The sequence below is a fragment of the Erinaceus europaeus genome, chromosome 7, assembly GCF_950295315.1.
Source record: "Erinaceus europaeus chromosome 7, mEriEur2.1, whole genome shotgun sequence".
Classification (NCBI taxonomy): Eukaryota; Metazoa; Chordata; class Mammalia; order Eulipotyphla; family Erinaceidae; genus Erinaceus; species Erinaceus europaeus.
Genome location: NC_080168.1, coordinates 14508480 through 14580387, shown reverse-complemented (window position 1 = coordinate 14580387; position 71908 = coordinate 14508480). Strand labels below are relative to the sequence as shown.

Here is a 71908-nt window from a genome sequence, read left to right as displayed (position 1 = left end):
CACACTCTAGCGGGTGTGCTACCACTCAGCCACACAGTGAAATGCATTTTAGAAGCTCTGGCACAGGAGCTCACTAAAAGACTCAACAGCAACTTACTTAGAAGATCTGAGTGGCTGGGGGGCAGTGGACGGCATCTTGGGACTTGTGTATTCTTGTTTGATTTATAGAGTCAGTAAAAGTGAATACAAATCTGGGAAAGCTAAGGAAACTGTCATAGCCCTTCCTTCACTGAGAACAAATTCTTTTCTATTATTTTATTTTATTTTGGATAGAGAGAGAGAGTGTCGTTCCTGAGACATTGCTATTTATCTGTTCCATTCGCAGAAACTAATAGGTGTGTGTCATGCAAAGAGCTTTGCAGCCTTCCCAATAATTTTTGTCTGGTTGATTTCTCTGTGGCATATGGATCCAGCCTTGATTAGCCATTCAAATGGAAATTTCCTCACTGGCTTAAGGACAATTTGCATTTCTTGTCAATTATCTGTGGACCTAACTAACTCATGGCCCTGAAAAATACCTCAGCTGTGGTCACATTCCAGAACGCCTGCCACCACCGTTCAGGGGATAAAAGTGACCGCTAGACCGCTGAGTGGCTCCCCTCAGAGGATCCACGAAAGCTTCTGGAGTGTCAAACAAAACAGATAAGACATGTTGTGGCACTTGGAGTTCATCCAACTTGAAACAGCCCTTCTTGGCAGTGGTCTCCAATCAAAGCTCTTCCTGGATTAAGCCGTGTCCCAGACGGCTGCCACACTGAGTTAGGTGAGTCACACTCACTGTCACCCTCTATTTTCTTATCTGTTCTGTGGAGTCACTCAGTGCCAGCCTTTCGCAAAATCTTTCTTAGAAATTTCAGCTCTCACCTCCCTGCAGCTGCTCAGTAAACACTGTGAATAGTTATTTCCCTTCCTGGACACTAGAGGGTGCCAAAGGGATGACCAGTGCCCAGACATTTGGTGGACCAGCTTCCAGAGTGCTTCCTTCAGGGGTTCAAAATACTGCAGGTGTGCAAAGCCCACATTTCCAATGGCAGAGGGAAGCCAGGTTCCCAGAATTCAAGGTCAGTACTCTACTGGGACACCTGAAATCTGGTTGAGGGGAGTTGGTGGAACTCAGATGAGACTTGTGCTTATTTCCAAGGGGGAAAGATTGCCCTAAATGTTCCTGCTGACCTCCTCCTCTTGGAATAATAAAGAATTAAGACCAAGACTCAAGACCCTCTTCTACAAAACAAAAACAAACAAATAAACAAATGAAAAGTCACACACTCCATATGGGTTCTCTGTCTACAATGCAAAGCGAGACATTGTTGTACTTAGTAACACTCATTCCAAACCCTAGGTTTTGGGGTTCATGTAGGCAATGAGAGTTTATTAGTATTTGATTTATTTATTTTTTTACCAGAGCTCTGTTCAGTGCTGACTTATGGTAGTGCCGGGGATTGAACCTGGGACCTCAGAACGTCAGGCATGAGAGTCTCTTTGCATAGTCTTTCTGCTGTCTCCCTGCCCACGCAAGGAAAGGAGGTGGCTTAGAGGGTACAAGGGAGCTGAGACAATCCCCTGCAGCTCCAGGTTCAGCCGAGCTTAGTGTTTGGTGGCACTGATGCTGTGCTAGAGTCTGCAGGGGCAGGGAGATGTCTGTCCCCTGAGAGTGGTGAGGGTCTGCAGGTGGGTGAATGCAGGGGTGGGCCGGCCAGAGTGGAGGGCTTCCCAGGGCAGCCATGGGGCTCAGGCAGAGCTGGCTCCTCTGTGACACCATCACTTAAGGTAACTGATGGGTTTCCTCACCTGGCTTGTGATCAGGGTCATGCATATGGTCGTGTATATGGATTGTCTCAGCTCCCTTGTACCCTCTAAACCACCTCCTTTCCTTGCGTGGGCAGGGAGACAGCAGAAAGACTATGCAAAGAGATTCTCATGCCTGACGTTCTGAGGTCCCAGGTTCAATCCCCGGCACTACCATGAGTCAGCACTGAACAGTGCTCTGGTAAAAAAAATAAATCAAATACTAATAAACTCTCATTGCTTACATGAACCCCAAAACCCAGGGTTTGGAATGAGTGTTATTAAGTACATCAATGTCTTGCTTTGCATTGTAGACAGAGAACCCATATGGACGTCGTGGCGTGCCCGCAGTGGAGGACGTGCTCGGTAAACACAAGGACTTGCTGCTACTGAGTGAGTCCCGCAACTTCCTGATTCTCCCCAGGCTGAAGCAGTCAGAAGCCAACCTGTGATATATAACACAATTGCCTGGATTCTGAGTGGACAGACAGACAGACAGGATAGATGGTGAAGAGATAGATAGGATGGACTAATGATAAAAGAATAGATAGATAGATAGATAGATAGATAGATAGATAGATACATAGATACATAGATACATAGATACATAGATACATAGATAGGTAGATAGATAGATTGGTGATAGGTAGGATAGATAGATGATTGATACAGACAGATAGGATAGATGATGGATAATAGAATAGATGATAGATATACATGTGTGAATATGTTTATACGCGAGTAAGCATACATAAATATGTATTGTATACACACACACACACACACATATATATATATTACAAATGACATAATGCAAATTGGGGTTGACTTTTTTTTTGTCTCCAGGGTTATTGCTGGAGCTCAGTGCCTGCACTACGAATCACTGCTCCTGGAAGCTATTTTTTCCCCTTTTATTGCCCTTGTTGTTTATCATTGTTGCTGTTATTATTGTTGTTGCATAGGACAGAGAGAAATGGAGAGAGGAGGGGGAGAGAAAGATAGACATCTGTAGACCTGCTTCACTGCTTGTGAAGCAGTGAGAAGCTAGGGGCTTGAACTGGGATCTTTACGCCAGTCCTTGTGCTATACACCGTGTGTGCTTAAACCTCTGTGCTACTGCCTAGCCCCTGGGGTTGACTTTTTATTGCCACCAGGGTTATCTGTCACTGGGGCTCAGTGCCTGTACTATGAATCTACCGCTTCCAGAGGCCAAAATCTTCCCTTTATATATATATAAAAATATTATGTGATAGGACAGAGAGAAATTGAGAGAGGGGTGTTAGAGATGTAGAGAGAAAGAGACACACCAGCAGCCCTGCTTCACAGCTCGTGAGGCTTACCCACTGCAGATGGGGACTAGGGCCTTGAATCCACATCCTTGTACACTGTAATGTGTGTGTGCAGTCAGGTGGGTGTGCCACAGCCTGACCCCAAGAATGACTTTTTGCTTGTTTGATATTTCATGCATCTATTCACGTATTGCCTAGATATATTCTAAAGTGTTACTGCCAGTGGCAGTACACCTGGCCTGTCTAAGGCCTGAGGCTCCGGGTTCAATCCCAGATTATTGTCAAGCCAGAGCAATCCCTTCTCTCTCTGTCTAAAATAAATACATGACATTAAAATTTTTTTTAAGTTCCTAGGTAAAATAATAATAATTTTAATAATAATAATTTGTGTATACTTGTTTGATTTATAGAATCAGTAAAAGCGAATACAAATTTGGAAAACTAAGAAAACTGTCATAGCCCTTCCTTCACTGAGAACTGTGAGGACATGGTGGGTTGAGCCTGGTTGGAACCCCAGATACCTCTCCATGAGGACGGAAGGCATTCACCTATAAGCCTCCCCCACCCCTCCCTGGCCTCCATCTTATTAGACCCAGAGGCTGTAACCATTCCCCCTCCACCTGGTCAGGTTAAACTTGATTTGCTTAATGGAATGTGGACAAACCCGAAGAGCCCCTTCCTCATTCTTAAGTCCATTGCCCTGGGTAAGGGGAAGTCAGGAGCTGGAGTCCTTAGAAGGAAGCTAGAGTCTAAAAATATCTGATTGGTTCTTGTTGTCAAACGTTTGTCCCTATTCGGCTTGTTGTCCCTGCACCTGGCTTCTTTTTTTTTTAATTTTTTTTATTTAAGAAAGGATTAATTAACAAAACCATAGGGTAGGAGGGGTACAATTCCACACAATTCCCACCACCCAATCTCCATATCCCACCCCCTCCCCCGATAGCTTTCCCATTCTCTATCCCTCTGGGAGCATGGACCCAGGGTCATTGAGGGTTGCAGAAGGTAGGTCTGGCTTCTGTAATTGCTTCCCCGCTGAACATGGGCATTAACTGGTCGGTCTATACTCCCAGTCTGCCTCTCTCTTTCCCTAGTAGGGTGTGTCTCTGGGGAAGCTGAGCTCCAGGACACATTGGTGGGGTCTTCAATCCAGGGAAGCCTGGCTAGCATCCTGATGGCATCTGGAACCTGGTGATTGAAAAGAGAGTTAACATACAAAACCAAACAAATTGTTGAGCAATCATGGACCCAAAGCTTGGAATAGTGGAGAGGAAGTGTTAGGGAGGTACTCACTGCAAACTCTAGTGTACTTCTGCTTTCAGGTATGTATTTTGCAGTAGTTTATGGATACGTGTGAACATAAGCTCTCTCTCACAGAAACTGGTGTATATCTAGGTTATGGGACTTTGTTAGAAAGTGAACCACCTGAAATGAAATTAGAGTATACTATGAAAGGAAAAGTCTCACCCGAGTAATGAAGCTGAAGGGTTGTCATTCCACACGTGAAGTCTCTGGACACAGTCTGAGGTGAAGCATGTTGAGGTGGCAATCGTTGCGTTGATTAGGTTGTGATCGGCAGATGCAATATTATGGTATGGATTGGGAGAGGCATACGGGAAAGTGGGCCCTATCCAAGGGTTCCAGGACTGGGGGAAGTAGGGGCTCTATAGTGGAGATGTGAGGTTCCTGCTGTCTTAGGGTTCAAAAAGACAATCGATAGTTAATGTTATCATCACATTATTTGGTAATTGGGTTAACATTGAAAAGTCCTTTTGTTATGGTTTGCTGTACAGTACCCAGTATCTTGTATATAGCTGTGCTACCTGGCTTCTTTTTACCCCATATAAACCCTGCCTTTTTCTTCAATAAACACACCATCCCCTGCCATAGTGTCCAGAGTGGTCACACTGGACGCTCACCCCCACCACGGTCTGTTCTCCTCTATGACACCTCTCTGGTGGCCAACAGAGTGGTGGTGATGGACATGGGGTGGACAGGGCAGGCCTTCCAGAGCTTGCCCCACAGAGAACAATTTCTTTTCTATTTTATTTTATTTTATTTTGGATAGAGAGAATGTGAAAGAAAGCACAGCACTGAATTCTTCTTCAATGAGGTATGGCCTGGGCTTGAACCTGGGTCATGTGCATGGCAAAGCAGTGCACTGTCCTAGTGAGCTATTCTGCCATCCTCACGGAGGCCAATTTCAGCCACACTGACTAAAGGATTGAGAAGAAGGGCTCATCCTTAGGTAGAAAACAGGCCTAATCTTGGGGGCCATGTGGTGGTGCACCTGGTTGAGTGCTCACATCACAAGGTGCAAGGACCCAGGTTCAAGTCCCCACCTGCAGGGAGAAAACTTTACGAGGAGTGAAGCAGAGCTGCAGGTGTCTCCCCTTCTCCACTTTCCTCTCAATTTCTTTTTTTTCTTCCTCTCAATTTCTATCTTTAGCCAATATAAAATAAATAAGTAAAATCTTTTTAAAAAGCAAAGAAGCTGAATATTCAATATGTCCAGCACGGTGTGGCAGTCAGGGCTCACATCATCGCCGTGCTAGACGTTTTGTTCCCTCCCACTCACCTACTGCACACACGTGCGCACACACTATGCCACGCAGAGACAAGGGCATGTTGGGAAAGCAGACGTGGTAAGAGGCTAAGTTCACCCTCCCTGTGGGAGGTGAAGGCTTTGTGCTCAGAGCAATGTCTCCAGGCAGTGATGGACCACAGAGACCAGTGAGCTTCTAGAAAAATCCAAGGGTGGGGTGGGGGACCAGCACCCATGTGGTGTCTAGCCCCATAGCCAGAAGGGACAAGGCAGCAGCCAGCACTGTGTCCTGGGACGGGTGACAGAAGCAGCCAAGGGAGCCTTTGCCCTTGCATTCCTTGCATTTCTGATGCTTTCTTCCCCACAACCAGTGAGCTTGGGTGCATTCCAGGCACCAGCCCCCATTTCTTTCTAGAAGCTTCTCTGACCCAAGTGTGCAGGGAAGCAGAGTGTGGCACTCTGGCACGCATGGAGCAGAGGGGCAGGTGTCCTTATAGAAAGAGTCTGGTGAGGATGCTTCCTTTCTAGAATCTTCCTTTGGAAAATGACGCTGGAAGGTACCCTCAGGCGCATGCAGCCTCCGGAAGCCTTGTTCTGCTTGCTTGGGGAAATGAGGTTCAGCCCATGCTCCCCGTCCCTGCGGACTTGCCTTCCTGCTGTGGAGTTCACCTAGCCCTCCAGGGAGCAAGGGCCATGGCTTCCTCTGCCCTCTGCTGGCCTGCTTGGCTCCCATGGTGATGCTGGGATGGGAGCAGTCTCCATGAAGACCGCCAGGCTGGGTGAGGGCCCTGTGTGCCGTCTGCTCTTCGGCCGATCTGCCCCCTGCCTTTGCCTTCTGTGTTAGGGGCTGTCTCCCTCTCTTCTTCCCTTCCCTTTATCTCTTCCTTCCCTTCCTCCCTCCTTGCTTCCCACCACCCATCTTCCTCCCTCCCTCCCTCTCTCCCTCCCTCCCTCCCTCCCTCCTTCCCAACCCCTCCTCCCTTCCTCTCTTCCTTCCTACCTTCCTCTCTCTTCCTTTTCCCCTCCCTGTCTGCCTCCTCCCTGCTTGTTTTTCTCTCTCTCTCCCTCCCTCTCTCTCTCTCCCTCCCTCTCTCTCTCTCCCTCCCTCTCTCTCTCCCTCCCTCTCTCTCTCTCTCTCTCTCTCTCTCCCTCCCTCTCACTCCCTCTCTCTCTCCCTCTCTCTCTCTCTCTCTCTCCCTCTCTCTCTCTCTCTCTCTCTTTCTCATCTTTCAGAAGAAAATCACAGGCTTACCATGAGCACACCTCCAGCCCCAGAGAAAATAACAGCATCAGTGTCTCAGCACGCATGCAGGGGTCCACAGGGGTCCACCCCATGCTAGCAGGTGTCTTTGGCCCTGAGCATGTTTTTGAATATTGTGAGGGCTTCTTCTGGAACAGTGAAAAAATGCTCATAGATGCTACCTTCCCCAGGGTAGATTGAAATGGTTCCACAGGACAGGTCTGTGATTTCTGTACTAAAGATGCTAAGAAATGACTCACGTGGCAGATGTGAGATTCAGTGAGACTGAGGCAGAAGGTGGGGGGACCAAGAGAAGGCTGAGTGTTCCCCAACTGCAGGGGGAAGGTGTCACCCCCTGGCCCCATCTCAGGACTCCACTGTAGAGGGAGGGTGTCACCCCAGGGCCCCACTGCAGGAGGAGTATGTCACCCCCTGGCTTCTCTGCAGGGGGAGTGTGTCACCCCTGGCCCCACTCCAGGGTGATGGAGTCACTCCAGGGCTCCAGAGCAGGCTGCACTGCTTCCCATTACAGCACTAGAATCCAGGGGAGTCGTTGAAGTCTGCAAAGTGGGCACAATGGTCTTGCTACCTGCACCCCCACAATGGCACCTGTTCTCAGCCCAGTGTGTAGGGAGGAAAGGAGGACAAAGAGATGGAAGGGAGGAAGGAGAGAAGGGAGGGGGACAGGAATGGTCACAGCACAGGAACAGTCACCCCAGGAAGCCAGCCCCTCAGGAACATCCCTTTTCTTGCTGCAGTCTCTGAGGAAGGTCACCTCTGTCTCCCACTGCAGAGATGCTCGCAGGGACAAACCTCACTCCCTCAGTGCCACGTGGGCCATGGACATGACAGCCCTCCCCCCCACCACCACCCTGTTCTGTCCTCCACCAGCTGCCAACTCTGTGTCCCAAGCTGCCTCCCTGGGTCAGCAGAGGTCACCCACGGGCAGAGAACATTGATAGCATATAGGAAAGCAAGTTGTTAACATAAAATAATTTGAAGAGTCCTGTCTGGGGAGTGGGGGCGGGGGTCAGTCAGTAGCACACCTGGCAGAGTGCACATGCTAGCATGTAGGAAGACCTGGGTTCAAGATCCCTAGTCTCCACCTTCACGGGGTGGGGTCGTCATGAGCAGTAGAGCAGAGTTGCGGGTGTCTCTCTGTTTCCCTGCCTACTTCCCCCACCCCTCTCAATTTCTTTCTATTTCTATCAGATAAGAAGAAAGGGAAGAAGGAAGGGAGGGAAGGAGGAAGAAAACAGCCACCAGGGAGGGTGGATGCACTGAGCAGGCTCCGAATCCAGCGATAACCCTGGTGGCAATAAATAATAATAACGATGGTGATGAAGGATCCTGTTGACATGTGAGGACCACTGTGGCCCCCTTCCCCCCTGGGTGCTATCAGAGTGGGTGGGCGTGGCATCCTCAATCTGCCCAGTGCTCATTCCTGGGGTACAAGAGCTCTGATGACAGGGTCCAAGTCCCTGCTGTAGCCGGAGGTTTGAAGCGGAGGCAGTGACACCCAACTGCTGTTCCTCAGAGCCATATCTTGGGTGCCCCACATGGCACAGAGAGAGGTGACCTACGTGTGTGTGTGTGTGTGTCAGCTTCCATCTTTGTCCACCGGTTATATAGCAGGTGGCACCCTTGACAGAAAGCCCAGTGACAGAAGAGCCACTGAGGAGGCAGAGATGTGACAGACAGCAGCCACTCCTTCCTTCACCCTCCTGCCCAGGCTGGAGATCAGTGTTCCCTTCTTATCTCCCCCTGGCATGGTGTGTCATTTCTGCATGCCCCTGCCCCAGACTCTGCCAGCAGGCAGCCGGGGTAGATCTGGAATGGAGAGTCCCCAAGGAGGCAGCACAGGCTTTAAACTGTCCTGTCTACCCTGAAGATAAAAGTCAACTTACGGGAGTCGGGCGGTAGCGCAGTGGGTTAAGCTCACGTGGCGCAAAGCACAAGGACCAGTGTAAGGATCCTGGTTCGAGCCCGCAGCTCCCCACCTGCAGGGGAGTCGCTTCACAGGTGGTGAAGCAGGTCTGCAGGTGTCTATCTTTCTCTCCCCCTCTCTGTCTTCCCCTCCTCTCTCCATTTCTCTCTGTCCTGTCTAACAATGATGACATCAATAACAACAACAATAATAACTACAACAACAAAAAAAACAAGGGCAACAAAAGGGAAAATAAATAAATATTAAAAAAATTTTAAAGAAGTCAACTTAGAACAAAAGGAAGAGTGGTCTCTTGCAGTTCTTTTTTTAAAAAATAATATACTTATATTATTTAATTACTATTGGATGGAGACAGGGAGAAATTGAGAGGGGAGGGGAGATAGAGAGGGAGAGAGACAGACACCTGCAGCCCTGCTTCACCCCTTGTGAAGCTTTCCCCCTGTAGGTAGGGACCAAGGCCTTGAACTTGGGTTCTTATGCACTGTAATACATGCACTTAATCAGGTACGCCACCACCTGGCCCCTTTCTTCCTATTCTTTCTTTGCAAATTCCTTTTTAACATAGTTGCTGTCTGTGTGAAGCACTTCTTGCAGAAAGAGTGTGAGAAAATCACTATCTTTTGTCCAACTCAGTTCATCTCTGACAGGTTTCCTTGTTGTTCTGGGTCACATCAGATGCCCCTGTCCCCTTTGGGGCCACGGCCTCAATATTACAAAGACATCTTCACTACTGGAGTGGAAATTTGATGTGATGGATGGCTTGTGGCCTGTCAGTCTGGGACTCACCAGAGCCAGGACTCTCAGTCAGGAATGGGAGGTAGCAAAGTAGAGAAGGTGTGTTATGCAGACAGCCCCTCAAAGGCAGCTGGACCCCTCTCTCACCACCGGAACTGACCTCATTCTCACAGGCTCCCCAAAACTGGAGCCTGACCTGGAGATCTACTCTTCCCACAGACTCAGGAAGCAACAATATTAAAACATAAAGATACAAGGGAGGGGGTCGGGTGGTAGCGCAGTGGGTTAAGCTCACATGGCTTGAAGCTCAAGGACCAGCACAAGGATCCCGGTTCGAGCCCCCGGCTCCTCACCTCCCCACAGGAGAGTGGCTTCACAAGCGTGAAACAGGTTTGCAGGTGTCTGTCTTTCTCTCCCCCTCTCTGTCTCCCCTTCCCTCTCCATTTCTCTCTGTCATATCCAACAACGATGACATCAATAACAACAACAATAACTACAACAACAATGAAAAACAACAAGGGCAACAAATAGGAAAACAAACAAATAAATAAATATAAGAAAAAAAGATTCAAGGGAAAGCAGAAAACAAGACAAACACAAAAAGTCAGTTATGTACTGACAGTGATTTGTGAGATTTGAGTTAAAACTGTTTTTGGTACATTGTTAGACCGATGAGTGGAGATTTTTTTTAAAATTTAAAGTGGGATGGGGGCAGTGGCACAGCTGGGAGAACACACATGTTGTCACGCACAAGGACCTGGGTTCAGGCCTCTGCTCCCCACCTGTAGGAAGGACACTTCACAGTTGGTGAAGCAGGTCTGCAGGTGTCTCTCTGTCTCTCTCTCTCCCTCTCTCTCTCCCCTCCTTCCTCTCAGTTTATCTCTGTCCTAGCTAATAAAATTGAAAAAGAAAGGTAATATTGGAGTGCCAGTACTAAGCCCCAGCGATAACCCTGGTGACAAAAAAAAAAAAGAAAAGATTTAAATTTTTTTGAAAAGAGAATTTGTAAATAGAGGAGGCCATTAGAAGTCCCCTACTATGACTGTGTTGCTGTTAATATATTGCTGTAGCTCTTTCAGTAGAAGTTTGATGTATTTAGATGGCTTCTCATTGGGTGCATAGATGTTAATAATTGTTAAGTCCTCTTGATTGACTGATCCTCTAAGCATTATGTAATGTCCATCCTTATCTTTTTAAATTTTATTTATTTTAAAGTCTATCATGTTAGATATAAGAATCGCTGTTCCTGCCCCTTTTTGTGGGCCATTGGCCCGTATGATAGTTTTCCATCCTTTCACTTTGAATCTGTGTTTGTCTTGTTGAGTTAGGTGGGTTTCCTGTAGACAGCATATTGTTGGGTTGTGTTTTCTGATCCATCTTCCTACTCTGTGCCTTTTAATAGGGGAATTCAGGCTATTGACATTTATTGACATCAAAGATTGAAGATATTTTAACCCCATTCTTACAGATTTTTAGAGTGTTCTAATGTATGGCTTATTTATTATGGTGGTCTGACTGTTTATTGGAGACCTTTCAGAACTTCTTTCAGGGCAGGCTTGGTGCTAGTTGATTCCTTCAACTGTTGCTTGTCTGAGAAGGTTTTTATGCCTCCATCTAGTCTGAATGACAGTCTAGCAGGATATAGTATTCTTGGTTGAAAACCTTTCTCACTGAGCACTTGACAGATATCTTGGCATTCTCTTCTGGCCTGTAGTGTTTGTGTGGGGAAGTCTGCTGCTAATCTTATGGTTTTTCCTCTGTAGATGACTCTTTGTTTTTCTCTTGCAGCCTTCAGGATCCTTTCTTTATCCTTATTCCTTTCCATTCTAAATATGATGTGTCTTGATGTCTTTAAGTCTTGGTTAATTTTGTTTGGGACCCTCTGGGCTTCTTGAACCTTTATGTCTTTGATGTTGACTAGACTAGAGAAGTTCTCAGCTATTATGTCTTGAAGAATGCTTTCTTCAGGGGCTGTGTGGTGGCACACCTGGTTGAGCCCAAGGACCCAGGTTCATTCCCCCAGTCCCCACCTCCAGGGGGTAAGCTTCACAAGTGGTGAAGTAATGCTGCAGGTGTATCTCTTTGTCTCTTACCCTCTCTATCCCTCCCTTCCCTCTCGATTTCTGACTGTCTCTATCCAATAAATAAATAAAAATTTTAAAAAAAAGAATGTGTTTTTCTCTTCCCTCTCTTTCTTCCTCTGGTAAGCCAATAATGCATATATTACTTCTTTTGAAGTCATCCCATAGGTCTCTGTTGTTGTTTTCAGTATCTCTTAATCTCTTTTTGAGATCTCTTATTTCTTTTTTAGTTGTCTCTAATTCGTCCCCAATCTTGCTAATTCTGTCTTCAGCCTCATTGATTTATTCTCTCTGCCCTCTACTGTTTTCTGGAGTTCATCTATTTGTTACCCTATTTGTTCTGATACTGCTGTATTTGTTCTATTTGTTCTGATACTGTTGTAGCTTGCTCAGCTAGTTGTGTTCTTAGCTCAGCTAAGCTTTTCAAATTACTGATCACTCTTGCCTGGATTGACTTGTGTCTAAGTGAGGTACTCAAAGAGTTCACAGTTGTGAAAGTTAATAGTTGTTAATAGTTGTTTCAATATTATTTCAGTCTCTGAGTTGGAGCACTGAGGCTGTTAAAAGGCTTGTTCTTTTTCTTCCCTTTAGGCTATGGGAGCCTGAGGGCTTTAAAATTATAAGTATGTTTCTTAGCTTAATCACTCACTCCTTACCAAGAGATAAAGCACAGTAGTTAAGCAAAGAGACTCTCACACCCCAAGGAACCAAAGCTCCAGGCTTAATTCAACTGCTCTGCCAAGATGGGCAGCACTGCTGGGCCCTGTGAGTTTCTAAACAAATCTCGTTTATAGTCTCTAGGTTCTGAGGCAATTATTCACCATGTTCTCATCAGGAGAACAATGTGGAAAGGCTCCCACCACACAGCCCCACCACTAGACCACTGGGGTATAGCTCTTCTCCTGAGTTTCCTGGTCAGCTCTCTGTCCCCAGATGTCAGTACAGGGCCTCCCCCATGCTGCTCCTGTCTCTGAGGGCAGTAGCAATAGAGACTCACAGTTGCATTTGGTGAGTCTTGGGGGGGGTCCTCTCCTCCCTTCAGCCATCTTTTTGTTGGTAAAACAGACTGGAGGTGGTGCCTCAACTGGTAAACTGCCGGATTATTACCAGCCACTTAATATCTCCTTAGGGTCCTCCCTGTCCATGAGCCACACGTGTTTGCACTCACCAGTTGTTTGGGTGGGTTCCTGAAGTCGTCCTAGACCTGCCTTGTTGTGGGTCCAGGTGGTCTCCTTTGGTATTCCTAGTTGACCCAGGAGAAGAGAGGAGAGAAACACAGCTGCTGATGCTCTGTAGCCCTGGCTCCAGAACAGATTTCTAGTCCTGTTTCCAACCCTGACACCATCTCCCCAGATAATACCTTTGGCCCACCTGCATGTTAGCTGTCAGACTTATGCAAAAATTAGTAAAGTCATGGACCCATTAGGATATACCTAAAATAGACTTCCTAGCTTTTTCCAGAATGGAGACCCCCAAATCTCATCTGCTATATTCTTGCCTTTGGGTTCCAGATTATTAAACAATTTATTCTTCTTTATATCTTAATGCTTTTTCAGACACCAAGTTGCAGATGCTACCATGACACCAACCTGACTCAGATGACCTCACCAATGTATCCTGGAACCCCATCTCTCTGGAGCCCTGCCCCCCTAGGGAAAGCTAGAAACAAGTTGGGAGTACAGATAAACCTGCCAACATGCATATTCAGTGGGGAAGCAATTACAGAAGTCAGACCTTCCACCTTCTGCATCCCACAATGACCCTGGGTCCATACTCCCAGCGGGATAAAGGACAGGAAAGCTATTGGGAGGGGAGGGAATACAGAACTCTGGTGGTGGGAAATGTGTAGAATTGTACTTCTCTCTTTTTTTATTTATTCATTTATTTATCCCTTTTTTGTTGTTGCCCTTGTTGTTTTATTGTTGTAGTTATTATTGATGTCATTGTTGTTGGATAGGACAGAGAGAAATGGAGAGAGGAGGGGAAGGCAGAGAGGAGGAGAGAAAGACAGACACCTGCAGACCTGCTTCACCGCCTGTGAAGAGACTCCCCTACAGGTGGGGAGACGGGGGATCGAACCGGAATCCTTAAGCCGGTCCTTGAGCTTTGCATCACCTGCGCTTAACCTGCTGCGCTACTGCCCGACTCCCGAATTGTACTTCTCTTATCCTATGGTTTTGTTGATATTTTCTAATTTTTATTTTATAAATTGTCAGGTCTCTGGCAAGGTGATCTCCAGGGGAAAGGTAACGGACCGGTTCTTTTTAGAGTAACGACACCGGGGAGCTCTTCAGCGTGCTCAGAACTCGTTTATTAGCAAGGTGGATATGAGTTAAATAAAAAACCAAACAAAGGGAATTATTATTGAAATATGTCAGAAATTACAGGTTTCTTAAAGGTCGGCTTGCCCCTATGGTAGGGGGCTGGCATGACAGGAATTGATGAGATATAAGACAGTTATTCTCCATGACGCAAGCAACTTAATTATCCAAAGGTATTTGAGAGAAGCAATAGGGGTTAAACCAGAAGGGTTAGACAGAGAGAAGATGGATATTAAAAGGCCATATAGTTTGGAATTTCTCTTGTCTGGGGTCTGAGATGTATGATGGAGTGTGTGATAAGGTGTGTTCTTCTGTGATCAGAAGGTGACTTTGAATAAGTGAATCTGCGGCCATGTGGCCTGCAGTTAATGGGGAGAAGTATTGGGGTTTCTGTGGACCTGAGAGTCAAGAAGGAAAGAACTAAGTCTGAGTTTCCCCCCTTTTGCTCACCTCAGTTGAGAGAGACTCACCAAGAGGTTATCTTCTCAGACCTCCATCCAAGGATGGGGGTAGTTCTCCCTAAGCTCTATCAGGCTTACACATAGTCCCAACAATAAATAAATTAAATTTTCAAAAAACATTGTTATGCTTCACATTTTAAGGCTTTTGTTTTATAAGACACACCTAAAAATAAAATGACTCAATAAAATTTAAAAGTGACAAACAAGGCATCCTGGGAGGTGGTGTAGTGAGCAGAGCAGCAGAATCACAGGTGTGCGGTCCAGAGCTTAATCCCCAGCATCACATGTGCAAGAGCGTATCTGTGCTGGTTCTCTCACTCTCCAACCAATAAGTCTATCTTTTTCTTAGAAGTAAAAATAAGGCTCAGAGGGATGAAAAGGAAGAAGGGATAGAAATGCTCAAAGAGGCAGAGCATTAAACTGGCTGAAACATATAACTATGTTGGTATGCATGAGACCCCTTCTGTTTCATTTGGTTTAAATCCCCCCTGCTTAACACTATTCTATTTACATAACCACTTCATTCTATTTATATAACCGCTGTTAACAAGCACCTCCCTCCAGGGCATTGGTTCAATCCCCACTGTTTCATGATATGTTTTTGCTCCACCCCCCTCCTTGTCACACCCTGATCCTCTCCTTGTCACACTCTGATTGTCACCAGTCACTTTTCTCTCCACCCTCTCTATGTCACACCCTGTTTCCACCCTACTTGGCAAATATATATAAAGACAGCATTGTGAGTTTTAGAGTACTTTACTTTAGTTTAGCTTAGCTCGGCTTAGATTGTGCTGCGCCCTGCATGAATAAAGAGATACTGCCTACAGCTCAACTATGAGTCCCTGGTCGTCTGTTACCCGCCCGTGCCCGTGAAGCCAGCCCGGCGAAAACAACCTAACCCGTCGAAAACGACATATGGCGCAACAACGTGGGACCAGACCTGCGCAACTCCCAGATAAGTGAAGACTTTGCCTACCTATGCACTATGGTCTTCTCTTCTACTTACGAAGAGGTTTGCCAAAGCCTCTACTGTTTCATTATGAGACAGTTTCTCTGTCTCTGGAACATTTTACTCTGGGCCACACTTTGGTTCCCTCACCGGGAACTTTGGTTTCTTATGACTGGGATCATAGAGCTTGGGAGATGCACGGAGATTTCTCCTTGGACTTTCTGGATTCCCTCTCCCATGTTTCCTGAGGAAAAGGACTACATTTTGCTCCGGGCCACAGTTTGGTTCTTTATGACCGTGATCGTAGACCTTGGGATATGCATGGGGATTTCCCCTGGAACTTTCTGGACTTCTTCTCGAATGTTTCCCATGGAGAAGGACTACTCTAATTTGAAGAACATTCTCGAGTACCCTGGCAGTTCCCAAGTATGGAGACATGTGGTTAGTTCTACTCTCCTGATTGGATTCTTTCTTCAATGGGAAGACGCTTTTAAAAATGGGTGCCTGAAGCAATCCAGCAGGAACAGTCAGAAACACCCTAAATGGAATTTCGAGGACCTTTTTGGACTAGGTCGCCCTCCGGGGATTCTTAATCCTACATGGTGAGATCTTGATAATCTGGTTCAAGTTGCGTTTCATAAGAGAATGATTTGAATGACTGAATATTTGTTTGACATTGACTTAAAAAAAAAAATATGCTGGACGCAGCCATGATTTCTAGAGACATCCAGAAACAATCCAAAAAATTGTTTTTTTCCTCCTTTGATTTCTCTTTTACGTCTTGACATGAATCTGAAACGTTTAATCCTGAAAACTGTATGAGTTATGGGTGGGGCAGATAGTGCAATGATTATGTTAATTATTCTCATGCCTGAGACTTTTAACCGTGGTTCTTCTGTTTACCTTTCCACATTTTATTGAGTTTAAACTGTTTAAACAACCTTAAAATCATACTAGAAAGGACTTCCAATTATAATGGAGTTATCAATTATAGTAAACTCCTAATCTGCTACAAGTTTTGTTTGACAAGTAAGTGAATTTCAGCTGTCAAGTCTTCACATGAAAAAGCATCTACTCAAATAGAATTCCTGGAAATCCATTTGGATCCTGTTCTCTGACATCGCCCCCAGAAACCAATGATGAGACCTGGCACGACCTGAAGAAACAGATTCACAGACTCCAAAGATCACTCTCTACAGAAAAGCAGAATTCAGGTGGCCGACATTCCCCATCGAGACAGACGTACAGCATTTCATCCTCTGACATTTTCTTCTGTGGTCAGCTACTTTGGACTGACACCTCCATCGGACTTACTGGTACACGCTGCTGTGTTTCTCAAAGACTAACTTCAGCCAATTGCCTTGAGACTTTATAGACCATGTTCCCTCGCCTGCAGGCTCTGTCCCAGAGGCAGAAAACTCCCCCTCCTTATTAGGTTATGCCCACAGAGGCGTGAAGCGCCCCAAGAGGCAAGAGATGCCCACAGAGGCAGGAAACGCCCTTTGAGGCAAGAGATGCCCCCAGAGGCATGAAGCGTTCCCAGAGGCAAGAAATGCCCTTTCGCCTGCTAGGCCTTGCCCTTTGAGGCAAGAAAAGCTCCCCTTGGCATCACACTGGTTATTGCTGTTCGCCTATTTTGTTTTCCATGTCTTATGCCAGTTCTTTTGAAAACGCCTGTACGATATACGTTTCTGTTCACCCCACAATGGCCATTAGTTAAAAAGAAAGGGGGAATTGTTGGTATGCATGAGACCCCTTCTGTTTCATTTGGTTTAAATCCCCCCTGCTTAACACTATTCTATTTACATAACCACTTCATTCTATTTATATAACCGCTGTTAACAAGCACCTCCCTCCAGGGCATTGGTTCAATCCCCACTGTTTCATGATATGTTTTTGCTCCACCCCCCTCCTTGTCACACCCTGATCCTCTCCTTGTCACACTCTGATTGTCACCAGTCACTTTTCTCTCCACCCTCTCTATGTCACACCCTGTTTCCACCCTACTTGGCAAATATATATAAAGACAGCATTGTGAGTTTTAGAGTACTTTACTTTAGTTTAGCTTAGCTCGGCTTAGATTGTGCTGCGCCCTGCATGAATAAAGAGATACTGCCTACAGCTCAACTATGAGTCCCTGGTCGTCTGTTACCCGCCCGTGCCCGTGAAGCCAGCCCGGCGAAAACAACCTAACCCGTCGAAAACGACATATGGCGCAACAACGTGGGACCAGACCTGCGCAACTCCCAGATAAGTGAAGACTTTGCCTACCTATGCACTATGGTCTTCTCTTCTACTTACGAAGAGGTTTGCCAAAGCCTCTACTGTTTCATTATGAGACAGTTTCTCTGTCTCTGGAACATTTTACTCTGGGCCACACTTTGGTTCCCTCACCGGGAACTTTGGTTTCTTATGACTGGGATCATAGAGCTTGGGAGATGCACGGAGATTTCTCCTTGGACTTTCTGGATTCCCTCTCCCATGTTTCCTGAGGAAAAGGACTACATTTTGCTCCGGGCCACAGTTTGGTTCTTTATGACCGTGATCGTAGACCTTGGGATATGCATGGGGATTTCCCCTGGAACTTTCTGGACTTCTTCTCGAATGTTTCCCATGGAGAAGGACTACTCTAATTTGAAGAACATTCTCGAGTACCCTGGCAGTTCCCAAGTATGGAGACATGTGGTTAGTTCTACTCTCCTGATTGGATTCTTTCTTCAATGGGAAGACGCTTTTAAAAATGGGTGCCTGAAGCAATCCAGCAGGAACAGTCAGAAACACCCTAAATGGAATTTCGAGGACCTTTTTGGACTAGGTCGCCCTCCGGGGATTCTTAATCCTACATGGTGAGATCTTGATAATCTGGTTCAAGTTGCGTTTCATAAGAGAATGATTTGAATGACTGAATATTTGTTTGACATTGACTTAAAAAAAAAAATATGCTGGACGCAGCCATGATTTCTAGAGACATCCAGAAACAATCCAAAAAATTGTTTTTTTCCTCCTTTGATTTCTCTTTTACGTCTTGACATGAATCTGAAACGTTTAATCCTGAAAACTGTATGAGTTATGGGTGGGGCAGATAGTGCAATGATTATGTTAATTATTCTCATGCCTGAGACTTTTAACCGTGGTTCTTCTGTTTACCTTTCCACATTTTATTGAGTTTAAACTGTTTAAACAACCTTAAAATCATACTAGAAAGGACTTCCAATTATAATGGAGTTATCAATTATAGTAAACTCCTAATCTGCTACAAGTTTTGTTTGACAAGTAAGTGAATTTCAGCTGTCAAGTCTTCACATGAAAAAGCATCTACTCAAATAGAATTCCTGGAAATCCATTTGGATCCTGTTCTCTGACATCGCCCCCAGAAACCAATGATGAGACCTGGCACGACCTGAAGAAACAGATTCACAGACTCCAAAGATCACTCTCTACAGAAAAGCAGAATTCAGGTGGCCGACATTCCCCATCGAGACAGACGTACAGCATTTCATCCTCTGACATTTTCTTCTGTGGTCAGCTACTTTGGACTGACACCTCCATCGGACTTACTGGTACACGCTGCTGTGTTTCTCAAAGACTAACTTCAGCCAATTGCCTTGAGACTTTATAGACCATGTTCCCTCGCCTGCAGGCTCTGTCCCAGAGGCAGAAAACTCCCCCTCCTTATTAGGTTATGCCCACAGAGGCGTGAAGCGCCCCAAGAGGCAAGAGATGCCCACAGAGGCAGGAAACGCCCTTTGAGGCAAGAGATGCCCCCAGAGGCATGAAGCGTTCCCAGAGGCAAGAAATGCCCTTTCGCCTGCTAGGCCTTGCCCTTTGAGGCAAGAAAAGCTCCCCTTGGCATCACACTGGTTATTGCTGTTCGCCTATTTTGTTTTCCATGTCTTATGCCAGTTCTTTTGAAAACGCCTGTACGATATACGTTTCTGTTCACCCCACAATGGCCATTAGTTAAAAAGAAAGGGGGAATTGTTGGTATGCATGAGACCCCTTCTGTTTCATTTGGTTTAAATCCCCCCTGCTTAACACTATTCTATTTACATAACCACTTCATTCTATTTATATAACCGCTGTTAACAAGCACCTCCCTCCAGGGCATTGGTTCAATCCCCACTGTTTCATGATATGTTTTTGCTCCACCCCCCTCCTTGTCACACCCTGATCCTCTCCTTGTCACACTCTGATTGTCACCAGTCACTTTTCTCTCCACCCTCTCTATGTCACACCCTGTTTCCACCCTACTTGGCAAATATATATAAAGACAGCATTGTGAGTTTTAGAGTACTTTACTTTAGTTTAGCTTAGCTCGGCTTAGATTGTGCTGCGCCCTGCATGAATAAAGAGATACTGCCTACAGCTCAACTATGAGTCCCTGGTCGTCTGTTACCCGCCCGTGCCCGTGAAGCCAGCCCGGCGAAAACAACCTAACCCGTCGAAAACGACATATGGCGCAACAACGTGGGACCAGACCTGCGCAACTCCCAGATAAGTGAAGACTTTGCCTACCTATGCACTATGGTCTTCTCTTCTACTTACGAAGAGGTTTGCCAAAGCCTCTACTGTTTCATTATGAGACAGTTTCTCTGTCTCTGGAACATTTTACTCTGGGCCACACTTTGGTTCCCTCACCGGGAACTTTGGTTTCTTATGACTGGGATCATAGAGCTTGGGAGATGCACGGAGATTTCTCCTTGGACTTTCTGGATTCCCTCTCCCATGTTTCCTGAGGAAAAGGACTACATTTTGCTCCGGGCCACAGTTTGGTTCTTTATGACCGTGATCGTAGACCTTGGGATATGCATGGGGATTTCCCCTGGAACTTTCTGGACTTCTTCTCGAATGTTTCCCATGGAGAAGGACTACTCTAATTTGAAGAACATTCTCGAGTACCCTGGCAGTTCCCAAGTATGGAGACATGTGGTTAGTTCTACTCTCCTGATTGGATTCTTTCTTCAATGGGAAGACGCTTTTAAAAATGGGTGCCTGAAGCAATCCAGCAGGAACAGTCAGAAACACCCTAAATGGAATTTCGAGGACCTTTTTGGACTAGGTCGCCCTCCGGGGATTCTTAATCCTACATGGTGAGATCTTGATAATCTGGTTCAAGTTGCGTTTCATAAGAGAATGATTTGAATGACTGAATATTTGTTTGACATTGACTTAAAAAAAAAAATATGCTGGACGCAGCCATGATTTCTAGAGACATCCAGAAACAATCCAAAAAATTGTTTTTTTCCTCCTTTGATTTCTCTTTTACGTCTTGACATGAATCTGAAACGTTTAATCCTGAAAACTGTATGAGTTATGGGTGGGGCAGATAGTGCAATGATTATGTTAATTATTCTCATGCCTGAGACTTTTAACCGTGGTTCTTCTGTTTACCTTTCCACATTTTATTGAGTTTAAACTGTTTAAACAACCTTAAAATCATACTAGAAAGGACTTCCAATTATAATGGAGTTATCAATTATAGTAAACTTCTAATCTGCTACAAGTTTTGTTTGACAAGTAAGTGAATTTCAGCTGTCAAGTCTTCACATGAAAAAGCATCTACTCAAATAGAATTCCTGGAAATCCATTTGGATCCTGTTCTCTGACATCGCCCCCAGAAACCAATGATGAGACCTGGCACGACCTGAAGAAACAGATTCACAGACTCCAAAGATCACTCTCTACAGAAAAGCAGAATTCAGGTGGCCGACATTCCCCATCGAGACAGACGTACAGCATTTCATCCTCTGACATTTTCTTCTGTGGTCAGCTACTTTGGACTGACACCTCCATCGGACTTACTGGTACACGCTGCTGTGTTTCTCAAAGACTAACTTCAGCCAATTGCCTTGAGACTTTATAGACCATGTTCCCTCGCCTGCAGGCTCTGTCCCAGAGGCAGAAAACTCCCCCTCCTTATTAGGTTATGCCCACAGAGGCGTGAAGCGCCCCAAGAGGCAAGAGATGCCCACAGAGGCAGGAAACGCCCTTTGAGGCAAGAGATGCCCCCAGAGGCATGAAGCGTTCCCAGAGGCAAGAAATGCCCTTTCGCCTGCTAGGCCTTGCCCTTTGAGGCAAGAAAAGCTCCCCTTGGCATCACACTGGTTATTGCTGTTCGCCTATTTTGTTTTCCATGTCTTATGCCAGTTCTTTTGAAAACGCCTGTACGATATACGTTTCTGTTCACCCCACAATGGCCATTAGTTAAAAAGAAAGGGGGAATTGTTGGTATGCATGAGACCCCTTCTGTTTCATTTGGTTTAAATCCCCCCTGCTTAACACTATTCTATTTACATAACCACTTCATTCTATTTATATAACCGCTGTTAACAAGCACCTCCCTCCAGGGCATTGGTTCAATCCCCACTGTTTCATGATATGTTTTTGCTCCACCCCCCTCCTTGTCACACCCTGATCCTCTCCTTGTCACACTCTGATTGTCACCAGTCACTTTTCTCTCCACCCTCTCTATGTCACACCCTGTTTCCACCCTACTTGGCAAATATATATAAAGACAGCATTGTGAGTTTTAGAGTACTTTACTTTAGTTTAGCTTAGCTCGGCTTAGATTGTGCTGCGCCCTGCATGAATAAAGAGATACTGCCTACAGCTCAACTATGAGTCCCTGGTCGTCTGTTACCCGCCCGTGCCCGTGAAGCCAGCCCGGCGAAAACAACCTAACCCGTCGAAAACGACATATGGCGCAACAACGTGGGACCAGACCTGCGCAACTCCCAGATAAGTGAAGACTTTGCCTACCTATGCACTATGGTCTTCTCTTCTACTTACGAAGAGGTTTGCCAAAGCCTCTACTGTTTCATTATGAGACAGTTTCTCTGTCTCTGGAACATTTTACTCTGGGCCACACTTTGGTTCCCTCACCGGGAACTTTGGTTTCTTATGACTGGGATCATAGAGCTTGGGAGATGCACGGAGATTTCTCCTTGGACTTTCTGGATTCCCTCTCCCATGTTTCCTGAGGAAAAGGACTACATTTTGCTCCGGGCCACAGTTTGGTTCTTTATGACCGTGATCGTAGACCTTGGGATATGCATGGGGATTTCCCCTGGAACTTTCTGGACTTCTTCTCGAATGTTTCCCATGGAGAAGGACTACTCTAATTTGAAGAACATTCTCGAGTACCCTGGCAGTTCCCAAGTATGGAGACATGTGGTTAGTTCTACTCTCCTGATTGGATTCTTTCTTCAATGGGAAGACGCTTTTAAAAATGGGTGCCTGAAGCAATCCAGCAGGAACAGTCAGAAACACCCTAAATGGAATTTCGAGGACCTTTTTGGACTAGGTCGCCCTCCGGGGATTCTTAATCCTACATGGTGAGATCTTGATAATCTGGTTCAAGTTGCGTTTCATAAGAGAATGATTTGAATGACTGAATATTTGTTTGACATTGACTTAAAAAAAAAAATATGCTGGACGCAGCCATGATTTCTAGAGACATCCAGAAACAATCCAAAAAATTGTTTTTTTCCTCCTTTGATTTCTCTTTTACGTCTTGACATGAATCTGAAACGTTTAATCCTGAAAACTGTATGAGTTATGGGTGGGGCAGATAGTGCAATGATTATGTTAATTATTCTCATGCCTGAGACTTTTAACCGTGGTTCTTCTGTTTACCTTTCCACATTTTATTGAGTTTAAACTGTTTAAACAACCTTAAAATCATACTAGAAAGGACTTCCAATTATAATGGAGTTATCAATTATAGTAAACTTCTAATCTGCTACAAGTTTTGTTTGACAAGTAAGTGAATTTCAGCTGTCAAGTCTTCACATGAAAAAGCATCTACTCAAATAGAATTCCTGGAAATCCATTTGGATCCTGTTCTCTGACATCGCCCCCAGAAACCAATGATGAGACCTGGCACGACCTGAAGAAACAGATTCACAGACTCCAAAGATCACTCTCTACAGAAAAGCAGAATTCAGGTGGCCGACATTCCCCATCGAGACAGACGTACAGCATTTCATCCTCTGACATTTTCTTCTGTGGTCAGCTACTTTGGACTGACACCTCCATCGGACTTACTGGTACACGCTGCTGTGTTTCTCAAAGACTAACTTCAGCCAATTGCCTTGAGACTTTATAGACCATGTTCCCTCGCCTGCAGGCTCTGTCCCAGAGGCAGAAAACTCCCCCTCCTTATTAGGTTATGCCCACAGAGGCGTGAAGCGCCCCAAGAGGCAAGAGATGCCCACAGAGGCAGGAAACGCCCTTTGAGGCAAGAGATGCCCCCAGAGGCATGAAGCGTTCCCAGAGGCAAGAAATGCCCTTTCGCCTGCTAGGCCTCGCCCTTTGAGGCAAGAAAAGCTCCCCTTGGCATCACACTGGTTATTGCTGTTCGCCTATTTTGTTTTCCATGTCTTATGCCAGTTCTTTTGAAAACGCCTGTACGATATACGTTTCTGTTCACCCCACAATGGCCATTAGTTAAAAAGAAAGGGGGAATTGTTGGTATGCATGAGACCCCTTCTGTTTCATTTGGTTTAAATCCCCCCTGCTTAACACTATTCTATTTACATAACCACTTCATTCTATTTATATAACCGCTGTTAACAAGCACCTCCCTCCAGGGCATTGGTTCAATCCCCACTGTTTCATGATATGTTTTTGCTCCACCCCCCTCCTTGTCACACCCTGATCCTCTCCTTGTCACACTCTGATTGTCACCAGTCACTTTTCTCTCCACCCTCTCTATGTCACACCCTGTTTCCACCCTACTTGGCAAATATATATAAAGACAGCATTGTGAGTTTTAGAGTACTTTACTTTAGTTTAGCTTAGCTCGGCTTAGATTGTGCTGCGCCCTGCATGAATAAAGAGATACTGCCTACAGCTCAACTATGAGTCCCTGGTCGTCTGTTACCCGCCCGTGCCCGTGAAGCCAGCCCGGCGAAAACAACATAACCCATTGAAAACAACATAACTATATTAGTAGAAAGTAGAGCATAAGTAGGGTTCATGGCTAGGAATGTTTTCAGTTCTTTTGCTTCTTGCAATTTACTATTTTCCTACTTACTGTTTGTCTCTCCTCAGGAAGCCACTTACCTTTTGACATTAAACTACTTTGCCAGATTTTGAAAAAAAAAAAGGAAAGTCAATTGCATCAGCATAATGCACTTTATCTTGTGGGTTTGTCTTGCTTAGAAGGCTTTTTTCATGCTCAGATTGCAAAGACAGAATAATTTTTGTTTCCTTTTAATAATTCTAGACACTTTAAGAATTTGTCATTTTACTCTCATGTCTGTAGACCATCTGGAATTTATTTTGGCTGCAAAGCAAACTAAAGACATAGCTTTTTATTTATTTTTGTTTCCATCCACTGACTTTAAAGCCAATTTCCTTGTATGCTCAATTACTAGGGTGAGTTTCACTCTGCTTCTGGAATCTCTTAGTTGATCACAGGTCTTTACACCTGAATAAATCACAGTGCATTGAGCTAAGGAGAATTTGCCTGGAGCCGGGCTCTGTTGAAAACTTTTCATACACAACTGGCACTTTATCACAGAACAAATAAGAAGACCATCATAAGGATTTGGTAGATTAACAATTTTTAAGCAATAAAACAAACTATTTCTCTGGGAAGCTATAGCCCATGAGCCTTTACCTTTATGCTCCAAGGAAAATATATACAAAGTGGTTTCATGGTGATTACCAAGAGAATACCACTGAAGTTCCACAGTCCTGGAGGCTGGAATTTAATATTCTGGTGTCCCCAGAGCCAGCTGAAAATTACAGGAGCACTTTATAGAAAAGGAGGGGTTTCCTGTGGAGAACTCTCAGAAGACTTTAAAGGGACCTACCCTATGAGCCAGTAATTCCTCTCCTGGGAATTATATCCTAAGGCATCAAACACACCCATCTAGAAAGATTTATTCATAGCAGCACAATTTGTAATAGTCCAAATCTGGAGGCAACCTAGGTGTCCAACAACAGATGAGTGACTGAGTAAGTTGTGGTCAATATACACAATGGAATACTACTCAGTTGTAAAGAATGATGAAATCACCTTCTTCACCTCATCTTGGATGGATCTTGAAGGAATCATGTTAAGTGCGATCAGCCAGAAAGAGAAGGAAGAATATGGGATGATCTCACTAGTAGACAGAAGTTGAGAAGTAAGAACAGAAAGTGAAAACACAAAGTGGAACTTGTTTGTTTGGCATATTGCACCAAAGTATTCTGGAAGATGGGGAAGGGGGTGGGCCCTCGTGCATGATGGTGGAGGAGGACCTAGGCGGGGGGTGAGAGTGTTTTGCAGAAAACTGAGAAATTTTACACATGGATCAATGACTGTGTTTACTGTAAACCACTCATCTCCCCAATTCAAAACAAAACAAAACCCCTCTCTCTACGCTCACACTGAAGGTTAGAGCCGCAACATAGGGGTTTAGGAGAGGGCCTAGGCAGCCCACACACCATCCAGGAGTTATAGATCACTGCTAGACTGTTACCATCCCTTTGTGATTTTTTTTTAGTTTTTTCTTTTTAATTGATTTAATAATGATCAACAAGACCATAGGATAAGAGGGGTGCAATTCCACACAATTCCCACCACCAGAGTTCTGTACCCTATCCCCTCCATAGGAAGCTTTCCTATTCTTTATCCCTCTGAGAGGATGGACCTTGGATCATTATGGGGTCCAGAAGATGAGAGGTCTGGCTTCTGTAATTGCTTCTCTGCTGGACATGGGTGTTGGCAGTTTGATCTATAGCCTCAGCCTGTTTCTATCTTTCCCTAGTGTGAGGGGGGTTCTGGGGAGGTGGGGTTCCAGGACATATAGGTGAGTTCACTCATTAAGTAAAGTCAGGTTGGTGTCATGGTAACATTTGTAATTTGGTGGTCAAAATTCCCAGGTTTAAAGCAGCCTCCTTGCAGGGAATATGCCAGGTATTTGTCTTCAAGCCACCATCTTGGCTCTTCCCCCCTTTGTGATCTTAACACGAGTAACTTGATATAAAAAAACTACATGTCCCAGATTTCCTGGCACCAATCACCAAAGAAAAGGTTCATTAAAGAAGAATGCAAGGGAAATGATTATACAGGAGTGGACCTGAAATATGACCTATGACCCTAAATACCACAAATACCAGGAGAAACTGAGGGAGGTGTGAAAGAAACAGCAGCAGCATGGAAGGAGTTGGAAAACGAGAGGCAGTTGGAAATAAAATTGGAAAGGGGAGTATGGAGCTAAGCTAAGCCCAGCAGAGGGCACGAAGGGCTGAACTCTATCACTGGAAGTGGGGTTGGGGGGCTGGAGCCATCATGGACATTTCTGAAGAGTTTTTACTGTCTCTCATTTAAGGCTACAAAATTCCATCTTCTTTCAATGAGTATGTTTGTCTGTTTTGTGGGAGCCCCTAACAGGTGGAGCCTGGGATCAGTGATTTCTATATTAATAAAGATAAAAGTCCCATATTAATTTGGGGTGGGACTTGGGCTTTCTGGTGTAGCTGAGCAAGAATGAGGAGTTTCATTCCCACCACACCTCAGACAAAATTGAGTGTAACTGAGTACTACCAGTCAGATTGCTTAGGGAGAGTGAGAAGGAGAGCTCATTTTCATTCCCATTGGTACCACATATCTTTCTTTGGGAAGAAAGAAGTCCAGATAATACTTTGGGACAAGCTACAGTAGCAAGTCACCAGATGTCCAGCCCCACCCCTGGGTCCAGGAAAGTTTCTAAGAGGCAGGGGAGGCAGAATGACTGGAGGAACAAAAGTCTCCTTTCTCACATTCTACAGTCTCTCTCTCTCTCTTTCTCTTTCTCAGCAGTGTTATTGCTGGGGCTCTGTACTGGCACAACAAATCCACTGCTCCTAGTGGGAATATTTTTCCCCCTTTTCCCCTCAATTTGAGAAATTGAGAAGAGAGAGGATGATAGAGAGAGAGAGAAAGAGACACCTGCAACACTTTCACAGCTTGTGAAGCTCCAGCTCGCCCCCCCCCCTGAGGTGGGGCCTGGGGGCTTGATCGCTCATAAAGTGTGTACTCAACCAAGTGTGCCACCACCTGGCCTGCTTCTCTCTCTTTCTCATTTTGGTGCCATCAGAGTTATTACCGGGATCAGTGCCTGCACACACCCATTGTTCTTAGCCATTTTTTTTTTTTTGTAGAGGGTAAGAGAGGTATAGAGGGAGAGAGAGACAAAGAAAAGTGGAGACACCTGTAACACTGCCCCGCTGCTCAGGAATGCCCCCACCCCCTAGGTGTTTCAAGGGCCTGTGCTCACACATGCTGTGCTGGGGGAGCCACATCCCAGTCCTTTTCTAAGTAAATCTTTTTCCTTTTGCACAAATGATAAAACTGGAGAAAATTCTTATGACTGGGAGGCATCAGCAGACAAATCAATTCTGCTCTATTTCAGAGGGAGATTCTTTTAGCTCAAGTCCTGAGGCCACACTCAGATCACAGCACCTCTTCTGCTTCCTGGGCTGATTGGAGCTGGGTATTGTCATCTTACACCTGCACCTCTACATTATGTCTCTTCCCATCTTCTCTGTGCACCTCTCTATTCTCAAGGCTACCCCCCAGGGGCTGTTTTACTGGAGTTTCTGAATGGACCCAAATCCATGGGAGCTCCTGGATGAAATTACTGGATACAGCCTGGCCTTGGAAAGGAGACCATGTTTTCTATCTCTGCCAAGTTCATGCAGAGATCTCCTCTGGCTTGAAAACTAAGCAACAAAACCAGAGACAACTAAAGCTTCCATCAGATAAACATCTCAAGTTGAAGGTCTGAAGTTACTTTATTTTCCCCAATAATAGTTTTATTTGTTTTTTGGGATCAGCTTGGCTTACAAGACTGTACATGTTCTAGAAGTGTTATTTCTCACCTCTTCAGAATGTGTCACTCTCCACCAGAGCACCAACATCCAGACCTTTAGATCCAGGAGGCTCAAAGCACTTAAAAAAATAAATAAACCTGGGAGTCCGGCGGTAGCACAGCGGGTTAAGTGCTCTTAGTGCAAAGCATAAGGACCAGTGTGAGGATCCCAGTTCAAGCCTCTGGCTCCCCACCTGCAGGGGAGTCGCTTCACAAGTGGTGAAGCAGGTCTGCAGGTGTCTATCTTTCTCTCCCCTTCTCTGTCTTCCCCTCCTCTCTCCATTTCTCTTTGTCCTATCCAACAACAACAACAATAATAACAACAAGGGCAACAAAAGGGAATAAATAAATAATTAATTTAAAAAAATAAACCTAAACTTACCAAGGCACATACGAATTAAAATAACAAAGATCAAAGATAAAGAGAGAACATTAAAAGCATCTATAAAGGGTCAGTGAGATAACTCACCTGAATAGCAAGCCTGCTGTTATGTGTGATTCTCAGGTTCAAACCTGGCCTCTAGTACACTGTGGAAAGATTCAGGGCTCTTATGTCTTCCCCTTCCTTCCCCCTCCATCTCTCTGTACCTCTGTATCTCTGTATCTGACTCTTTCTGAAAAAGTCATCCTGAAACAGAAAACAATACTACTAGTAGTAATAATAACACTGCATCTAGAAGAAAGCAAAGAGTCTTCAACAAAAGGGTCTCCATAAACCCACCAGTTGATTTGATTTCTCAATAGAACAGAGGTCCAAGGCTTTTATCCAGGAACCAGAGGTGAGAATGACCACAGTCATTTCTGTCTGTGGTTGAGGAATCCAGAGAACAAAAATGCATGTCACAAACCAGGCAGCCTTGTGCTAGGATGTCAAGTTTACATGGAAACAACACAGAGCAGAAAAAGTGTCCCAAATGATTGGCATGGGACCAGGAGCTTGGGTGTGCAGGGTGAATGTTAAGGAGGCCTGCCCTGCCTGACCTACCATTTGCAAAGCCCATGCCCCCTGCACAGTCAGGAGTCTGTCTCTTCATTCCCCATGCCTGCTTATCCTCTCTGGGTCCCTCTGAGTGCCTAGCAACCTCCTAGCAACCAGCTAGGAAACTCCATTCACAGTGTCTGATCACAGAGATAAAACAATTTCTCTGCAAGAGAAATCTGTTTTTTTCCAGAATGTAAGCTCCCGCTCCTCCTTCCCCTCTGCCCTCCCTTTCCTGTTTCTTCTCTGCTTTGTTCTGATTAAATTTTGTCATCTGCAACCTTTCCACCCTGCCTCTCAAATCAATTTTTCCAGCACTTGAGAGTTCCAGGGGAAAGAGGAGGAGGCTGGGATGGAAGAAATACCTAAAACTCAGCTACACAGATCTCTTTCCCTGTAATCAGGAGCACTCCAGGCTCTCACACGTCTTGGTCGGTCCTTCAAGAGGGTTACAGACATAAGTCAGATTGACAGTGTGTTTTCTTGCCTGAAGCAGTCCCAGCTGCTGCCATGCACTCCCCATCTTTGCTGTCATAACAATAGTGCATCTTTTGACAAGGAGACAGTTCAAAGGTCCAGAAGATGGAGATTGCTTAGGGCAACTAGTTCTTTCCTCTTTTAATGTCTAATACTTTCATTTATTCCAAGATCCTTACTTGTGTGCCTCTCTCTATACAGGAGTTCAGATGATCAAGTTGATTTTCATAGCTCTTCTTGTGTCTGTCTTCTATTGCATGTCAACTGCACATGACAGCTCTGGGGTCTTCTTTATTTATGCTAAAAAAGAAAAAAAGCAACTGTCTCCAGTCCCCATTAAGAGTCTAAAGATGGGGCTTGGCAGTAGTGCACCTGGTAGAGCACACCCATTACTATGCTTGAGGACACAGGTTCAAGCCCCCAGATCCCCAACTGCGGGAGATCTTCATGAGTGATGAGGCAGTGCTGCAGGTGTCCTTTTCTCTCCATTTCTACCTCCCCTTCCCTTTCAATTTCTATTGATCTCAATCCAAAATAAATTAATTAATCAATTTAAGAATCTGAAGAGGACCATGTAAATTACTCCTCCAGCGCATCGGAGGCACCAGAAGTCCCAGGTTCAATCCCTGGCACCCTCGTATGCCAGAACTGAACAGTGCTCTGGCTTTTCTTGAGAGCTTGTTTGGAGGTTCTAGCAGGGGAGCGCAACTACTCGTATACCCTCGACCGAAGACCAGTCTATCTCTATTCGGGGATGGCTGTCCTCTTCAACGGGGTGCACAGCTTCAGGAAGGACACACATGGAGCAGTGAGTGAGGAAGGGGACACCCACCTAGCTATCCAGATCAGCTGAATCAACCCTGGCGATCAATGGGGTGACAGATGTCGCAGCCAGATCGCCCTCACATCCATGTGTTCTGGCTTTCTTATCTCCCTCCCTTCTCTCTCATCTCTATCATAGAGAATAAATTTTTCTTTATTTAAAAAAGACAATGAAGAGATGGGTCCTATGTCCAAGAAAGTAAGATCACAAAAGCAAATTTTTTATTCTTTATTGTGTTTGATAGAGAGCCAGAACTCAAGAGGGAAGGGGGTGATAGAGAGGAAGAGAGATGGACCTGCAACACTACTTCGCCACTTGCAAAGCTTTCCCCCTGCAGGCGGGGACCAGGGGCTTGAACCTGGGTCCTTGTGCACTATAATGTGTGTGCTCAACCAGGTGCGCACCACCTGGCCCCTACAAAAGCAAATTTATAGCCAATCAGTGGGTCATGGAACTAAGATGAACCCTCTCAAGGAATGACTTGCGGGGCCAGTCAGTGGTGCACTTGATTAAGTGCACGTATTACCAAAGTGCGAGGACCTGGGTTCAAGTTCCTGCTCCCCACATGCAGGGAGTCCACTTCACAAGTGGTGAAGCAGGTCATCAGGTGTCTGTCTTCTCTCTCCCTTTCTATTTCCTCCTTCCCTCTTAATTTCTCTATGCCTCAGCTAATAATAATAATAATAATAATAACAATGGAAATAATGATCACAGGGAGCAGTGGATTTGTAGTGTTGGCATCAGTGATGACCCTGGAGGCAAAACAATAACAACAACAACAACAAAAATAAACTACTCAGGCAGATTTCCCCCCCCTAAAATAGCAATAAAGATCTATCAGATTGCCTGGGGCTGGGTGCTGGTGCACCTGGTTGAAAACACACACATTATAGTGTGCAAGGAACCAGATTCAAGGCCCTGGTCCCCACCTTCAGGGGGAGAGCTTTGTGAGTGGTGAAGCAGGGCTGCAGGTGTCTCTGTCTCTCTCCCTCTCTATCAGTCCCTTCCCTCTCATTTTCTGGCTGTCTCTCTCTGTCGTACGCTTCACATTGGTTTGGTCTCCCCCGCACCCCCACCTCTGAGAGATTTGGTTTGGCCCTTGCTAGTTTCAAGCCTCCTTTTCTCCCCGCCCCCTATGCTACGTAGTTTGGGGAGTTCTTGGCACTGTGGCTGGAGAAGGATGCAAGACAGATCTGTGTGGTGATTAGTTTGGGTTAGTTTATGAATCGTTGTTCGTGAATAGAGAAATACAGCTTCCTGGCCCAGCCGTGTGCTCGAGTCTCTGTTCACCGCCACGAAGCTAGCCCGGCCTGCTGGAGCTCTGAACCTTAACGACATCTCTCCAATAAATAAACGAAGATTTAAAAAAATCTATCAGATTCTCTCAGAGGCTGGAGAGCACATGTAAGCCTCCACCTCCCCCAAAGTAAGTTACTGAGCCAGAGTCTTAGGGGTGGGTGCTGCAAATCTGCATACTTAATTAACTCTTGGGAACATCTATATACACAGTGAACTTTGAGAAGGTTTACCCCAGAACCCTGCTACCAAAAGTGTTTACTTTGTCTTAATCTGAGCCCATCTCCACAGGCTGAGACCCAGTTTTCACTCCTGAACCCTTCTGAGCTTGACCAGCCTGAGGAAGGATAGCCTGGGTCACCCGCGGTCCTGTGTTATTCTTCAAGTCATTCATGCTGGTGCCTGCTCATCTCAGCTCTTCTCGCTTTTTAAAAATTGTCAACTTATGATCATGGTAGAGAGGAGGAAAGGCAGAACCAGAGCATCACTTTGGCATGCGGGATGCCAGAGACTGAATTCAGGGCCTCGTGTTTTCAAGCTCAGTGCTCGAGCCTCCTACCACCCTCCCCACTATTCATGGGGTTTTTCACTCTTGAAAACAAACAGAATTTGGACAGCTTGCCGGGAGCAGCTACTCATCCAAGTGACAGTTAAGGGGGAAAAAGACAGTTGACTCCCATCTGAGTGTGGGTAGTTACCAAATTAAGTCTTGGCTTTATTAATACCCAGTTACTAGCTTCTAAATCCACACTCATGGGATTGTAAAGAGCAGTATTTATAGATTAAGTGATTTTTTTTAAAAACCAGATAACAGATATTTAGGACCAGCATATTGAAGGATAAAGAAAACACACTAAAAAAGGCCTTATCTAACTTTCCCCCTCAGCTGCCACATCCACAGAGAACAAACACCCCCACCCCAGAAATATGGGATCTGAGGGGCTTATTGGTGTGGGGATTTCTATATTTTATATGACAACCCCATTGAAAAATGAGGGGAAGGCATGGGTAGAATCTTCTCCAAAGAAGAGACCCAGAGGGCCAACAGACATATGAAAAAGTGTTCAACATCACTGATTGTCAGAGAAATGCAAATAAAGACAACAATGAGATGCCACTTTATGCCTGTGAGAATGTCATATATCAGAAAGGACAGAAACAGCAACTGTTGGAGAGGCTGTGGGGGAAAGGGACTCTTCTGCATTGCTGGTGGGAAGGTAAAGTGGTCCAACCCTTATGGAAAAGACTTTATCAGAACACTAGAAATGGACCTACCTTATGGCCCAACAATCCCACTCCCAAGGATAAACCCAGGGGAAACAAGAACACCTGTCGGCAAAGACCTGTACACACCTGTGTTCATAGCAGTGTCAATTGTAATTGCCCAAACTTGGGCAAAAGCCAGAGGCCCAGTAGCAGATGAATGGCTAAGAAAGTTTTGGTACAGTTACATAATGGAATACTATGTTGCTGTGAAGAATGAGGAAGTTAAGCACAAGGACCGGCGTAAGGATCCCGGTTCAAGCCCCTGGCTCCCCACCTGCAGGGGAGTCTCTTCACAGGCGGTGAAGCAGGTCTGCAGGTGTCTATCTTTCTCTTTCCCTCTTGGTCTTCCCCTCCTCTCTCCATTTCTCTCTGTCTTATCCAACAATGATGACAACAATAATAACTACAACAAGGACAACAAAAGTGAATAAATAAATATTTAAAAAAAAGAATGAGGAAGTTGTCTTCTTTACCACAGCTTAGTCAGAACTTGGAGGTGTTATGTTGAGTGAGTCAAGCTAGAAAGAGAAAGTTCAATACTGAATGATCTGACTTATAGGTGGAACTTAAGAACAAACAACAGCAAGGGAAGACATAGGTGAAACTCAGGCTGGGAGTGGAGTATTGCACCAAAGCAAAGGACTCTGGGGAAGGGGGGAAAGGGGCAAGATGAAGGCCACTGGGGTTCTGGTGTGTCTCCTAGAAGCCTATCAAGGGGAGATAAGAGGCTTCTGCTGATGTGATGAAGACTACACTGCAGGAGGCCAGGTGGTGGCAGACCTGGTTGAGCACATGTATTGCAATGCACAAAGACCTGGGTTCGAGCTCCCGGTCCCCACCTGCAGGGGGAAAGCTTTTTGAGTGGCGAAGCAGGGCTTCAGGTGTCTCTCTGTCTCTCTTCCTCTCTGTCACCCCCTCCCACTTTATTTCTGGCTGTCTCTATGCAGTAAATAAAGATAATAAAAAAGAGAAAGAAAGAATAAGGAAAGAAAGAGAAAGGAAGGATGAAAGGAAGGAAAGAAGTGGGAAAAACAAGGGAATAAAGAAGAAAAAAGTCATGAAAGAGGAAAAGGAAGGAAGAAGGAGGAAAGAAAGAAAGAATGAGGAAGAAAGAGGAAGGTAGGAAGAACAAAAGAAGGAAGAAAAGCAGAGAAGATAGGAGAAAAAAAAAGAAAGCAGAGAGACGTCCAGAGGCAGGGCTAGAGCAGCAGCGGCTGTGTTTCTCTCCTCTCCTCTCCAGGGTCAACTAGGAACACCAAAGGAGACCACCTGGGACTGCAACAGGACAGGACTAGGACGACTTCAGGAACCCACGAAATCACCAGAGCAAACACGGGTGGCTTGTGGACAGAGAGGAGCCTAGGGAGAGATTAAGTGGCTGGTAACAGTCCAGCAGTTTACCTCCAGTCTGTTTTACCAACAAAAAGATGGCTGGAGGGAGGAAAGGACTCCCCTGAGACTCACCAAATGCAACGGTGAGTGTTGTTTTCGCCGGGCTATGTTGTTTCGCTGGGCTGGCTTCACGGGCGGTTAACAGATGACCAGGGACTCATGGTTGAGCTGTAGGCAGTATCTCTTTATTCATGCTGGAAGCAGCACAATCTAAGCCGACCTAAGCTAAACTCTAGTACCCTAAAACTCACAATGCTGTCTTTATATATACTTGCCAAGTAGGGTGGAAACAGGATGTGACATAGAGAGGGTGAAGAGAAAAGTGACTGGTGAAAATCAGAGTGTGACAAGGAGAGGATCAGGGTGTGACAAGGAGAGGGGGTGGAGCAGGTGAGAATTCTACCACTAAACCACCAGTGCCCTGGAGGGAAGGTGGTGCCTTATGTAAATGTAAAAGTGATTTATGTAAATAGATGGCAGTGGTTATGTAAATAGAATACAGTGGTTATGTAAATAGAATGCAGTGTTAAGCAGGGGGGATTTAAACCAAATGAAACAGAAGGGGTTTTTAAAAGCAGAATTAGAAGATACCAACAGGTGAGTCTTCCTTGCTGCTGCCCTCAGAGTCTGGAGTGCCGGTGGGGAGGCCCTGTGCTGACACCAGGGGACAGAGAACTAATGAGAAAACTCAGGAGAAGATCTATACCTTGGTGGCCTACTGGTGGGTCTGTGAGAGTCTTTTTGCATAACCACAGGATTATCTCTGCCCCACCCTGCTTTATCTCTTGGTCAGGGGTCAGTGATTAAGCTAAGAAGTCTACTTATAGTTTAAAAGCCCTCAGGCACCCACAGCCTGCAGGGAAGAAAAAGAACAAAAGAGGTTTTTAAGCCACTGTGCTCCAACTCAGGGATTAAAATAATATTGAAACAACTGTCAATTTCCACAACTGTGAACCCTTTAATTACATTACTTAGACACAAGCCAATCCCGGCAATAGTGATCAGTAATTAGAAAAGTACTGAGAGAGGGAACTCATAACATACTATATAAAATGGTTAAACCAACAAGAAGGAATATTGGAGAAATGAATCAGGACAAGAGTCCAGCTAAAAGCCCCCCAAAGGCTGAAGCACAAAATAATCAGGTCAACATCCAAATGCTTGCTAAGGAAATAGACACAGGAGTGATTGAAGAGTTTGAAAGAATTGTCATCAGAAATGCAGAAACAACAAATGAGACCCTGGAAGAAAACACTAATTATCTCAAGGTAATTAGAAAGATGAAAGCTGAAATAGCTGAGCTAAGAACACAACTAGCTGAGCAAGCTACAACAGTATCAGAACAGGGTAACAAATAGATGAACTCCAGAAAACAGTAGAGGGCAGAGATAATAAATCAATGAGGCTGAAGACAGAATTAGCAAGATTGGGGATAAATTAGAGACAACTAAAAAAGAAGTAAGAGATCTCAAAAAGAGATTAAGACATACTGAAAAAAACAACAGAGACAGATGGGATGACTTCAAAAGAAATAATATATGCATTATTGGCTTACCAGAGGAAGAAAGAGAGGGAGGGGAAGAAAGCATTCTTCAGGACATAATAGCTGAGAACTTCTCTAGTCTAAACAACATCAGAGACATAAAGGTTCAAGAAGCCCAGAAGGTCCCAAACAAAATTAACCCAGACTTAAAGACACCAAGACACATCATATTGAGAATGGAAAGGAATCAGACAAGAGGCTAATAACCAAAATATATAAAGAGCTTGCCAAAATCAACAAGAAAACAAATGACCCCATCTAAAAATGGGGAGATGAAATGGACAGAATATTCACCACAGAAGAGATCCAAAAGGCTGAGAAACACATAAAAAGATGCTCCAAGTCTCTGATTGTCAGAGAAATGCAAATAAAGACAATAATGAGATACCACTTCACTCCTGTGAGAATGTCATACATCAGAAAAGGTAACAGCAGCAAATGCTGGAGAGGTTGTGGGGTCAAAGGAACCCTCCTGCACTGCTGGTGGGAATGTAAATTGGTCCAACCTCTGTGGAGAACAGTCTGGAGAACTCTCGGAAGGCTAAAAATGGACCTACCTTATGATCCTGCAATTCCTCTCCTGGGGCTGTATCCTAAAGGAATCCAACACACCCATCCAAAAAGACCTGTGTACACATATGTTCTTAGCAGCACAGTTTGTAATAGCCAAAACCTGGAAGCAGCCCAGGTGTCCAACAACAGATGAGTGGCTGAGCAAGTTGTGGTATATATACACAATGGAATACTACTCAGCTATTAAAAATGGTAACTTCACCTTTTTTAGCCGATCTTGGATAGACCCTGAAAAAAATTCATGTTAAGTGAAATAAGTCAGAAACAGAAGGATGAATATGGGATGATTTTACTCTCAGGCAGAAGTTGAGAAAACAAGATCAGAAAAGAAAACACAAGTAGAAGCTGAACTGGAATTGGAGTATTGCACCAAAGTAAAAGACTCTGGGGTGGGGGTGGGGGGAGAATTCAGGTCCAAAAAGGATGACAGAGGACCTAGTGGGGGTTGTATTGTCATATGGAAAACTGGGAAATTTTATGTATGTGCAAATTATTGTATTCACTGTCAAATGTAAAACATTAATTCCCCAATCAAGAAATAAAAAAAAAAACCCATGAGATCTTTCAGTGTGAGGAGGTAGTGGTTAATGATTAGACCGCAGAAGCAAGAGGAGAGTGGGAGAGATGTATTCTCCCAAGTTGTGTGATTCCTGGATTCCCCAGCAACAGGGAATGTCCTCAGGAGAGGGGCTGTGCCTGGAGGTGCTGTCAATCTCTTTTACCTTGTGAGCACACACAGTCAGATGCTGAAGTGGTTTGGGCTCACACATATCCTAAGCAATATCTGTGAACCCATGCAGGTTGGCTCCTCTGCTGCAGATACATAATCAGCATTTTCCATGTGAAGAACATCTTTAGGGCCAAGGAGAGAGCAGAATGGTTCTGCCAAAGACTTTCGTGCCTGAGGCTCCGAAGCCCGTGGTTCAACATCCAGCATCACCATGTGCTAGACGCTCCGAAGTCCGTGGTTCAACATCCAGCATCACCATGTGCTAGACCTCCGCAGTGCTCTGGTCTTTCTCTCTCTCTCTCTCTCTCTCTTTTTCATTCAACTTAAATTAAATTAAAAAGGGAAAAAAAAAGTATCTTTGCTGCTCAGTCATTCACATACCTAGAAGCATGTTAAATGATGGATGAAAAGTAAAACATCTGGTGCATTTAAAGAAATAGATTACCAGGAAAATAATTTTTGACGATTTACACTGACACTCCTGTACATGTTTACTTCAATGTTGACTTCTTAAAGCTCACATATATGCACTCACTCCACCCCAAACCACCGAAACAGGACTAACAAGAAGTGCTTCTTATTTTGCAAAGAGTGTTTATTTTTTAAAAAAGAAATAAATAAAAAGCAGAAAATATGATGTCACCAGTGTGATCATACAGTCATGGGGTGTGGAGAACCTCCTGGCTATGTTATGTTCTTTCTGACTCTGATTGCTCAGATAGAAACTTCTGGACTAGGAAGAGTGAACAAACAACTTCAGAATCAGAAGCTGGGTAGCTCAGCCATCTGGTGTAACTTCTTCAGTATAGACTATTACAATGCTCCCAAAGAAAGGACAAAAAATGGAATGATTGTGGAGGAGACAAAGGTCAATTTGACAGGAGCAGACAAAAACCAATAACCAGCCACTTGGAAATGGTGATGTTCACTTAACCTTGCGGTTCTGACCATGAGGGGGAAGAGGAATCCCCCTGAGAAAGTGAGACCCTCCGCCATTGCCCCTGAGGCTGCTTCCCCGGTTCCCAGCACGCTCCTGCCAGGTGACGTTCATGCTTCCGGCACAGCCAGCAGGAATGACCTCTTTCCAGCTGTTTGGCATTGGTGGCAGGGGTGCTCCCTTCTCTGGGCATTTGCTACATTGATTTTAATTCTTTCTAGAATGCAACATGAGATTCAGGGCACTTTAAATGTGTGGATGCAGCCACTCTCTGTGTGTACACATTCATTAGCTTTTCTCCTTTTCCTCTCTTTTCTTGTCCTTCCTTCCCTTCCTCCCCTTTTCTCTTTCTCTCTCTCTTCCTCTCTCTTCTCTCTCTCTCTCTCTCTTTCTTCTTCTTTTTCTTTCCATTTATTGTTCTTCTTATCCTCCTCCTCCTCTGTTTTTTTTTTTCTTTTTTTTAACAGAGTACTGCTCAGCTCTGGCTTTTGGTGGTGTGGGTGCTTGGAGCCTCAGGCATAACAGATTCTATGCATAAGATAATTATGCTATCTACCCCTAACCCTTTCTTCCTTCCTTCCTTCTTTCCTTCCTACCTTCCTCCCCCCTTTCCTCTCTCTCTCTTTCTCTCTCTCTCCTTTCTTCCTTTCTTTTCCACTAGGGTTATCACTGGGGCACAATGCCTTCATGATGATGAATCCTCTGCTCCTGGTGGTCATTTCCAGCCTCCTTTCTTTTTTTAGTTAGATAGAACAGAGAGAAATTGAGAGAGGAAAGGTTGATAGAGGAGGAGAGAGAAAAAGGGACACCTGCAGAGCCTGCCTCACTGCTCCTGACGCTTCTTCCCTGAAGGTGGGGGTGGGGAGCTCGAACCCTAGTCCTTGTGCATAGTGACTTGTGTGCTCAACCAGGTGCACCACCGCTTTCTTTTCCTTTCTTTCTCTTTCTGTGAAAACTATTTTCAGGGGTCTGGGAGGTGGCACACCCAACTGAATGCACTTATGACCATGCACAAAGGACCAGGTTTGAGCCCCTCTTCCCACCTGCAGGGCTAGAGTTTCAAGAGCTCCTCCTCTCTCAGTTTTCTCTCTATCCTATCAAATAAAACACAGAGAAGAGAGAGATTAAATAAAATAAAATAAAATAAAATTTAAGATTGAATAAAATAAAATTCACCACTCCTAGCAGCCATTTTTTCCTTTTTTTTTCCCCCTTTTTAATAGAGACAGAGAGAAATCAAGAGAAGAAAGAGAGAAGGAGAGAAAAAGAGCCTGCAGCCTTGGGTCATCATTTGTGAATCCAGGTCTTTGCAACATGCGTTTTACCTGCTATATCACTGTCTGACCAACTGAAATGAGACTGGTAAAATCAAGAGAAAGTAGGAAGAGGACCAAAATTTACCCCGTCCTCCCATCTCTCTCTCTCTAAATATTTTTTTTAATATTTTCTTTTTTGGGGAGTCAGGCGGTAGCGCAGCAGGTTAAGTGCACGTGGCGCAAAGTGCAAGGACCGGCATAAGGATCCCGGTTCAAGCCCCCGGCTCCCCACCTGCAGGGGAGTCGCTTCACAGGCGGTGAAGCAGGTCTGCAGGTGTCTATCTTTCTCTCCCCCTCTCTGTCTTCCCCTCCTCTCTCCATTTCTCTCTGTCCTATCCAACAATGATGGCATCAATAATAACTACAACAACAAAGCAATAAGGACAACAAAAGGGAATAAATAAATTTTTTAAAAAAGGAAAAAATCTTTTTTTATTATCTTTATTTATTGGATAGAGACAGCCAGAAATCAAGAGGGAAGGGGGTGGTAGAGAAGGGAGAGAGACAGAGAGACACCTGCAGAACTACTTCACCACTCACAAGGCTTCCCCCCTGCGGGGGACTGGGGACTCGAAACCAGGTCTTTGCACTATATATATAATTTTGATCTGGTTGGCCCTTTCATCTTGGCACTTTTTCTTGTTTTCTTCTTTTAAGTTTATAAGATAGTTCCGAGGGTTGAGTTACTGACAGACTCGGTGTCTGGTAAGAATCTGCTTCCGGGTTCACGGGCAGCCATCTTGTCACCTGTCTTCACAGTGGCAGGGTTAGTGCTCCTTCTCAGCACAACTTTATCTACCACCACACAGCCATGATTTTAAAGATACATGTTATTTATTTATTTTGAATAAATACAGGAGTTGAGAGGGCAGGGGAGATGGAGGGTGTGAGGCTTCTGCAACACTGCTTCACCACTTAAGAAGCTTCTCCCCTTCCGGTGGGGATGGAGACCATCAACACTGGCCCTTGAGCACTGCATCATGAGCTCTCGACCAGGAACACCACCATCCAGCTTCATGTCCTCAGTTTTTGTTTCATGTGTCAAAGTTCAGTTGAGTATTTTTCTGGATCATATCGAAGGTTGGATTTGGCTTTTGGGGTCTGATTTCTTCATGTCTTACCTGCCTGTGTGGGTCAGGTAGTGGCGCTCTCCTAAACTGGGCGAATACTGGTGATCGAGGTCTTTTTTCCAGGACTGTGTGACAAAAGCTAGATTGACAAGGCAGCTCAGGGCAAGGAATTGAGTGGGATTCACTCTTGTCTCCCTCTGAATAGAAGAGGACTAGTCCCACAGAGCTCACCTGCCCCCAGCACAGGTGGAGAAGGGGACAGATGCTAAGTCCCCTCCTTCACTTGCCACTTGTGAAATACATTGGTTTTAGGGTGACCAGATTAGCCCCCCCCCATTCCTATGTGAGCAGGCACACAGGGCAGAGATACATACCCAGGTGAACGCCGGTTCTGTGCAGAGCCAGAAGGAAGTAGGACATTTATCAGAGCTGTCAATGAAGGCAGTGATCTTGAACAAGCAGAAAACCAATCAATAGGATGCGAAAGGGCTCCCAGGCTTTATTCCGAGAGAATGATATGGGTTGGGAGTGGCTCGATGTAGGAAGGGAGTATGGAAGGGGAAGATGCTTCTGTCTGGCTTGATGCACTTGCTCTATAGCCCTGCTAAAGACAGGACTATTTAGACAGAAAGACAGATCCATAATAGACAGATATTGGGTGGGGGGATAGATTGGAAGAGAAATGGCTGCAGGGATGGCATGTGAATGGATGGATAGATGAAAAGATGGAGGCTGGGTGTAGGTAGATAGTGGGTGGGTGTGTAAGTAGAGGAATGGGTGGGCAGGTATCGGTAGATACATAGATGATAGCTGACAGATGAGTGGATGGATTTATAGGCAAATGGATGGAGGGATGACTTGTGGATAGATAGATAGATAGGCCAAGAGATAAAGGATAGATGGTATGTAGATAATAGATGGGTAGATAGATAGAGAGAGAGAGAGAGGAAGAGAGAGAGAGAATGGGTGGGTGAACTGAAAGACTAATGGGTGGAGGGTGGATAGACAGGTCAAGAGACAAAGGACAGATGATAGGTAGATAATGGAGATGGAGGTAGATAGACAGATAGATAGATAGGCAGATGTTCTTCAATCTTCAATCAGTTCAATATTCTAGTTCTTTTGACTTTGGTGAGGATACTGAAAAACCATAAGTAGCAGATGAAACCAGCTGCTATGAGAACAGAGGACTAGAAGGTGTAAGACCAAGCGCTGGGTGCCTCCAACCTTCTGCAGGCAGGTGGCACACAGGGTCTGTGGGTCACGGCAGGAAAGGAGAGCAAAGCTTAGCACCATGTATTGGAGGTCTGGTATGTGATGTCTTCTAAGCCTGTGAGCATCCCTGCTGCAACATCTTTGGGCAGCAGGTGGAGCAATCAAGCAGAAGGACGGTGCCACTCACGGGCAGGGCCTTCTGATTCCCTGGGCGGGACACGTGGAGACTGATGAAGAGTACCCAAAAGTGTGAGAAAAGGCCAGGCAACAAGGGCACCAAGAGACCTTTGCCTTTTTCCTTCAACCAAAGCATTCTGTTCAGAAGCTCAAGTCCTGCTTACAGGTGACAGCTCTGCCAACTGAAAAGAATTCACCCTGAGTGGCTGCACCGCAGACAAAGGGTAGGCTGGTGGCTGGCCTGCCCCCCACACACACACAGCTGCTCAGAGAAGGACAGGGCACAAAGGCACGACTGTCCCCTTCTCCCTAGGGTCCAGCCAACAAGGTTTTAATTAAATGGAAATAACAGGTGTCAACATTCAGCTGTGGAGGTGGGAGGGGGAGAGGGAAAATGAAGCTGAGTTTCCATCAAATTCTTTCTGGTTCAGAACTCTCTAATCACTGGGCACTCATTGTGACTTGTTTCCTGGATCTTTCTGCACTGTAGTTATCTGAGGAGAAATTTAATCAGAGAGGGTGAATTATTAAAGGAATCAGAAACCACTTTTGGTTTCCAAGTCTTTTCTTGCCCTTCCATGGGAAGATGGCCCTGCTCCTGGTTGGTCCCCAGTCCTTCTGGGCAATCCCCCTTTTTTTTAAAGGTGTAATTTGATTTAATTTGATTTTCTTTTTATTGGGAGGTATTATGGTTTACAGTAAGTACAGTTATTGCTTCATGGGTAAAATTTCTCATCTTACCATGAGAGGCATCTGCCAAACACTCTCACTGATAGCTTTGCCCCCCCTCCACCATCAGGCACCAGGACCCCAAAGCCCCCTACCCTAGTTTCCTCCTTCCCCAGAAACCTTTTCTTTGGCACAATACACCAAACCCAGCCCAAATTCTACGCTGTGCTTCCCTTTCTGCTCTTGTTTCTCAAGTTCTGCATGTGAGTGAGATCATCCCATAGTCATTCTTTCTGTCTGGCGTATCTAACTTCACGACCAGGAAACCCCTTCTGCTCTGACCAGCCTGCATACAAGACGCAAGCCAGAGTGTGTGAGTGTGTGTGAGTGTGTGTGAGTGTGTGTGAGTGTGTGTGTGTGTGTGTGTGTGTGTGTGTGTGCTCCCAAGCTGTGAGCCCTGCACAGGAGGCCTTTCTCCGTGTAACAGGTGGAGCTTTAAGACAGAGACCCAGTATCTGTAATAATCCATCCGTCCATAAATACACACTTACATCTATCCATCCATCCATCCATCCATCCATCCATCCATCCATCCATCCATCCATCCATGCATGCATCCGTCCATCCATCCATCCCATCACTCCATCCTATTCCATACAGTAGGAGCTCATTACACAAGATGCCCAGTAGAGGGCGCCCCTGTATTGTACCACCTAAACGCAGGGGCTGTGGTGAGCCTGAGCCCAGGGATGCAAAGGCCAAGCACAGACCATCACACGTGCTGCACGCCTGTGAGCTCTCGGGCCCAGCTTCTCATATTCATCCCTCAACATGCTCAAGGTGAAGGAATACTCACCTCTGCGTGGGGTGTGATTAGCCTCACAACAGCCAAGGTCCCTGTGCATCCTAGGGCTCTAATCCCCATAGCTATCTGAAGTGCACACATTTCCCCCTCTGCTCTGAAGGGCACAGCCCTCACTATTCAACAACTATATTGCCAAGCCAGGCTCTGCACTCCTTAAGATGGTGTTATTTGAGCATTTCTTAGGTGCCTGGCACTTTACATACTTTCTTTCACTCTCCCTTCACAACCACATGTGTTAGGAGGCATCTTGGAGCTGGGATGCTTGGCAATGGTGAGCTAGGTCGTGCCACCTGGTGAGAAAGTGGTGAGGAAATGCTAGCCCAGACTGGCATCAGAGCTTAAGCCCTTAGCCCTGGTGCTGTGCCCATGGAGAAATAAGCTTAGCCTTACAATACAGGCAAGCCCTGATAGTGTTTGGGTGCAATTGGAGGTGAAGAGCTCCCTTTTTTTTAAATCACCTGTGGGGTGGCTGGGAGGGTATTTCAGCAGCAGAGCACAGAACTTGCAAGTATGAGATCCAGAGTTTAATTCCCCAGCCCTGCTTATGCCAGAGCGATGCTCTGGTTCTCTCTCTCTCACGCACACACACATTCCATCTCTCGTTACATAAATAAGTAAAACGATTACTTATCTGGGGTTCCAGATAAAGGGGTTTGTACTGCCTTCTACACATGTGATCTTCCCATACATTGGAAGGCCAATAAGATCACTTTTTTAAAAGCCGTAAGTACATAAACGGTGGTGATTAAGGAGAGCATTTTCACTAAACTGTAGATTCTATTCATCAATGAGTGATTTATCATTTTTTATCTCTACCCTCCTAGGAGCCAGCCCCATCTTTCCTGCCTCAGAAATTGGATAAAAGTCTCTGGGCAGGCTGCCTGAAGCAGAGCCTCTGGACCCAGGTCCAGGAGTTGCCCACAATGCACTGGGGCAGGATGTGCCTTTGCGCTGTATTCAGGGCACTGGAACTAGAGAAGCCGGAAGCAGGTGCACCCGAGGGGCTCACCTGCGGCAGGGAGTTTTTGAGTCTCCAAGCAGGTCGGCAGCAGGTGCTCGGAGACCCCAAGGCCTACCCCGAATGCCAGTGGCCTGGGTGGGGACGGATGTGGAGGGGGCAGTGTGGGAAAGATGTGTAATGTGAGTTGTCTGGGGGAGGGGACCATGAATCTTTATGTTCTCATCGAAGCCTCAGATGCAAATAAATGCCTACCGCTACCCCCACCGCCCCAGAGTACAGGGTCAGTTGGGCTCCCACAGCACCCCAGGTAGGAGTAGGGTGTGCGGCGTGCGCCCCCTGGAGGTGGGGTGGGGAAGCAGGCCGGGACAGGGAGGGCGCAGCTGCAAAGGGCACAGTGGGGGCATCTCCAGGGCTGGGTGCTGGAGTGCAGGCGGCCAGGGTTTTCTGTTGGGGGGTGTCCGGGACCTGACCCCAGCGCCCTCAGTCATCACTGGTGCACTGTCTTGGGGCGCTCCGCAGCTAGACAGGGGATGCCGTCCTTGTAAGCACCTGCAGTTTGGGGGCCCCCTAGAACCGGCTCCCTCGCCCCCCGAGGAGGGCAGGCCTGGAGTTCTCGTGGCCCGGGTCTCGGGGTAGCTAAAGGAGGAGAGGTTCCTGGGGTTGGGGGTTTTAAGCCGGAGAGGCGGGCGGTGTGGTCGGCCGGAAGGGCGCAAAAGGCGATGACTTTGGCTGGCCCAACGGGGCGGGGCCAGGTGAGTGCGGAACTAAGGGGCGGGGTCGAGCGGCCTCCCGCGCTTCAGGCTGGAGGCGGGGCGAAAGTAGGGGCGGGGATAAGGGGTGGGGACAGGGGCGGAGCCTGGAGGCCTTCAGCGCGGCAAGCCCGCGGCTGAGCCAATGGGCGGAGCCAATGGGCGGGGCCTGGCGGCTTTCAGCGCAGGCAGTCTGGGGGCGGGGCCAATAGGCGGGGCCGGGCGGCCTCCCGCGCTGCAGGCAGGCGGCGGCGGCAGCGGCGGCGCGGTCACTGCAGGGACAGCCAGGCAGCCGCTCAGGGAACCCGCGCCCCGCCTGCGCCTCCGCGGCGCGGCCCGCGAGCTGTAGCGGCGGGGGCGGGCGGCACCCTGATCCGAGGGCCCCCGGGACGCGCGAGGGTTGAGGGGCAAGGCCCCGGCAGCCGCAGTGAGGCGGGCCTGGGGCGGGCGGCGCGGCCGCAGACAAAAGCCCGGGCCCGGGGAGTGATGCCCGGCGCGCACGGGGACCGCGGCCACTGAGCGCTCGGCCGGGCACCCCGGGCACCCCGGGCACCCGGGGCCGGAGGGGGCGCGCCCGGCCCCCGAGCGCCCCCCGCCGCAGCCGCAGAGCCCCGCAGCCATGGGCAACATCTCCGCCAACATCTCGGCCTTCCAGTCTCTGCACATCGTGATGCTGGGCCTGGACTCGGCCGGCAAGACCACGGTGCTCTACCGGCTCAAGTTCAACGAGTTCGTCAACACCGTACCCACCATCGGCTTCAACACCGAAAAGATCAAGCTGAGCAACGGCACGGCCAAGGGCATCAGCTGCCACTTCTGGGACGTGGGCGGCCAGGAGAAGCTGCGGCCGCTCTGGAAGTCCTACAGCCGCTGTACCGACGGCATCATCTACGTGGTGGACTCGGTGGACGTGGACCGGCTGGAGGAGGCCAAGACGGAGCTGCACAAGGTGACCAAGTTCGCCGAGAACCAGGGCACGCCGCTGCTGGTCATCGCCAACAAGCAGGACCTGCCCAAGTCGCTGCCCGTGGCCGAGATCGAGAAGCAGCTGGCGCTGCACGAGCTCATCCCGGCCACCACCTACCACGTCCAGCCGGCCTGCGCCATCATCGGCGAGGGCCTCACCGAAGGCATGGACAAGCTCTACGAGATGATCCTCAAACGCAGGAAGTCCCTCAAGCAGAAGAAGAAGCGGTAATGACCCCCCCCCCCCAGCACACCCCTCCTGCAGCCCCCACCCCGCGCCCAGTCCGCACCCTTCCCGGCCATCGCGGTGCGGGCAGCAGCGCCAGCCAGCAGCCCCGAATGGATGGACAGACAGAGGGAGCGAACCAGCCAGGACCCACGCCCGGCGAACAAAGACAGCGAACCAAAGCGATGCTTCTCCCGCATTATCGAGGGGGGGGTTCTATCTGAAACACTTCACCTGGGGGTGCCTGCTCTGTCCACACCTCTCGCCCCCCCCCCACCCCGCCCAGCCCAGCCCGAGGGACCTTTTGTCTGCACGCCACTGCGGCAGGAGCCACTGATGGGTTGCGCCCCCCTCCACACCCAAGGTAGTGGGGTCCTGCTGTCGGCCAGCCCTCCCTCCGGGCCCAGGGAATTGTTGTCAGAGACAAAAGCGAGATGAATTCCTCCCAGCTCTGGCCAGGCCACAGGTTGGGCTGCCCCGCCCTCTGGAGACTGGGGTGTGAGTGAATCCAGGTATGCTCAGCCCCCACCGGGGGATACCCGTCCTTGGAACCTGCAGGCACGGGAGGAACCCGGGGAGTCCCCCCTCCCCTCGGCTACAGAAGCTGGCTGGCTTCACGTCCCAGGGCAGGCCCCTGTGGAGATTTCATTTGTCCTGCTCGAAGGGACCCAGTGGACATGGCGGTGGCCTGGGTGAAACCAAGGTGCTGCCCTCGGTGAGCCTGGGACGGTGCTGACCAAAGCTCTGGCTGGCCGGGGGTTGGGGCAGAAACAACCCTTTCCTTCTGCTTTGTGGTGGCTGAGGAAGACTGGTTTGGTGGAGAACTGCTTTTTCCAGCCTGGAAACAAGACATCTTCCAGATGCTCAGGGCTCTGTCCATGTATAAGGTCACATCACACAAAGAGACCAATAAAAATTGGGGAAAGAAAAAAAAGAAAAAAAAAAACCAACAACGGTTGGAGGTGGTGGCAGAATGATGAATTCACTGTTTGCAGGGATGTTAAGGTGTTTCAAGGGTAAGGTTCCAGGCGTGGATATGCCAGAGAGGTGTGTGTGTGTGTGTGTGTGTGTGTGTGTGTGTGTGTGTGTGTGTTTGTGTGTGTAGATTCTGGGCTCCCCTCTTCCTCCTTCCTAACCCTCCTCCCTGGTGCAATGGGCAAAATACCCAGTCCCATCTTAAATTCTCTTAGCCTGCTGATTGGCTTACGGGAGGTGCACTAGCTGAAGTGTGCTGAATTGCAAGATTCTCTCTCTCTCTCTCTCTCTCTCTCTGCAAGGGATGCCTCTTGCAATACAAACCACTGAATGGTGAGATTGGGTTCTTTAAAAAAATGCCTTTAACAAATGAACACTCACCTTAGACATATTCACCTGGGGGCAGGGGGAGTGGTGCAGGGGAGAATGGCTTTGTCCTTTGAATACCCCTTTGACCCAGCAAGTGGCGACACACTCAAATTTCAGAGATTGAGTCCTTGGGGCCCCATGCCGTGGGGCTTTCTGTGTTTCATTGACAGTGCCTCCCTTAAAGGATTGGATGCCATGGCCTAAAGAAATGACAAAACCCCTAGCTTGTGGACCAGGCCACATGGGTTTCAGAGAGAAGGGAAGAAGGAGATGATGGGGGTGGGGAGGTGAGGGGTGGACTCTCTCCCATTCATGCTTATGGGGACAGGCCTGCCAAGCCCAGCAGACAATGAGCATTTGGAGAGGGGGAGAGAAGCAGTGACGTCATGCTCACCTGTGCCCGGGAGCTTCACATGTTGCTTGAAAGAGGCTTGAGAGAGAGAGAGAGGCAACATTGGGAGCTAGAGAAAGTGGAAGGAGGAGAAATGCATATTTTTCATAATGTAATTGCAAAGATCCTTTATAGTCAGGACGGAGTCTTGGTTGGCAAGAGCTGTCATTTATCCCCAAGCACAGTATCAAAAAAAAAAAAGGGAAACTTCCCCTTTGTGTCTTATTATGTTAACCCGCCTCCACTTCTGTGAATTCATATCTGCTGGTCGACTCTGGTCCCCTCCCCACCCTACTTCCACCCCCACACACACTGATAGAAATTTCTTGACCAAGGAGGTCTGTGGACACTGGGCTGGCAAGTCAAAATCCCAGGCCTCTGGGAAATGTCAGTCAGACAGTGGATTTGTAAACTGGAGCTAGAAGCTTCCTGCTTGAAACCTCTTACAGGACATATTGAGAAACCTAGCAGTGGCTAGTTCCTCCCCCCCCCACCACCACACACACTTTTTTTTTTAACGTTGTATCTGGCCTTTTTGTAGAAACTCAGTAGAGAAACAAGCACTCAGCAGTGCCCAAAAGCCTGCCAGGTGACAGTTAACCCATCTGCGGCAGATCCACTGATTTCAACACGGGCTGGTCCCGTCACCTGCATAAAGTGTTATCGACAGCAGTAACAACAACAACAAAACCCATGTTCCTTTATTATTTTTTATACAAGGCAATTTCTTAAGCACTTTGACATTTTGGTAGTGCCACCCTCTTGAGAGGAGAGGATACTGACTTTGTGACATTGCAGATGCCAAAACACTGTCACCAGGCTTCTCATGCTGATAAAGACGTAGGTTCAAGATCACTGTCCCGGTTTTTTTTTTTTTTTTTTTTGGTCATTGTGTTTTCGTTTGCATTATCAGTACTTAATGGTGTGTTTCCTTGTTTGTAGTGTGGTAAAGTAGAACTCTGTGGTGTATCGATTAATGGTTCTGAGAGTCTTGGTTGAATTCTGTAATGTTTGACCTAGTGACGCCCTATTTTGTCTAACCAAAGAGAGGAAGCCACCACTGCTGTCACCTTGGGATGGTTATTTGGGGACAAGGGAGTCCCCTCCAGCCCTTACTCGTGCTTTATTTTGTCTCCTGCCCTTTGGAGAACTAGTGATGGTTGCACTAGGGAGGTTGGCTCTGTCACGTGAGCTTCTGTGAGACACCCCCCACCCCCCACCCCGTGCACACACCCCTTACACACGAAGCCCAGTTTGGTCCAGAACAATTCACAGATTCTCAGTTGTGGTGTTGGGACAATGTCCCTGGTTTCTGTTTCTGTTTTTCCTGCTGTGATTCTCTTGTCCTTCTCATCCTTCACCCTCCTCTCCGAGTTCTGTTCCCTTTTCTAATGCATCTGATGCTGTGAACAGGAATAAATTATTTATACAATCAAATGTGTCCTGTGCCTGGGTGGGGCTCCTGCTAGTGAAGGGGTGAGTCCCAAGAGGGTGTGGGGGCTGAGGGGGGTGGGGTTTCCTACGGGGTCAAGGTCTCTGCTTTTTTTGGGGGGGTGGGGTGGTGGTGGTGGGGAGGCTCAGGAGTCTTGAAAGCAGGAATCTGTTTGCACCTGGCCCTTCTTCAGGATGGTAAATGACTTCCCAAATTCAGTGTGATGGTGTGAATGGTACTTAGCTGTGGGCCAATATAGCTCTCTGGGCCTCCCCTCCACTCTCTGCTGGGCTGGACTTACCAGCCCCCTAACACCTGAGCTCTCTAACATAGCAGATTTGCGGAGGAGGCCACTCTGCTCTGGCAGCCACTTGCTGAAGACACCTGGGTGGGCCAGTCTTCTGGAACAAGAGACGCCCCCGCAACCCCCGACAGATGCAGTGGGACACTTGGGCCGGCATGAAGGGACAAGTTTGGGTGTCACCAAGTAATAACTAGCGTGTAACTCTGGAGTTCTACATACCTCACCCATTTCAGAATCTGACATCATTGTATAAGGCTCCAAGGGTTTCACTGAAGCGCCTCAGTTTCCCCATAATGAGAGTCAGTTCCTATTGATGGTTGGGAGGGTGGCAGAGTAAAACAGACACTTCAATAGCACAGGCTCCATGACTTTATTTATTTATATTGGAGGGTGGAGGGCTGGGGTCTCACTCACACACAGGTTTACCCCTCCCAGGTCATTTTTTTAAATTATTTTTTAAAATATTTATTTATTTTCCCTTTTGTTGCCCTTGTTTTTTGTTGCCGTTGTTATTATTGTTGTTATTGATGTCGTTGTTGGATAGGACAGAGAGAAATGGAGAGAGGAGGGGAAGACAGAGAGGGGGAGAGAAAGAGAGACACCTGCAGACATGCTTCACTACCTGTGAGGCGACTCCCCTGCAGCCAGGGGCTCGAACCAGGATCCTTACACCAGTCCTTGCACTTTACACTATGTACGCTTAACCTGCTGCACTACCACCCAACTCCCCTCAGGTCATTTTTCATTCAGAGAGAGAAACCACAGCACAGGAGCTTCCCCCACTGTCATGGTACTTGTCCTGTGGTGCTGGGGCTTGAACCAGGCTGTGCTCATTGCCAAGCAGACCTCCTACTCAGTGAGCTATTCCTCCTCGCACAATAGCTCCTGCTTTGGCTATTACAGTATCCTGGCACTGTGCAGAATGCAGGTCAGTTTACCTGACTTCCACTTAGCTACACCTCTGGGCGTCCTCTTTCTGCGAGCGCCTGCACTGTTGACTCAAGCAGCCGGCCTCTGGAACCCAGGACCCAAGAGATGGTTCAGTGCACTAGAGCACAGGGCTTGCATGCTAAGGCCCCAGGTTCAACGCCCGGTACAACACATTGCAGCACAGAGTGAAGCTCTGATCTCTCATCAGGATCAACAGAGCTTCCAGCTGGGAAAGCTGATCATTGTAGAGCGCTGGACCTGTATACCTGAGGATCTGGGTTCGAGCCCAGACATTGTGGATGCCAGAGCAGTGCTCTGTATCTCTCATTTGAAAAATCTGTTTATTTAGATAGAGACAGAAATCAAGAGGGAAGGGGGTGGGGGATAAAGAGGGAGAGAGATAGATACTTGCAGCTGTTTCACCCCTTGTGAACCTTCCCCCTGCAGGTGATGCTGGGGCTTGAACCTGTGTCCTTATGCACAGTAATGGGTGAGCTCAACTGGGTGAACCACCCCTGGCCCCATAATCTTTTTTAAAAATGGCTCTTAGGGAATCAGGCAGTAGCGCAGTGGGTTAAGCGCACGTGGAGCAAAGTGCAAGGACCAGTGTAAGGATCCTGACTCCCCACCTGCAGGGGAGTCGCTTCACAGGCAGTGAAGCAGGTCTGTAGGTGTCTATCTTTCTCTCCCCCACTCTGTCTTCTCCTCCTCTCTCCATTTCTCTCTGTCCTATCTAACAGCGATGACATCAGTAACAACAATAATAACTACAACAATAAAAAAATAAAAAAAGACAACAAGGGCAACAAAAGGGAAAATAAATAATTTTTTAAAAATGTCTCTTTTCCAACCTATTTCATTATCTTATTTCCAACCCACTCCCAAGTTAAGAGCCTTTTGGGTGGTACATGCGAGGTGCTTCGTGAATCTCAGTGAATGACAGCTTTTGCTGGTTTATTTTGCTTATCAGTGAACAGTATAGAAAAATGAATGTAAGGGGCTGGGTGGTGGCACAGTGGGTTAAGCACAGGTGGTGCAAAACGCAAGGACACGCATAAGAATGCTGGTTCAAGCCCCCAGTTCCCCACCTGCAGGAGAGTCGCTTCACAAGTGGTGAAGCAGGCCTGCAGGTGTCTGTCTTTCTCTTCTCCTCTCTGTCTTCTCTCTTCATTTCTCTCTGTCCTATCCAACAACAATGACATCAATAACAGCAACAATAATAACTACAACAATAAAACAAAAAGGGAATAAATAAGTATATATAAAAAATAAGGAAAAATGAATGTTGGGCCTGGGTAGTGGAGCACATGTTACAATGTGTAAGGACACAAGTTCGAGCCCCCAGTCCCCACCTGCAGGGGGAAAGCTTTGCGAGTGGTGAAGCAGGGCTACAGGTGTCACTCTGTCTCTCTCCCTTTCTCCCACCCCTTCTCTTTTGATTTCTGTCTTTATCCAATAAATAAAGATAATAATAATAAAGAAAAATGAATGTTGATTCACCATGAAATAGCTTTCTTTTTTAAAGCAGAGTACTACTTAACTCTGATTTGTGGTAGTTCTGGGAACTGAACCTGGGTCCTCAGAGCCTCAGACATGCAAGTTGGGTGCATAAGTTGCTGTGTCATTTCCCTAACCTCCCATTCCATGCCCTAAGGGGTGAAAAATCGACACCATGTTCATCTGATGGTTTAAGATCCCTGTTGTGGGATGGATCATCACGGTGACTTCAGAATGTCACCGAATTGCCCCACATACTGGGGAGCCTTGTGGTTTTACCAGAGAAATGAGCAAGGCTTGGTGAGTCACAGACAACACGAGGACACAGCTGCCACTGCTAAGCAGTGGAACCTGAGGACTGCTTGGAAAACAGTTCAAGGAGGCACAGCTGCTCCATGGGAGTGAGGAGACTTGAACTTGAGGCTGGGCATTGGTGCAGCTGATAGAGCACAAGCTACCATGTGCAGGGAATTGGGTTCAAAACCCTGGTCCCCAGCTGCAGGGAAGAAGATTCATGAGCAATGGAGCAGTGCTGAGGATGTCATTTCTCTCTCTTTTTTACATTTCTTTTTTTAAAAACTTTATTTGAAAAAACAGAGAGAACTTGAGAGGGAGAGAGAGAGAGAGAGAGAGAGACACTTGCAGCACTACTTTACCACTTTTGAAGCTTCCCCCCTGCATGGAGGGGACTGGGAGTTTGAGCCCAGGCCCTTGTTCATGATAATATATGCACTTGACCACGTGCATCACCACCCAGTGCCCCCCTCTCTAGTTCTTTCTGTCTCCACTGGGGGGAGAAGGGAGGTAAACATAGTTGCCAGGGGTCGTAAGCTGTGCAGGCACTAAGCCCCAGTGATATCTCTGGTGGCAAAAAGGACAAAAGAAGAGGGAAAAAAATACTTGAACTTGGGAGTGGGGCAGCAGTACAGTGGGTTCGGCGCAGGTGGCACGAAGCGCAAGGGCTCCGGCTCCACACCTGCAGGGGAGTCACTTCACAGGCGGTGAAGCAGGTCTGCAGGTGTCTGTCTTTCTCTCCCCCTCTCTGTCTTCCCCTCCTCTCTCCATTTCTCTCTGTCCTATACAACAACAATGACATCAATAACAACAACAATAAGAGCTACAACAATTTTAAAAAGGGCAACAAAAGGAAATCAATATAACTATTAAAAAAATGAAGTGAACATCAACTGATTTGTTGCCTTTGTGTGTGGAACATAGAGAACTAAAGCAAACTTACAAAAAAAAAATGACTAGAGTGTCTCTTAACCTCTTGAAAACTACGGGACTCTCCAGGCAGAAGGCAGGCGAGGAGACAAAGGAACTGGGGTGGTGGGTATGGTAAATCACACACACAATTGTAAGTATGAAGTAACTCCCTGGAACCCAATGATTTTGAGAACCAATGTTGTAGGGAACGGGTGGTAGTGCAGCAGGTTAAGCACAAGTACTGGAGAACCAATGTTGAGCCATCAATAATAATATTTTAAAATATTGTTTATTTTATACAGAGAGAACAGAGCGTGTGAGGTTCTGAGTCTGAACCAGAGACCTCAGGCATACAAGTCTGCTGTACTTCTTTTTTATTTATTATTAGATATAGACAGAGGTAAATTGAGAGGGAAGAGAGAGAAAAAGACCGAGAGATACCTGCAGTCCTGCTTCACCACACGTAAAGCTTTCCCCCTGCAGGTGGGGACTGGAGACTTAAACCCCACGTTTTATGTTCTATTCAACGAACCATATCTTAGACCATAAGTTTTCCTTATTTTAAGTTCAAATATTTTTAAAAATATTTATTTATTTATTTTCTCCTTTGTTGTCCTTGTTGTTTTTCATTGTTGGTGTAGTTATTGTTGTTGTTATTGATGTCATTGTTAGATAGGACAGAGAGAAATGGAGAGAGGAGGGGAAGACAGAGAGGGGGAGAGAAAGACAGACACCTGCAGACCTGCTTCACAGCCTGTGAAGCGACTCCCCTGCAGGTGGGGAGCTGGGGGCTTGTACAAGGATCCTTCTGCCAGTCCTTGTGCTTTGTGCCACGTGTGCAAACCCGCTTAACCCGCTGTGCTACTGCCCAACTCCCTGATGTTCACTTCTTATTGTGCTTAGTATAATTACCTCCTGAAGTACTATCCATTTTGTGCAGAAGAGTATCATCTTGTTAAATTGCAGAGTGGCATTCCATGGAGTATACACCCCATGGATTTAAAAAAAATATGTTGGTCTGCTTCTAATTCTGCTTCTAAGACCCCTTCTGTTTTGATCATCATGTTAGGTTCGCTTGCATTGCTTAACGTTGTGGTCTAATTACATAATCACTGCTTTACCTGAGACCCGCCCTGCCTACAGGGCATTGGTTTAATCCCCACTGGTTAGATGGAAGCTTGATACTTCCTCACATGCTTTTTCCTTCTCCCCTCCCCCATCCTACATACTTCCTCTTCCGACCTGACACTTCTGCCTCAGGAGACATAAAGGACAGCATTTTCTAATGAATGAGGATTAGATTGATTGCACTGCATTCCTGCTCATCAATAAAGATTGAACTGGGTTCCCAGCTCAGCCATGAGTCCCTGGTCGTCTGTCTCCTGCCCCCGAAGCTAGCCCAGCATATTTATTTATTTATTTTGGATAGAGATAGAAGTTGAGAGGGAAGAGGAAGACCGAGAAGGGGAGAGGTACCTACAGCACTGTTTCACCACTCAGGAAGCATTCCTCCCTGCAGGTTGGGGCTGGAGGTTTGAACCTGGGTCCTTGCACTCTGTTATGTGTGTGCTCAATCAGGTGCACCACCACCCAGCCCCTCCCATGGATTTTTAAAAAATATTTATTGGGGGAGTCAGCGGTAGCGCAGCGGGTTAAGTGCACGTGGCACAAAGCACAAGGACTGGCGTAAGGATCCCAGTTAGAGCCCCCGGCTCCCCACCTGCAGAGGAGTCGCTTCACAGGCGGTGAAGCAGGTCTGCAGGTGTCTTTCTCTCCCCTCTCTGTCTTCCCCTTCTCTCTCCATTTTTCTCTGTCCTATCCAACAATAATGACATCAATAACAATAACTACAACAATAAAAAACAAGGGCAACAAAAGGGAAAATAAATAAATATAAAAAACTTTTAAAATATTTATTTATTAAATTATTTTAGAGAGAGACAGAGAAATTGAGAGGGAAGGGGGAGCTATGGAGGGTGGAGGGTGGTGGAGATCTGTAGCACTGTTTCACCATTTGTGAAGTTTCCCTGCTGCAGGTGGGCACCTGGGACTTGAACCTGGGTCCTTGTGCACTGTAATGTATCTGCTCTACCAGGTGCGCCACTACCCAGCCACTCCCATGGCTTCTCTATCCAGCCATCTGTCAATGGGTATTTTTTACTCTGCTTCCGTCCTTGGCTGTTGTGAACAGTGCAACTATGAACCCATTGGTGCACACACCAGCCTTTTGAATGAGTGTTTCCATGTCCTTTGAAGAGACACATACAAATGGCATTGCTGGGTCATAAGGTGATCCCATTAAAATAGATCTTTAATCACAATAAAATAAAAATAAAAAAGCAGTAAAATCCCGAATGCCTGGCTTTTCCAGGTCACTTTTGCCTCACCTTGGCTTCACAGAGAAGTCCTTAAAAAGCCAGGTGACACTTGATGCGTGGACAGTACTGCTCATGGCCTGTTTTCTAGAAAAGCCACCAGCAGTGGCCCCATCTCTCTGGCCTCTGACAGGGGAGGACCCTTTCTGTCTGAGGGCCTGCAGCTGTCTCTGAGCCGGGGCTTCCCTGGCAACATGGACCCCAGGCCCATGCCTTACCCCACAGCTGCGTGTCTTTGCATGTCTTCTAGCCATGTGTGCTGAGCACAGTCCACCGGCATCACACACTGCTCTGAAGTGTCCTTCCAGGGGTGCCAAGGAAGGGCAGATACACTCAGCCAGCAGGAGACAAGGGAGAGGCCTGGGAGGACCAACGTAAGAAAGAGTGACAGTGACAAGTCCACAGTGCCCCCTCTCCATCTAATGCCTCCCTGCCTGTCCAAGTCATCCTCCTCCCTCGCCTCCTGGAAACGCTGATGCGTTTCCTTCCTGCCCAGACAGCTCCTCCTTTGCACCTCTCTCTAGCCCTGCTGCACCCTGTGCAGAAGTAGACTTTTGCAGGAAAACTAAGGCACTTGGTGCATTTGTTTCTGTTCACCTTGTGAACTTAAACAGAGCTCCGTCAGGCAAGCAAGCAGAGGGTTGCTATTACCCGGATGCACGGGAGCCTGGGAGCGCCACCTGACCCCACCAAGCTCTCAGAGACCAAGGAGGCTTTATTCACACAGTGTGATCTTGAGGAGCACTGCTGGGCATGAACTTCCCCTAGTGACAGTTTCATAATGTCACATTTCTGCCTGGAGTTGACTGCACGCAACCCCAAAGAGGAAAGAAGAGACCCAAAGAGGCTTTTTGTGTGTGTGTGTGTGTGTGATTAGTAGTGGGCCATAAGATTCTAAGATGGCAGGCATAGTCCCACACCACACCCATCACCAAAGTTCTGTGCCCCACCCCCTTCTCACATATAACCAGCAGAGTTCTCACAAGTCTTAGGGACAGTCTGTTTGCCCTCCCCCAAGTTTATGTGTATCAGATCTCTAGATTCTATATATGAGTGAAACCATCTGGTAGTTGTCTTTAATCTCTTTACTTTTTTTTTAACTAGGTCTAGTCACATCTAGTTTCATTCATTTTATCTCAATGGAAACAATATCTTTTTATGGAAGTATTCCATTATATAATGGCTTTTTTTCTTTCTTTTTTCCTTCCTCCCTTCCTCCCTTCCTCCCCTCCTCCCTTCCTCCCTTCCTCCCCTCCTCCCTTCCTCCCTTCCTCCCTTCCTCCCTTTTTTTTTTTTTTGCCTCCAGGGTTATTGCTGGGGCTCAGTGCCTGCACTACAAATCCACTGCTCCTGTTGGCCATTTTTTTGTTTATGTTGGAAGGACAGAGAGAAATTGAGAGAGGAGGGGAAGACAGACAGAGTGGAGAGAAAGATAGACATCTGCAGACTTGCTTCACCACTTGTGAAGTGACACCTGCAGGCGAGGAGCAGGGGGCTCGAACCAAGATCCTTATACTGGTCCTTGCGCTTCACACTATGTGCACATAACCTGGTGCACTACCACTCAGCCCCCTTTCATAACTTTAAAAAAAAATTTATTAGTGGTTGGATACTGATTTACAAAATTATGAGATAACATTCCACACCATTCTCACCACCCAAATTCTGTGTCCCCATTCCCTCCGTTAGAAACTGCAGTAGTTCTCCCAGGGTCACAGATAAAGGGTTGACTATTGTTTCTATATCTATATTTGCATATATTTGCCCACTTTTTCCTATGGACCTGCTTTGTCTTCCTTCGTAAGTCACACCTACACCTGTCACTACTACTTCTGAACGTCCTTTTTTACCTCTTCTCTCTCTGAGTCCTGATAGAGTTGGAGTTCAGAACTCTCCAGTCATCTTCCCCTAGCATTTCTCCCTCTCTGGGAGTATGGACAAAAACTCTTTATGGGATACATAAGGTGGGAAGTCTGGCTTCTGTAATTGCTTCTCCACTGGACATGGACATTGGTGGGTTCATCCATACTCCCAGCTTGTTTCTATCTGTCCCTAGTGGGGTAGGGCTCTAGAGAGGTGAGGTTCCAGGACACATTGGTGAGGTCTTCTTCCCAGGGAGGTCAGGATAGCATAAGAGTAGTATCTGAGGGAGTCAGGCGGTAGCACAGTGGGTTAAGTGCACTTGGCACAAAGCACAAGGATTGGTGTAAAGATCCCAGTTTGAGCCCCCAGCTCCCTACCTGCAGGGGAGTCGCTTCGCAAGTGGTGAAGCAGGTCTGCAGGTGTCTATCTTTCTCTATCCCTCCTCTCTCCATTTCTCTCTGTCCTATCCAAGAACGCAAACAACAATAATAACTACACCAATAGAACAGCAAAGGCAACAAAAGGAACTAACTAACTAAATAAATATTTAAAAAAAAGAGTAGTATCTGAAACTTGGTGGCTGAAAAGCAGTATGATATGAAGCAAGATGAAATGTTTAAACAACAAGAACCAAAAAGTAGGAATAGTGCAGATGAGAATAGAGACGTAAAGGTGGAAAGAAGTGAGAAAGTCTACTTTAGGTGAGTTCATAGGAGCCTATGACTAGTAATTTTTGCTTGAGCTTGATAGCTAATATGCAGGTGACCTATATATACTGTCTGAGAAGATGGTGTCAGAGTTGAGAATAGGGCTAGAAAGCTGGATCAGAGCAGAGAGTAGTCCCCAAATTTGAAGAAAGTATATAAATACTATTAACTGTTAACGCTTGATGTCTCGTCATCCAATCTGGTCCCCTACGCCTACACTGAACTTCTCTGTTCCAGACTCTTGGAAACAGAGTTGGCAGTCAGCTGAGGTAAAGAACAAACACCTCATCACAGACCCCTGCAAGCGTCAACCCGGCTTTGACCTAGCACGCTATGATTGGGCCCTCCTCAATCGCTATCGAACAGGCCATGGCCGGTGCGCCACTATGTTCCATCACTGGGGAGCCAGAGACGACCCGAACTGCCCCTGCAGCTCCAGACAGACTATGACCCACATAGTCAATGACTGCCACCTCTCCAGATTCAAAGGAGGTCTCAAAACTTTACATCAGGCTCAACCTGACGCTGTTGACTGGCTATGGAAGAAGGGCAAACGCTAGAAGAAGAAGAAGAACTGTTAACCCATGGTCCATGACTGTTCATATTTAGCACAGAAGCCAGTGGAACCTCTGAGTCCCTGTCAGCCTGAGCTCACAGTCCATGGTTATAGCTGGGAACATTCTAGGATGCTCTTATTTTAGGACCAGTCTTTCTTGAGTGGCAGAGTAGGATGACCCAGCCTCTCTTCCGAGAGGTTACAATTGCTACTTTATAGTGAGTGGAAGGTTCTAGAGAGGCCTACAAAAGGGTAATAATGTTCCTGATGTAAGTGAACAATGACCCCATAATTTCTTTAGCCAGTCATCTGTTGATGGGCATTTAGGCTGCTTCCACTCTTTGGCTGTTGTGAATAGTGCAGCTGTGAACACAGGGCTGCATATGCCCCTTTGAATTAGTGTTCAAATGTTCCCAAAGAGTCATTTTTTTAAATTTCTTTATTGGGGCATTAATGTTTTACATTCAACAGTAAGTACAATAGCTTGTACATGCATAACATTTCCCAGTTTTCCATATAACAATACAACCCCCACTAGGTGCTCTGCCATCCTTCTTGGATCTGTATTCTCCCCACCCACCCACCCCAGAGACTTTTATTTTGGTGCAACATGCCAATTCCAGATCAGGTTCTACTTGTGTTTTCTCTTCTGATCTTGTTTTTCAACTTCTGCCTGAGAGTGAGATCATCCCATATTCATCCTTCTGATTCTGACTTATTTCACTTAACATAAATTTTTCTTTCTTTTTTAAGAATTTATTTATTCATGAGGAAGATAGGAAGAGAGAGAGAGAGAAAGAACCAGACATCACTCCGGTACATGTGCTACCGGAGGTTGAACTTGGGGCCTCATACTTGAGACGCCAATGCTTTATCTACTGCGCAGCTCCCGGACCACTAACATGAATTTTTCAAGGTCCATCCAAGATCAGCTGAAAACGGTGAAGTCAACATTTTTAATAGCTGAGTAGTATTCCATTGTGTACATGTACCACAACTTCCTCAGCCACTCATCTATTGTTGGACACCTGGGATGCTTCCAGGTTGTGGATATTACAAATTGTGTTGCTAAGAACATATGTGTACACAGGTCTTTTTGGATGGGTGTGTTGGGTTCCTTAAGATATATCCCCAGGAGAGGAATTGCAGGATCATAGGGTAGGTCCATTTCTAGCCTTCTGAGAGTTCTCCAGACTGTTCTCCACAGAGGCTGGGTCAATTTACATTCCCACCAGCAGTGCAGGAGGGTTCCTCTGACCCCACACCCTCTCCAGCACTTGCTGCTGTTACCTTTTCTGATGTATGACATTCTCACAGGAGTGAAGTGGTATCTCATTGTTGTCTTTATTTGTATTTCTCTGACAATCAGAGACTTGGAGCATTTTTTCATGTGTTTCTCAGCCTTTTGGATCTCTTCTGTGGTGAATATTCTGTCCATGTCCTCTCCCCATTTTTGAATGGGGTTATTTGTTGTCTTGATGTTGAGTTTGGCAACCTCTTTATATATGTTGATTATTAGCCTCTTGTCTGATGTATGGCATATAAAGATCTTCTCCCATTCTGTGAGGGGTCTCTTGGTTTGGGTAGTGGTTTCTTTTGCTGTGCAGAAGCTTTTTAATTTGATATAGTCTCAGAGGTTTATTCTTGCCTTAGTCTGTAATTGAATTTGTTTCACTGAAGATGTCTTTAAAAATTATGCGGAAAAGAGTTCTGCCAATATTTTCCTCTAAGTATCTGGTAGTTTCTGGTCTGACATCCAAGTCCTTGACACACTTGGAATTTTCTTTTGTATTTGGTGAAATATAGTGGTTCAGTTTCATTCTCATACATGTTTCAATCCATTTTTTCCAACACCATTTGCTTTCCCCATTGAATAGTCTGGGCACCTTTGTCAAAGATTATAAGTGTAGGGGCTTACTTCTGGGCTCTCAATTCTATTCCACTGGTCAGTGTGTCTATTCATGTTACAGTACCAAGCAGTTTTGATGACAATGGCCCTATAATACCATTTGAGATCTGGGAGTGTGATGCCTCCAGTTCTGTTCTTTCTTCTCAAGATGGTTTTGGCAATTCTAGGTCTTTTCTAGTTCCAGATAAACATTTGTAGCATTTGTTCTATTCTCCTTTAAAAAATGTGGTTGGGATCTTGATGGGGATAACATTAAATTTGTAGATGGCTCTGGGTAGTATATTCATTTTGATGATGTTAATTCTTCCAAGCCATGAACATGGAATATCTTTCCACTTCTTTGTGTCTTTTTCAATTTCCTTGAGTAGTGACTCAAAATTTTCAGTATATAAGTCTTTCACTTCTTTGGTTAGGTTTACTCCTAGATATTTTATTGTTTTTGTTGCTATAGTAAAAGGAATTGATTTCTGGATTTCAACTTCTTTTAATTTAGTGTTTGCATGGAGGAATGCCACTGACTTTTGAATGTTAATTTTGTAGCCTGACACCTTACTGTATTGCCTGATGATTTCCAAAACCTTCTTTCTGGATTCCTTAGGTTTTCCTATGGATACTATCATGTCATCTGCAAATAGAGTTTGACTTCTTCTCTTCCAATCTGTATGCCTCTAATTCCTTGCTCCTGCCTGATTGCTATGGAAGAACTTCCAACACTATGTTGAATAGTAATGGTGATAGTGGGCAGCCCTGTCTAGTACCTGATCTGAGGGGAAATGCTTCCAGTTTTTCACCGTTGAGTATGATGTTGACTGTAGGTTTGCTATATATAGACCCCACTATCTTCAGGAATTTTCCATCTATTCCCATTTTTTGTAGTGTCCAAAGAGTCATTTTTGAAAGTTAGTTTTATGGCCTGTATCGAGCATCCCAGCACTGGTTGTGCATGTATTAATTGAAGTGGCTTTGGCCTTGCCATGTCAAGGTCAGCTGTCTGTGTCCTGGTTCGTCCTGGCTACTCATGCTAGCAGGCCAGTCAGTTTGCTGCTCATGGTAGGTCTTCTCTTACAAGGGCCATGTCCATTTTGAGGGTGGGATCCAGGCTGAAGTCCCCCCAAGTCTCCAGGACTCAGAGGCTGATTGAACTCCTATTCATGCATATCCTGCTGATCTTGCAGAAGGGAGGAGCCCCCTCCTCTCCAGAAAAAAAGCTAGAGCTCTGCATTTCAAAGAAGGTGGGAGCTGCCTCCCTATGGCGCCAGCATTCTGTACCCCCTTGGATCCCAGATTCAAATGTGTGTTTATACAATAAGAAGCCTCAGTTGTCCATACTTGCCACAGTGACTTTGCTGTTTGCCTTGGCATTATTTGAGCCTTTATAAGACAGGGTAGCTGTAATTAACCACACAGGTAGTTGGTGTTTAAGGAAATGATGGGGGGGGCAGGGAGGGTGCCTCTTCTCTTATGGCCTCACCCCATATGACATACCTGACTCTGAGCTCAGTGCCGGCCCTACCCTCCTTTCAGACCCCACTCAACCCCAGTGTCCAGGAAAACACATCCTCTTAGACTGGAATCTGTTTTTGAAGAACCGACTCCCAGTAGCTCAGCTGATAGAGCACAGGACTTGCCTGCCAGAGGCTCCCAGGATGGCCCTTACTGCTGTGTGTGCCAGAGTGGTGTGGCTTCTCTTTCTCTCCCTCCCTCCATCTCTTCTCTGTCTCATGTGAAACTATCCTCTCTGCATCATATTAAATGAAGAGAATTTCTTTTCAGGACTCCTTTCCAGAAACTGCTGTCATCAGGAATAACCTCTCATATATATATATATATATATATATATATATATATATATATATATATATATATATATATATCTCTTTTTGTTTGTTTGTTTATTTATTTATTTATTCATTTATTTGGATAGAGACAGAGAGAAATTGAGAGAGAAAGGGAACATAGAAAGAAAAAGAGACCTGGGGTCGGGCGGTGGCGCAGCGGGTTAAGTGCACGTGGAGCAAAGTGCAGGGACCGGCATAAGGATCCCGGTTCGAGCCCCCGGCTCCCCACCTGCAGGGGAGTCGCTTCACAGGCGGTGAAGCAGGTCTGCAGGTGTCTATCTTTCTCTCCCCCTCTCTGTCTTCCCCTCCTCTCTCCATTTCTCTCTGTCCTATCCAACAACGAACAACATCAACAGTGGTAATAATGGTAACCACAACGAGGCTACAACAACAAGGGCAACAAAAGGGGAAAAAATGGCCTCCAGGAGTGGTGGATTCATGGTGCAGTCACGGAGCCCAGCAATAACTCTGGAGGAAAAAAAAAAAAGCAAAAAGAAAGAGAGACCTGCAGCCTTGCTTCACCACTTGTGAAGCCTCCTCCCTGTAGGGGGACTGGAGGCTTGAACCTGAGTCCTGGCACATGGTCATGTGTGCACTCAACTGGATTCACTATCCTCCACCTCTTACTTCTCCCCATTTACAGGGGCATTTCTGTTCCCCCAGAGGATGGGCATGGGGTGTCACAGACGTACATCTGGGGCACAATCTTTAGCGAGTCATCTATTCTCTACCCTCCCTCCAGTAAGAATTCTCACTTTGCCTCTTCTTCAGGGTGATTTTAGAGGACAGAGTTGATGATGGAGCTATGCACAGCCTGCTTGGCTACCCTCCTCCCACATTTACTTAGTTACTTATTTTTTTAATATTTATTTTATTTATTTATTCCCTTTTGTTGCCCTTGCTATTTTATTGCTGCAGTTATTGCTGTTGTTATTGGATAGGACAAAGAGAAATGGAGAGAGGAGGAGAAGACAGAGAAGGGGAGAGAAAGAAAGACACCTGCAGACCTGCTTCACCACCTGTGAAGCGACTCCCCTGCTGGTGGTGAGCTAGGGCTCTAACTGGGATGCTTATGCCATGCCGGTCCCTGTGCTTTGCGTTGCCTGCATTTAACCCGCTGCACTACTGCCCGACTCCCAGCTACTTATTTATTAAAGAGAAAGAGCCTGAGCATCCATCTGGTATATGTGGTGGGGGGCATTGAACTCCAGCCCTCATGCTTGCAAGTTTTGTGTTTTACCACTGTCTCACCTCCCAGACCAACTCCCAAAGGTGTCAGGCATGTTCTGCTCATCGTGTTATTATTAACAAGCCCAGCAGCCCGGAAAGCCCATCCTCAGTCCACTGATAAGCCAGCTGCCGACTTAGTTCGCCAAAGAAAACATCCCTGAAGACAAACTTCTCTCTGGAAGACGCTGGGTACAGAAACTCAGTAGAGGGCTGGGGAGACAGCATAATTGTTCTGCAAATGACTTTTAAGCCTGAGGCTCTAAGCCCCCAGGTTCAGTCCACAGCAGCACCATAAGCCAGAGCTGAACAGTGCCCTGGTCAGAACACAAAACAAACAGAAGCCCAGTGGACATCTCTGAGTCACCTGCCAGCTGCTGTTTGCAGAGTCCCGGGTGTCTGGTGGCCATTCCTCATCATTCCCATTTCCTTAAACACCATCTCGTTGGGTCTCATAAACGCTAGGTGATGGCAAGGTAGAGGTGAAAAGTCAGCGTGGTAAGTCATGGGGATGGCGGCTGCTTGTCCCATGAATATGTGTTTGTGTCCCTGGTGAGGCGGGTGGAATGCTGCGCCGCCCTGTCATTCAGAGTCTGCTGAGATGCCTGCCCAGTGAAAATCATTGCCTTGGGGGCCAGGGAGGGGCTCAGAGGCAGAGTGCAGGACTTGCATGCATCAAGTCCCAAATGTGACCCCTGGCAGTGCATATGCCAGAGTGCCCTGATTCTCTCTCTCTCTCTCTATCCCACCTGCAGGGGAGTCGCTTCACAGGCAGTGAAGCAGGTCTGCAGGTGTCTATCTTTCTTTCCCCCTCTCTGTCTTCCCCTCTTTTCTCCATTTCTCTCTTCCTTTCCAACAACTATGACATCAATAATAATTACAACAATAAAACAACAAGGGCAACAAAAGGGAATAAATAAATTTTTTTTAAAAAAAGAAAATCAGGAGGTTGGATGGTGGTATACATTACCATCCTTAGGGACCCAGGTTCAAGCCCTCAATCCCCACCTGCAGGGGAGAAGCTTCACTTGCCATAAGCAGTGATGCAGGTGTTTCTCATTCTATCTCAAGCTCTCTCTCCCCTCTCAGCTTTTCACTAGCCTATTAAGTAAAAAAGGAAAGAAAAAAACAAAGAAATAAGTAAAAAGGAAAAAAATGGCCTCTGGATGCTGGATTCATCATGGAGGCACTGAGCCATAGTGGCAAAAAAAAAAAAAAAAGAATGAAAGAAAGAAAGAAAAGAAAAGAAAAGAAAATCAATATTCCAAAGAGTCATTAGTTTGTCTCTTACAAACTTGGTCAGGTGGAACTTTCTCTGCTAAGAGCAGAGACAAGAATAAAAATTACTTATCTTGATCTAAATCTATCAATGATGTCAAGTAAAAAGATGAAATAGCCCTGTTCAGTAGCAGAAGGGGGCTGGGCAGTGGCATATCTGGCTAAATACTAAATACAAAGGATCTGGGCTTGAGTCCCTGCTCTCACCTGTAGGGGGACACTTCACAAGCAGTGAAACAAGTCTGCAGGTGTCTCTCTTTCTCTCTCCCTTCCTGTCTCCCCTCACCTCTCAATTTCTTTCTGTTCTATACAACAAAATGGAAAAGAACAGCCACCAAGATCAGTGGGTTCATAGTGCCGGCACCGAGCCCCAACAATAACCCTGGAGGAAAAACAAAACAAAGGAGAAAAACACTCTGTTGACTGTAAAACATTAATCCCCTAATAAAGAAAAAAAATACTCTTATTTAAAAAATCAGCCAAGAATTTGAATAGACCTTTCTCCAAAGAAGATGCACCAGTGACCGACCAGTCACCATCCTAGTCACCTTGGAATTGTAAATACAATCCTGATGAGAGGCTGGGTCACACCACTCAGGGTGGTCATGATTTTTTTAATTTAATTTTTATTACCTTTATTTATTTATTGGATAGAGACAGCCAGAAATTGAGAGGAAGGGGGAGACAGAGAGGGAAAGAGACAGAGAGACACCTGCAGCCCTGCTTTATCACTTGCAAAGCTTTCACCCTGCAGGTGGGGACCGGAGGCTCCAACCTGGGTTCTTGAGCACTGTCACATGTGTGCTGAACCAGGTGCATCACCATCAGCACTGTCACATGTGTGCTGAACCAGGTGCATCACCATCAGCACTGTCACATGTGTGCTGAACCAGGTGCATCACCATGAGCACTGTCACATGTGTGCTGAACCAGGTGCATCACCATCAGCACTGTCACATGTGTGCTGAACCAGGTGCATCACCATCAGCACTGTCACATGTGTGCTGAACCAGGTGCATCACCATCAGCACTGTCACATGTGTACTGAACCAGGTGCATCACCATCAGCCCCCATAATTTTCTTTTAAATTGTCGCCAGGGTTATCGATGGAGTTCAGTGCCTTCATGATGAATCCACTGGTCCTGGTGGTCATCTTTTCCATTTTATTTGATAGGACAGAAAGAAATTGAGGGGGAAGAGAGAAGGGAGATGGGGAGAGAGAAAGATAGACATCTGCAGCACTGTTTCACCACTCATGAAGCTTCCTCCTACAGGTGGGGAGCCAGGGCTTGAACCTGGGTGCTTGCACATGGTGATGTGTGCACTTAACCAGGTGCACTATTGCCTGGCCCCAGTAAGTTCTCACTGGAAAGCAACTAGTGTTGGGGAGGGTTCGAAGAGTTAGGGACTTCCAGACATCATTAGTGGGAACATAAAATGGTGCTGTCTCTGCAGAAACAAATGTGGCAGTTCCTGAAAGAGTGAGACATAGGGGCAGGGAGATAGCTCAGCCTTCGAGCACAGTCCTGCATGCTTGAGGGCCCAGGCTCAGTAGCCCTCTCTGTGTTTTCCAGAGCTGAGCAGCACTCCTGACTCTCCAAAGAAAGTACAGACACAAGCGTTGGTGAAACAACTCACTTTGCCATGTGAGCCACCCAGGTTCCAGCCTGGGCTCCGCTGCTCAGAATGAAACTTCGGTGCTGTGATCTGTTTCATTCTTTCTCTGTTTCTCTGTTTCTATCTTTAAAAAAAAAGTACATATGTGCACACATCTTTTAAAAACATTTTTAACAGCTAAACATAGGTTTACCATATGACTCAGTGTTTCCACTCTTAGATATTTAACCCAGAACCAAAAATGAATCTTCACACAGAGCCCGTACACACTGCACAACAATACATATTCTCTCTCTCTCTCTCTCCCACTTTCTTTTTGTTTTTACATCCAGGGTCATCGCTGGGGCTGGGCGCCTGCACTATGAGCCCACTGCTCCTGGAGGCCGTCTTTTCCATTTTGTCGCCCTTGTTGTTATTGCTGCTGTTGCAGTTGTTGGCTAGGACAGAGAAATCGAGAAAGATGGGGAAGACAGAGAAAGGAAGAGAAAGATGACACTTGAGCCTGTGGCTCAGTGCTGGAATACACACTGGCATCCTGAGTTCGGGCTGTGTGAGACTTCCCAAGATGTCAGTTCATGGCCATACCTGGACAAGAAAGGTCAAGAAGGAAGATGAGGAAGAGGACCCTCTGAACCAGCTAGTCTCCCGTTCTGGCTGTGCTGCTTCTCACCGTGCAGTGCAGGAGTGCACGGCCCAGCACCGGGACTGGAGACGGTGCCAGCCACAGGTGCAGGCCTTCAGGCACTGCAGGAGTGAACAGCAAGCAAGGCGGCAGGAGGAGATGCAGAGGAAGAAAGAGCAAACCAGCATCTACCCCCGAATCCCTAGTGGATGGCCCTGCAGAAACTAGCACACCAAGAGATCATGGAAAGAAGAAATCCCGAAGGGTAGAATGTAGACTCACTTTGGGACTGGGGTCAACAATGACGCGGCCATGAACTTGGACACATGCTCTAAAGCGAATACTTTCCTGATGACATCCCACACATGCTGACACATCTTATTCTTTCAATGTTATAGGTTTAACAATATTTACCCGGTAAAATGGGCTTCAGAGATGCTTTTCTACCTTACATCTTGAGTTTGTGTGCTGCATATTGAACTGATTACACAGACGATTCATTTTAAAACTAAACCCAGGGGTTGAGAGAGAACCTATCTTTACCTCACACCTAACCATGTGTAAAATTGAGCCCTAGGCCCAAAGAGAGCCCCATGGATGACATCGGGAGAGTCGCACGAATGAGTGGTGGCATGACGTCTCTCTCTCTCTCTCTCTCTCTCTCTCTATATATATATATATATATATATATATATATATATATTTGAAAATCTTAGAAAATTCAGCTGGATCAGTGGAATGAATCATGTGCAAGAAAGATCCCAGAGCCACAAAAAGTAAAAGTAAATTCACAGGGACCAGGAGATAATTCAGTGGGCAGAGCACATGCCCTACCATGTGTGAGGGCCCGAGTTCAGTCCTTGACACCACACAGTTGCACCATGGTCAGTACCCAAGGGAACCCCAGTGATAGTGGAGTGGGGCCTGGCTGCCCCTCCGCTGCTCCTCAGGTATACAGAAAGGAAAAAAGTGTTGGGGAGGCTGCTCAGTGGTATCACACATGTATGAAGCTTTTCCCTGTGTCACAATAAAAAATAAACTAAATTTACAATCTAAAGGTTAATTGGTGGAGCTAGGCGGTGGCACACCTGGTTGAGCACACCAGCCACCATGCACGAAGATCCAGGTTCAAGCCCCCAGTCTCCACCTGGAGAGGGGAAGCTTCACAAGCAGTGAGCAGTGTTGCAGGTATCTGTCTGTCTCCCTAGCTCCTTCTTCTCTCTCAATTTCTCTGTCTCCTAAATAAATAATAATCACTTATTTAAAAAATAGATAGATATACCTGCAGATATGCTTTACCACTTGTGAAGCAACGCCCCCTGCCCCCGCAGGTGGTGAGCCAGGGACTCTAACCGGGATCCTTACGTCCAGTCCTTGTGCTTTGCACCATGTGCACTTAACCCACTGCACTACCGCCTGGCCCCCAAAATATTACTTTTGTGAATGTGAATATTCTATCATTTACAATAATTTACGTGAAGCAATATGCTAAGTGAAATGAGTGCACAGAAAAAATTATTTTTATATGTAAGCATATATATATATGTGCCTATGTGTGCCTACATATATTATCACTTGTATGTAGAATCTGGAAAATTGAACTAATAGAGTCAGATTAGATTGACAGTTGCCGAGGCTTGAGAAGTGGGAGTAATAAAGAGATACTGGTGGTGCCAGGTCGTGGCGCACCTTGTTAAGTGTACTTAGTACTATGCGCAAGTACCCACAGAAGGATCCGGGCTCAAGCCCCCTCTCCCCACCTGTAGCGGGGATGCTTCACTAGTGGCAAAGCAGGCCTGCAGGTGTCTTATCTCTCCCTTTTCCTATCTCCCCTTCCTCTCTCAATTTCTCTTTGTCCTATCAAATAAAATGAAAAAAAGAAAGGAAGGAAGGAGGGAAGAAGGAAGAAAGAAAGAAAGAAAGAAAGAGAGGGAGAAAGAAAGAGAGGAAGGAAGGAAGGAAGGAAGGAAGGAAGGAAGGAAGAAAGAGAGAGAGAGAGAAAGAAACAGCCACCAGGAGCAGTGGATTCATAGAGCTGGCACTGAGCCCTAGTGACAATGCTGAAAGAAATAGAAAGATGTTGGCCTCAGACTAGGAAGTGGTCCAGCCAGTAGGAGCACACAAGTCACTATACACAAGGACTAGGGTTCAATCCCCATGTTCCCACCTATAGGAGGGAAGCTTCATGAACAGTGGAGCCACACTGCAGGCCTCTCTTTCCCCTTCTTTATGTCCCCTACTCTTAGCAATTTCTCTGTCTCCAATCAATAAGCAAAATATTAAAACAATATAAAAAACAATTAAAAAGAAGGCTGTGCACAGATGTTCACAGGATCATCTGTCATCGTGGAAAAGTTATGGAACCACCTAGATTAACACCGACTAGCAAAAGGATAAGCCAGTTCTGACCCACCTGTACAGTGGAGCATTGTTTGACAGTGAAAAGAGTGAAGCACTGACAGGAACAGCAACAAAGACGGACCTTGGACACACAGAGTGAAATGAGAGAAGTCAGACACAAAAGGCAGTGCCTGGCATGGTTCTGGTCATATGCAGTATCAGAATAAACAGCTCCACAAACAGAGTGGACCCATGGTTGGTCAGGGAGGGAGTTTGGAGGCACAGGGAGTGAATGGCAGTGGGTGAGGACTGATGACGGATATTTCTTGAACTAGAAGGTGGAGATGGCTGCATGATCTTGTCTGTGTCAAAACAACAGACATACACTGGCCCCCGTCCACGTTAATACCATGTATTTTGTGCCAAATGTTCTGGTTGATGTTGCAATTTTTAATTCTCACACCCCAAATCAAAGCACACACAGAACGTTTCCCAAGCATAATACCTATCTAATAGAAAGCTAGATTCTTCCTCAGGGGCCCTTATTAGCATATATGTTTCTATTCAGCTTGGTAAGTTGGGGGCAGGGAACCAGCATTTTAAGGCCCAGGACTTGTATGCCTAAGGCCCAGAGGTGCTGGGTTCAATCCCCAGCACCACTGTTTGTAGAGATGACTGGTACTCTGGCCTCTTTATTTCAGAAAGATAAAGTTGGGGGTGGAGTGGGCTGGGCATAGGCACACCTGGTAAAGTACACAAGTTACCATGCACAAAGACTTAAGTTCAAGCCCCCCAGCTTCTGGCTCTCTCCCCACCTCCCTTTTCCCTCTTAGTTTCTCCCCCTGTATCCAATAAATAAATAAATAAATAAATAAATAAATAAAATCTTTAAAACGATAAAGCTAATAAAATGATAAAGTACATTAGTTTATTTGCTTAGAAGAGAGACCCATTCTTATACCACTGCATTTAAACAATCAAGGAAAACAGAGTCCCAAATAGTTACATTCTTCAGGAGAACTATGTTTACGTGTCCAGTATACACACAGGAAGCCCTCAGCCCAGAGTCACTACACTGGCAGCAGTGGGGGGAGGGGGCTGCTCTCTCCTGGTCCTGACAGGCGACCCCAGACCCTCTTCAGCCTCTCTCTGAACAAGAACCTCCTCCCAACAGTGTGAAGCTTTCTCATGAGATTCCATGCATGTAATCTGAGGGGTCACCTGGGCCCCACTGCCCAGCCCCCCAATTTTTTATTCTTTTGTTAATTTCAGGTGGGGGAGGGAAAAGAGGCAGCACACTGGACTACCACCTGCGGAGTGCCCCTACCCAGTGCTGTTCGTGCTCCCATGTGGTGCCAGGGTTGGAAGGCAGGGACTCACCCATGTAGGATGTGCTACCACCCGGCAGCCTCTCCAGGCTGATTTTTTCACTCTTTATTTTAGAGAGAGCAGAGAAAGGTAGATACACTTTAATGTCACTCTGCCAATCACAGAGTGTCCTCAGTGCCATCCAGTGTGCTCCCATGTGATGCCAGGGCTTGAACCCAGGACCTCATACATGGCAGGACATGCACTGTACCGGGTGAGTCATCCTGGTGATCTGGACAGCATCTGGGTGAGATGTCCTGGCCCCTTTAGGGCACCTGCATGGGTCATGGTAACGCCCAGTATCACCTCAGAGTCTGGCCAAGACCATCTTGTGTTCTTTGTGGTGAGGCAGAGGGGCTGGGGGTGGAGTTGGGGAGGGGAAGCGGGTAGGACAGAGTCAGACCCTGGACCCTTCTCATCCCTGCCCTTGCCTATCAGTGTCCGTCATTCCCAGGCACACTTGACCTTGCCCCGTTCCTGCAGTGATTGATGGAGTCCACTCCAGCCCCCGGTGGCTGTGGCTCTGTGCAGGATGTGGCACACCTCCCTGTGGACTGCTCAGAGGCCAGAGGCACCATCTTATGGCAGCTGTGCTGGTGATGCCACAAACCCACAGGGAGAAGGTATGAGCAGGGAGAAGTGAGACACAGCAGAATCAAGCGTCTAGGCAGGGA

The 71908-nt window shown here is 46.5% G+C and overlaps 1 protein-coding gene across 2 annotated transcripts; it reads left to right on the top strand.

Annotated features, from left to right (window-relative positions):
* The first annotated feature begins 45472 nt into the window (after positions 1–45472).
* Positions 45473–49601, top strand: ARL4C (ADP ribosylation factor like GTPase 4C). 2 transcript variants are annotated; one of them, XM_060193828.1, is made up of 2 exons: positions 45473–47500; positions 47535–49601. In XM_060193828.1, the coding sequence occupies exon 1, from the start codon at positions 45857–45859 to the stop codon at positions 46433–46435; it is 579 nt and encodes a 192-aa protein (XP_060049811.1). In that variant the 5' UTR covers positions 45473–45856; the 3' UTR covers positions 46436–47500; positions 47535–49601. The 2 variants fall into 2 exon arrangements, with proteins under 2 accessions (XP_060049811.1, XP_060049812.1); XM_060193829.1 differs by having other exon boundaries at positions 45473–47504.
* The last annotated feature ends 22307 nt before the right edge of the window (positions 49602–71908 follow it).

What these genes read in the sequence shown, in the direction of transcription:
- ARL4C (XM_060193828.1), top strand. Translation starts at nt 45,857, where the DNA reads ATGGGCAACATCTCCGCCAACATCTCGGCCTTCCAGTCTCTGCACATC.